We start from the raw sequence: 72,089 nt of genomic DNA on the forward strand, positions 1-72,089 counted from the left end.
AAATCAAAATTTTCAATCCTCTCCGTTTTCTCTCCCTGATAGTGCCAACATCCCCTTAGACTTATTATGACTCCTGTTTGTTCATGAAAAGGGAAGTAGTGTCAAATTTAGGAAAATTCGAAAACCGCCCCTTTTTCGAAAAATGGCAAGGGGTTAGCTCATCATTTTTGCCAAAAAATGAAAATTTTCAATCCTCTCCGTTTTCTCTCCCTGATAGTGCCAACATCCCCTTAGACTTGTTATGACTCTTGTTTGTTCATGAAAAGCTAGGAAGTAGTGTCAAATTTTGGAAAATGCGAAAACCGCCCATTTTTCGAAAAAATGACAAGGGGTTAGCTCATCGTTTTTGCCAAAAAATGTAAATTTTCAATCTTCTCCGTTTTATCTCCATTAGAGTCCCATCATGCCCACAAACTTATTATGACTCCTGTTTGTTCATGAAAAGGGAAGTAGTGTCAAATTTTGGAAAATTCGAAAACCGCCCCTTTTTCGAAAAAATGGCAAGGGGTTAGCTCATCATTTTTGCCAAAAAATGAAAATTTTCAATCCTCTCCGTTTTCTCTCCCTGATAGTGCCAACATCCCCTTAGACTTGTTATGACTCCTGTTTGTCCATAAAAAGGGAAGTAGTGTCAAATCTTGGAAAATGCGAAAACCGGCCCCTTTTTCGAAAAAATGACAAGGGGTTAGCTCATCACTTTTGCCAAAAAAACTTTACTCTCGATTTCAACCGCGACAACGATCACAGAATATTGTATGATCGCATATGCTTCCAATATGTTCATTTGAACCAAATTCATGACCCCATACCAAAATTATTACCTAAGTTATATGTACGATTTCCGTTATGTTTCATCACAAACCTCTTTCCTGTTTTAACATGCACAGCATGTCCATATACCTCTCCACTCTGACATCGGTTCGACTGGATAAAGTGCAGCTTGGAACTGGGTGGTCTTCGGAAGTCACAATGTGCACTAGCTGGTCTAGAAAACACTGCCAAAGCTCATCGATAAATAGGTAAGAGGATGGGCTATTTATGGGGAACGCAAGAATGATTCATGTACTCGCCAGTTATACACACAAAGGTGATGATAATGATGCTGATAATGATGCTGATAATGATTGGTGATAATGATGTTGATAATGATGTTGATAATGATGCTGATAATGAAGATGCTGATAATGATGCTGATAATGATTGGTGATAATGATGCTGATAATGATGCTGATAATGATTGGTGATAATGATGTTGATAATGATGCTGATAATGATGTTGATAATGATGCTGATAATGAAGATGCTGATAATGCTGATAATGATGCTGATAATGAAGATGCTGATAATGATGCTGATAATGATGTTGATAATGATGCTGATAATGATGCTGATAATGATTGGTGATAATGATGCTGATAATGATTGGTGATAATGATGCTGATAATGATTGGTGATAATGATGCTGATAATGATGCTGATAATGAAGATGCTGATAATGATGCTGATAATGAAGATGCTGATAATGATTGGTGATAATGATTGATGATAATGATGTTGATAATGATTGGTGATAATGATGTTGATAATGATTGGTGATAATGATGTTGATAATGATGCTGATAATGATGCTGATAATGATGTTGATAATGATGTTGATAATGATTGGTGATGATGCTGATGATTGGTGATGATGTTGATAATAATGATGGTGATAGTGATGATAATGATGATGTGATGGTGATGATGATAATTAAGATGATGATAATGGTAATAATGATGATGATAATAATATTTGCTCTTTGAATCCTATTACTCTTTCAGGTAGAGAACATATTCTAAATATTTCTTTGCAAGATCAAAACTGCCCCATTATTTCATCACGTGAAATAACGTTTACTGATTGCATCCAAATGCCAACGTCATTTAATTGTTAATACTTGATTGCAATATACGGACCAAGATGATAAATGCATTCCTGAAAATATCACATGCATGTGTTCTCATTTTCAAAACGGCGTTCCGCATTGCAATTTTTTGAATTCATACACTGACATTTCAATGTTGGTTTTGTGATAGCCACTAAAAGGTTGTGTTCATACGCTGATATTTTTTCTAAACAAGCATGCCGGTATGCTCATGGGATAATTTGGGATAAATTTGAAAATCGCCACTTTTTGAAAAAGTTTTTGCCAATAAAATGAAAATTTCAATCCTCTCCGTATTCTTGTCATAATAGTCCCAACATCCTCTTAGAATTATTATGACTCCCGTTTGTTCACAAAAAAAGGGAAGCAAAGACAAATTTGGGATAAATTCGAAAATCGCCCCTTTTTGGAAAAATGGCAAAGGGTTATACATGTAGTTTGTGCAAGACGTGTTTATGTGTCTGTTCTAACGATAATATTTCATGTTTACCCAGTATTAATACTATTCTCCCTCAGGGTCTTGCAATCATATTTTCAAGGGATATTTTTTGCATCTTAGAAGGAAGATCCTGAGATAATGCAGATAAAAATTGTCAATTACCAACCGTCAAATCATATTTGGGCATTGTTATGTAATGAAATTTCTGTTCATATTTGGGCAAGTAAATAATGTCAGGCCCCTATATTAATATCGTCTAGATTTGAACGGTAAGTTGGTTTTAAAATCCCCCTGTGTCACTTCATATGTATTGCTTTTTTTTGCAAACATTTTTAAGCAATCCTGTTGATCCCCCATTTTTTATTAAGAAGGTGAAAACAAAATTAACAAGACAACTTTAAGAAATTTCATTCAGCATTTTTAAAACTTGTGCATTTATTACAAACCACTCATTTACATTGCATAATCTGTACAGAAGGATGAGTTATTCAAAATAAATACATTATGGCAACCTTATCAGTTGTGGCATTAAGAAAGGGCTAAGTATGCCATTATTCGTACAACTAGACGTGTGATTTTAACCAAATGGGGGATTACCGCTGCGAGGTAAGTGCCGGCAGCCAGAAGAAGCACACGTTTGCATGCACATTTGAACCCAAATTACTTTTACTTCAACCAAAAAGTTCAAACAAATGTCCTCCTTTATGCAGAAGTAAAGTAATTCTTGTTCAAATGTGCATGCAAACATGTACTTATTTTAGCCGAAGCCAGCTGTATAATTTCCTCCGTTGTACAAATAGGGGCATGCTTGGCCCGCCTGACCGTAGCCCACGGCATAAATATTCATGATATTATTGCCGGGGGCTCCAAAAAGACGCCCTTAATGGACAACATCGCCTTGTAATAACTGTGTGTAAATTGCTTTTTTCAATATATATTCCTTTTTATATAATTCTACACCATCCACACAAAAATAGACTGCTAGTGTACTTTCATATCCATTTTTTACCTGTAACTACGGCGTGGAGGTATCCTACCAACAATCAACTAAATCTTGTTTTGTGTCCTCTTTTGGAGTATTTTTCCTAAAAACAAAGATGAAGGGGTGAAGGCATGAAATTGTGACTGTTATCTCAGATCTTTATGATCATTATTAACTTCATGCACCCTCACCCCTTCATTGGTAAGTAATTGTGCAGCGGTTTGCCATGAAACATGTGAGAAAGTGTATATTACAATGTCTTTGTTTTTAGGACCACACTGGAGTTACAGGTCAAAAATGGATACGGGAGTATGCTAGCGCCGAAATCCAACACCTGCATATTCACCTGTTCTACACAATTTTACATAATAGCAGCGATTGTCCTCTTTCATATGAAGTGGTGCTTGAGATTATCATGTCCTAATAGAACTTCCATATATATATATATATATATAAGCTATGCTTTTCACACCATATTGCATACAAATTTACTATGGATATTAAAATTTGAAGCCATCTCTCAGACAAATTAAACCTCGGTTAAAATGACTGGATCATGGGCGTCTCTGCTCAGGCTAGTAAAAAGATGCTGCCGTTATCCGAGGCGACCAGAAGAAGCTTATTCAGTGGAAGGACAGAGAGGGCGCCGATTGCTCCTTTAAAGGAGTCTGAACGCAGCTTGGAGCTGGAATAACTAGCCTGCAGAGGACAAAACCAAATTGTTTGAGAGAAATAAATATCCCCCAGGATTTGATGACTTTTTAATCTTTTAATCAATTCTTAAAGCCCCACTGCGCTACTTATAGCTACTTGCGCCCTCTATATAGCAAACAATGCATAATCGCTGATCATTGAAACTCCTCATGATCCCCTTTTTCTTCGCTGTGTTGTGCGCTCACATCATAATTTGCATGGGCGCAATCTTAATTCATTTGGTTTGTTTACTCGTAAATTAGACTGGTGTATTGAGAGCTAATTTGATGGGATAAGCACATGTCAGGGACCATACAGGGAGGTCTAATCCCTCCTGGACAAACTAGGGCAGAAGGGCTTTAAACCTGTAATGGAAAAACAAAATGGCTCCAGCATACCCATATAAGCCAGTTTACGGTTGCAGTCTGAGCATGAGCAGATAAAGGTCATTTGTACCAAAAAGGTAAAATCCACAGAGATGAATACTGGATATGCTCTCATGAAAGTTATGTAACATTATTCATTTATGCACCAACGGTACATTCTAAGATACACAGGTGGAAGTATTCATGAAGCACATCTAGGACTTTGGCAGTGGAACTTCTCCATGTGTAAAGATCTGTGGATATTTGGGGTCATTTGTACCATGTACTATCTGTAAACTCCCTTATTAGCATGGTCTTATGTCTAGTTCCTTTTTCGTCCTAAGTGAATTATTATCCATGACAAGATTGAAACAATATCTTGTAATTAATGCACTGCCCCTAGAATATGTTTATGAGGAAGAGTATACAAATAATACACAGCAGTGAGGGCATTGGTAACAATTACCCACACAAGGTACCTTTGGGAGGCGAGGGTGTTTGGACTGGGTTGAAGGGACTGAATGTGGTCATTATCGAAATACGTGTTAGGCAAAATAAATACCTGGTCACATGTACGCTTTCAACTAATCATTTGATTAGGATCCACGTCATCTTATAATGTGAAATAATACATTATTATTAGGGAGGGAGAGACCTCTATAGCCATGACCCCCCCACCCCCCCCCCCCCATGATGCTGCAAAATAATTAATTGCCTACATGTTTATTTAAAGAATTCCAATGCAGTTATAAATCATTTTTTTCATTGCTTTTGGAGTATTTCCCATTTATGTCAAATGTGTTATTTTAATTCTCTGAACGCTTCTGTCCCTCACATAATCTAAAACCTGGTAGTTTAACTCGGCGAATACATACATGAATACAATATGTAAATAATCTGTGTAAAAATGTTTTACCTGAGAATCGACCGTTGTATGGATCCCAATACGATTGCCACAGGTAGCCGACAGCACCTGGTCATCAGAAATGCACAGGCAATGAACAGGCTCGGTAGCACCTGTAATGCAATTATTAAATTCATAGTCAGACTACACTTCAAATAAATCCCATTTCCCCGCTGCTTAAGTGCAAAAATAAATTGGAAATCGTTGCAACAGGTCAGACCAAACAGTAATATCTGTGTGCCTATTATGTTTGATATACAGAACCAAACCCATAAAAAATCATAAAAGTCTGACCAATATTATTCAGTATATAGACATATAATCTGACCTATAAACTAGTGTCCAATCATACTGAATAAACCCTGCCTGTTCAGCTCGTTTAAAAGACTAGAACATGCATGCAAAAGACATCGAGAGGTGATGACTTGGACTAACTGTCCAAAAATGGATGTGGCAACATTATTGCATACAGCTCTCATAGGAAAGTGAAAAGTATGCCGCAGACCTGCCGCAGACCTGCCGCAGATCTGCGGCAGAGGCAAAGAGTATGCCGAAGTATGCGGCAGAAAGAAATTTTGCTGCAGACTTGCCGCATACCAGTATGCCACAGTACAGTCTGCAGCAGATCTGCGGCAGAATGAAATTTTGCTGCAGACTTGCCGCATACCAGTATGCCACAGGAACAGTCTGCGGCAGGTCTGCCACAGAAAAGTAGGAAATTATACAGTCTGAAGCAAGGCTATAGGCGGCCATTTTGTAGGACATGCAGTACCATATGAGGTTGCAGGCTGAGCCCATGATCTTGTAAATTCCTTTGTTAATTAGCACTGTTAATTGTCTTTTTAGCTTCTGTCAAACCAAACAATTTGCTTCAAGTTCAACTGGTACCATGAGAGGAATTTATTACATAAGAGGAGACTTTTTTGTTGTAACTACCCAAGACGAAAATCCAATAGAAACTAATTGAACACCAATTGAATTTTCAATTGGTTTCAGTTGGTCTCAGTAGGTTTTAACAGGTTTCAATGGAACTTTAATAGGACTTCAGATGGTTTCAATTGGTCCAATTGGGCCCATTGGCCCCATTGGCCCCATGCCCTATTAGACTTTAATGGGACCCCAATAGGCCATTTTCGTAATGTAACCAAATTTAATGCATAAGTCTTTGTGAAGTGCCTCAATACAAATTATTTCATTCACCTGGTAAGAATAATAGTATTTCAATAGACAGAATGCAAACTGCATATATCAAGTGTTGCTAGGTAGGTCAAGCCATAATGTTTGTCCAACCTGGCAACAACTAATGTATGCAGTTTGAATTATGTCTATTGAAATACTATTATTCTTACCAGGTGAATGAAATAATTTGTATTGAGGCACTTCACAAAGACTTATGCATTACATTTGGTTACATTACGAAAATGGCCTATTGGCCTGAAGTTGGACTTCAATTGGTCCAATTGAAATCCCATTAAAGTCTAATAGGGCCAATTGAAACCAATTGAAACCAATCATCTCATGCATATTCATTATTACTTTACACGTGTGAAAAATACATTTATCATGATTTGTTAAGCAAATTAAGACAATGCACATCATTTTTGTGATTTCTATTTTCCTTTTGCCATTATTAACCAATAGATTATTTTGTCTGATCATGTTACAATTACATTCACGTTTTAGCAATAGATTGATAGAATACTCTTGAATACACTTCAAATGATCTATGTGATGGAGTTAATACAATTGAGAATAGAATATACCTAATTGGTAATATTGATATATATTGGTATTACCTAATTGATAATATCGATATTGCCGGTTCTTTTACATGCATACTTTATTGCCACGTACTAGATATGATAGAGTATGCGGCAGGTCTGCAGCAGGTCTATATGAGATATGAATATTCATGATGAAGAGTCTGCGGCAGGTCTGCAGCAAGTCTGCGGCAGACCTGCCGCAGACTCTTCATCATACTGAAAGAGTATGCGGCAAGTCTGCGGCAGACCTGCCGCAGACTCTTCATCATACTGAAAGAGTATGCGGCAGGTCTGCAGCAAGTCTGCGGCAGACCTGCCGCAGACTCTTCATCATACTGAAAGAGTATGCGGCAAGTCTGCGGCAAAACTAATTTGCATGTGAAAAAGATAACTGTCTGCGGCAGGTCTGCTGCAGATCTGCGGCAAGTCTGCCGCAGGAGTATGCGGCAGGCTCATTTTTTTCCTATGGGAGGGCAAGGATGCAGTTTGGGGCAATTGGAAGGTTATTCCTTTGTTGTATTCTGCCGTTTTTCTGCTGGCATGAATAAGCCAGTTCACGGTTGTAGTCCGAGCATGAGCAGATAAAGGTCATTGCAGATCAGGTGGAATTATTCTTTGCAAAGGGGAAACAAAGGCTATTTATGTAGCACCTCTATCGCTGTAGGTGGGACCTCTTCATGTTTTGAAGGGATATTCGGGATGAACTGGTCTATTCCTCTAGTGATATGGCGGCATTTCCGACTCAAAAAGATACATATAACATACTTTGTAACCTAATTGCTAAATTTCGTTTTGACGAGCCTTTTTGATTTAAGCAAGTTTCATTACCCTCGAATTACGTCTGACTTGGCATACGTGTGCAGTCCTGTTCGTTTAACCATACAATGCCAGATAAAGGGTTTTAGGATGGTATTATCCATTCTAGCAGAACACACTTTTTTTGTTGGATAATTATCCGTAGTACATTTTAAACCATTGCCTACAAGAACCAGGTGGCTCATGTACAAGGCCCACGGAAATGAGAAAAATTGGTAGTCTTGCTGTAGTGACCACCTGTCTACAAAGACCACATTTTTTGTTTCCCTTGAAAATGGTTTCCCATTGAAACATGTACTGAAGGAACATGTACATAAAGACCCACCTGCCTATAAAGACCACTTTTCTTGTCTCGGGTGGTCTTTATAGACAGGTTTAACTGTATTAGCTATGAACATACCTCTGAATTGACAAACTTTGGATGAATCCTCCTTCCACAGTGCCATGGAGTGATCCACAGAGGATGTCAGGAATGTATGATTGTTGTAAGCCTTGATCTGGATCAACAACAAAAGTGAAAGAAGCCATTTACATGTACCTTCAACTTTGTTCTTCTTGTGTAAGTTGTGTCTCTTCATCTATGTGTACCACATTGCTTTTTCTCCCACTTTCATTCCATAGCATTCATTCCACATTCATTCTGTTCTTCCCATTTTTAACACCCCTTTTTTTCATTTTTTTAAACGTCCCTGAGTTTAATGCAAAAATCCCTCCACCAGATTTAATCTTCCATTATGTTGCCTAATCTCTTTCGGGCACTTCCACATGGCAGTAATAGAATTAGGGTAGGGTACTGGTAGATTGTCTTTCTCTGAACACCTGGATCCATATCATTTTATAGATTTAACAAACACCCTCGTGAATACAATCAAATCGTGTGTATTCCTCCACGGAGCATGCTTCACTGCTTTTACGACATGATACTTTTGTTTCCTAATTGCTACCTTGCTTCCTACATCTTCTTTTCTCACTGCCTCTTTCCATCTCCATCTTTTCCTTCCTCTCACCTGTAGTATCTCTCCTTCATGAGCTCTCCATCCTCCCATGAGTAAGCCAGTCCTAAGATCTACCATGGAAATAACGCCTGAAGAGAACCCCACACCTATGGTATAGCCATCTTGGCTGACGACCATGCAACGGATCAGACCTGAAATAAAGATATCACAGAAAACATAAATCAAGGTTGATCTGAAATGGAACACTATGGAAAGCACGCCTATAGGCATTGTTTAAATATTAAATTGTGGCGCACTATAATTATTATAATTATTAAATATGTCATTTTTAGAACTAGCAAGGTGATATCTAACAGTTCATTCATGATAAATGGACTACTCACTTCCAAGAACAACTGATCCAGAATAGATTAAAACCACTACACTGAACATATCCCCCATGAAAAATTATTTTGACCACTATAAATGATCTGGTCACGAACAAGACTGGAATGTAGAATCACGATTTCAGGAATAGTCAACCTCCCGTAGGCATAACGTGCAATTAAGAAAATTCTCTCGTTCGAAACGTCACTTCCACTAGAAATCGTTTTATGTTTTCAAACAATTCCTTATGTCAAGAGATGTTATAAGTGCCAAAGATTGGATCACAAAGTAAACGAAGGTGTGTCAGGTGCGGGAGTGAACACATTTGTCCACACAAAGACCAACCAACATGCATAACTGCTGGGGGCAACATTCAGCTGCCTATCAAGGTTGCAAGGAGGCTAACAAAGCCAACAAAATGCAAAGAATAAATATTGTAAATAAATTGACCCATGCACACACAACATAGCAAGATTACCATAGGCTAAAGAAAAACCCAAACCATAGTGCAGACCAAATCCATAGGAATCCTGAACCAATTATTGATCAAGCCAATGTAAGCCAATCAGAGGCGGACGTCGTATCCATTATCAGGTCAGCCACCGACCAATTCAATGCGTCTCGAAACCAAATCCGTGCGAGCTAATCAAACTTGTTGAATGTTGAACTTGAATGCAAAGGGCATGCTTGGGCATGGGGAAGAAAAAAATGGGGATTCTATGTTGTGAAAGACCATGACCAATGAAAACGCATGACATTACCAACCCATTCAGAAGGAAGTTCTAGACTTTTTCTTTCACAATATTGGATGTCTCATTGGACCCGTCCTAAGAGCTTCAACATATCTTTCTTCTTGCTCAGAGCATTACTGATACCCGCCGCATCATCCTCCTCTCTCCTTCTCTTTGGAAAACTGAAAGAACTTGAAGACCACGATCAATTGCAGAAGCTAGCTGGTGAATCCTGAGGAGTTTGAGTGTAGGGAGGTTGAAAAACTGAGGTGAAAGGACAGTAAGGTTCAATGGAATGAAGATTCGAAACGCGACGTCAAGAAGACATGAAGACGTGGGAATCTTAAGTTTGATACATCTTATAAGATCAGTGAAAACTACACTGAAAATGCGGTCTGCTACATCTGGTATTCTTCTTTTTTTCAAAAATGACATTCCAAATAATAAGATGGAGGCTTACCCAGTGGGCCAGAAGCTACCCTGATCTCTTGCTGGATGCCTCCATGTCGGGTATCGATGAATCGGATGCTGGAGTCTCCCGAAGACACCACAAGACAGGGGCTAGGAGCAGGCATCACCTCCATGCAGCTGGGTACGCTGCGGCTCAGATCGTAGCCCCGCACTGCTGCTCCGTTGATGGGGTCCCACACCTGACAACAATGAGGAAAAACTTTAAATTACCGAAAGACGCTCTTCAGTTGTATCAAGAATGATACAAGACTTCTCGGATCCGTATCCTCGGTTAAACACGACCCTGTGTCTAAGAGTACATTTAACAAGGGAAAATTCAGACCAAATTCTTTGTTAAGCTTGATTTAATGGATTTAGGTATAATATGAGCCTCTTTATTTTGCATGTGATATTCACAAAAAAAATTATTTAGATGTGGGGCACCTTAATTTTTAGTCCAAGTATCTTGCTCTATACTAAACGGATTGGGTATCTTTGCCTCAGATTCTAAAAAAATAATAATGGATTTAGCTTATGCTGCAATCATAATTATAAACCTTTAGGTCAGTCACGAACCCCATTACTTTTATAAGACGATCCTCTGTCGGATAATCAAGATATTTATGATTGGAAATCGAAATGTCAAAAGCCGTTTTCCAAACGTTTAAAAAAAAAACACTACATTCTATTGGGGGGAAAGATACATGCATGCCCAAGTCTTGCAAGTATCATTCTTTGAGTATTCAAATAGAGGAGCAGCTGAAAAGTCTTTTACACTATGAACATGACAGACAATGAAAGCGGACAAAATATACAGTTCCTCAGGTAAACAAAGGGACATCCTTTCACTGCTATTATGTAAAAATGTGTAGAACAGGTGTCACATGCATATTCACCTGTTCTACACATTTTTACATAATAGCAGTGAAGGGATGTTCCTTTGTCTACCTGAGGAACTGTATATTTTGTCTGCTTTCATTGTCTGTCATGTTCATAGTGTTACCTACTCACAAGTTGAAAAGCGATTGTTAGAACTTTCACTGATTGTGCATATATTAAGATGCATGGTGGGGAAATCAATTGTTTAGGCAATGGTTATTCATCAGCTCATCATGTTTATGCATAAGTTACAAGAAATGTTGGTGAGGAGGGGATAAGTTGTACTAACTGTCATAAAAACTCTTTATCTGTTGGTAAGGTATATATTGAGGAGACTGCAGCTGTACTGGATGTGACCAGGGCCAGATCATCAGTTGGCCGGCCGGGTGGGTCAAATTGGGTAGGTGGTATTTGGGGGGTTGATTAAAGCTGTATATCTGGCCCTGTTGTCACAGTTCCATGTTAGTAGTTTTCTACTGGCATGGATCTCCCCGAGAGATTCCCCTGGTAATACAACCGCGTCATTTTCGACTCGAAAACAGTTCATTTATTGGTTACATCTTTAACATTTCTGGTGATGTCAAATGACCATTTGATGTTTTGGATTGCATGATATTCTATTTAAATAAAAACCAAGAATGTACATTTTTTTCCCTCAAATAGCACAACCCAAATATTTTAAACTGATAATTCATTTGTAAAATGTCAATTTTAAACATGTATTTTCCATACACTCAAGAAGCAAAAGAAAATATTACAAACTATGTCTAGGCACCAGGTATGTACTCACAAAAATGATTTATTTTGCATGTGATATTCACACAAAAAATATTTAGATGTGGGGTACCTTAAATTTTAGTACTAGTATCTTGCTATATATTAAAGGGATTGGGTATCTTTGCCTCAGATTCTAAAAAGAATAATGGATTTAGCTCATGCTGCCATCATAATTATAAACCTTTACAAGCCGATCCTCTGTCGGATAATCAAGATATTTATGATTGGAAATTGAAATGTCAAAAGCCGTTTTCCAAACGTTTTTTTTTAAACACTACAGTCTATGGGGGGGGGGGGAACAGTGTGGTAAAACCGGTCACTCAACAATCAATTTGAAGCGCAATTCTTTTAGGTCTTCAATATTACACTATATCACAGACACTGATAACACGTAGGGCCATGCACCTCTGATTTGGGGGACATTTGTTGACATGATGTTAAATGTAGTATTTTTTTATGCTATAAACATAATATGCTTCACATTTCTGTATTTTCGAAAACATGAAAAACTTTCATTGAGTACTGGTATGCATAATGCATACCAGTACTCAATGAAAGTTTTTCATGTTTTTTATTTCCCTGTGCATTAGTGAATGGCAAGGAGATAAAAAAAGAAAAGAAAAGAGGAACTGCGTTTATCAAAGGTCCTATATATATATATATATATATCATATATTTATGTTTATCAAAGGTCCTATATATATATATATATATATATATATATATATCATACATGTATATATATATATATATCATATATATATATATATATATATATATATAGGACCTTTGATAAACGCAGCTCCTCTTTTCTTTTCTTTTTTATCTCCTTGCCATTCACTAATACACAGGGAAATAAAAAAGGCTTACTAAAAATCATATGTGAACATGCTTAAAAAAGCTTTAAAGATGATCTTATCTAGAGAAATAAAGCTCACATGAACGTTGCCATCACAGGAAGCGACAAGACGCTGGGACTCCAGAAGCCTCACGTCAAACACGGTCTTCCGGTGGTGAGGGTACGTCAGCTGACAGCTGGACTTGGAAGAGCCGTCGCCAGAGTTGCGCAGGGACCAGATCTTGACCGTCTTGTCCTTGCTGGCGCTCAGGAAGGTGTTCTCGTTGGGCATCATGCACAGGGCTTTCACTCCACTTGTGTGTCCTGCAAGGGAGATAGAATCACAAGATAAGAGGGAAATCCAACCTTGATAGAATATTACTCTAATTAAGAGAGAAGTACGAGTCTGAAGAATATTCTAGCGGCTCGATTCTGGACGGTTTCATGTGATTTTATATTGTTTGCAGATAAAACAATATATCAAAGCTACCAACCATTTCTATTTTCAAGGAATGATTTTTACTCCTTAAAATCTTTCTGAAAAACTGCTGTATAAAAGCAACATTCATTGTATATGCCTTGAGAGATTCCTAATTCTCCCTTTGGTATTTTGGCAGCCAAAGAGCAAGAAATAAATATTCTCTATACTACTTATTCCGCTTCAATTGAAGTTCATGAAGCCATGAACGCAGACTGTATTTGTAAACAGCTTAGAGAAGAATAATGCAGTATTATACAAGTATTGAATGTTTCGGAATTTGATGCAATGACATATTTAAGCCCAAAATATCAATATTTCCAGAGTGATGTTATATTTCATCAATGCCACAGGCTAAAGATTTCGTTGGGCTTTTAAATCCTAATCTCTATTACATTATAACTCTTGATGTCTTAGAATAATTTTGATATACTTGTAATTGCTTCCTACTACATTTGAAAATATAATTCTTACCTGTGAATGTCTGGAGCTTGATTTGACAGAAGTGCATTGAATTGTCATGATCCTCTCTTGCTGTAGGAAAATAAGATATTAAAGCAGATAATCTTATATTTTGTTATCAGTCCCCATATCAGCATACAGTTTCCTTCTCGAACATGTAAAAACATTCTTTTCGGACATGCATTTGTTTGAAATTACAAAAGACATGGCCTCTTGATGTGAACTTCCTGATGATATATAAGACCCTACCCCACCAAAAATACTTGATACTTGAGACTAAAAGATCAGAATCCTGAGAGATGCAATTGATTCAATACAATACAAGAAGGCAACAAACACCATATCACTCCCATGTCAATGATTCAAATACTGTTTCTATTGAATACATTCAACAGTAAGATCTTGTCACTATCCTCATTTCAATAGGAGACAGCTGAATTTTCTGATGACCCAACCCCACAAAATAATTTAAAGACAAATTTCCATCAGATACATTAAAACACAGGACAAAATATCCCGACATGCATCAATCAAGAAATGTTTATTATGTTGGAACTATAAAAAAGGTGCCCTATCGAATACGATCTATATCAATAACTCACCCAAGTACTGATCCCAGTAGCTAAGCCAGGTACCTTTCATTGTTCTTTTGCTTTTATTCATCTCCATCCTGTTAAATTAAAGTGAAAGAAGTAAATCACATTGTATCACTCTATACAGCTGCAATAGCACAATCAAACAAATTATTTCATTTTGGTTTCCATCTTTCTCTCTAAGGGCTTGTTCAAATATGATGGGGCAAAACCAGGGCAATATTTTTATGACGCAAGGTGTAATAAGCTCAACATTTTGGTATCTTATAACACATAGCTTAGTGAGTGAGCAAGTCCTTCGTTGCGCACAGTTGCCTTGTTACAGTATATTATCAGCCATTTGATTAATCTGTAGATGTTTCTTTCATATATGCATGACTAGTATGAGAGGGAGGGACAGTGAGTTGTCCGGACATGTCACAAACATAAAGCTGTCATGTTTGCCATTTAATTGTACAAGAATAATTCATTCAGTAACATCTGTCAACTTTTATCATTAAGAATTTTGTTAAAATTAAATTGAATAAATCAATGAAATCTTGAACGAAAGTGTTTCATGTTCTGTTTGAAAATGGCTCAACAACCTGTCCAGACACACAACAAGCAGGTATACTCGACCTCATCTTTGTTTGAATACATGCAAGACTCTCACCTTGGGCTCGTCTCTGTAGTTTGGGCCATGTCTTTCTCTCCCTGCCGTCCGCTCTTCCCCTCACCACCGTTGTTACTGTTCGTTGCAGGGTTGGGTTCCTCATCTCCGAAGGCCGGCCCTATCCTGTTCCCGATGACCGTCATGTTTCCTCCGAACCCGCTTCTCCCGGTGACAAGGCTACCCGATGTATTATCTAGATCAAAAGATTGGGGGGAAAAGAAGTTTAATTCTAAGTTCTGGCTCTCAGCAGACGAGGTGCTTGGATGGATTAAAGATGGGCCTGCAAGGTGAAAGATGTTTGGTTACCCACCGAAATGTTTTAACTTGGCCTTAGTAGTCTCCGGATATATTTTGAATAAATGAATAAATTAAAATAATTATTTATTTTGGTAAATGACAAGATTAACTGCATCTCCAACGTACCAACAATATCCATACATTTAAATACCATGTGACCTTTGCATTTGGCACCATGGTGAGGATGGCGATATCAAAATATACAAGACTGAATGTCATTTGATATGGTCTGTATGTTACATACCTGATGACATGGAAGATGACCATGATCTGTCCTCACTTAGATAGGATACTGCAAAAAAAAAAATGTAAAGAGAGATATATACAATGTGTGTAGGAGACAACACTAATAAGGCTTTTCCTTTCTAGCTATCTTCGCATTCTCATAAATACTCACTTTTCCCTATATTTTGACCAGATTTCCTTTATGATGTATATTATATTGTATGATTAACTTTGAAATGTATGTTATTTTGTCTTTACATGTATGGGATAATGTATGTTATTTTATCTAAATGTTTTTTTATGATGAATTAATAAAATAGACTATCTATCTATCTACCCTTTGCACAGTCAAGCTTATCATGAATTTTAGATTCGTCAATCATGCAGTAGATGAGTGATCTGGATCATCAAGATGTCATCAAACTGCATTGTCTGAAAATGTAACCTATAGTTGCACATGAGAGACTAGCAGCCTTGCAGAGCCAATGAGAATATGGGAAATTACGGACATACGGCCGAACGCATGTGCGTACGTCGGGTTGCTTTGCATGGTCGCACGTACGTACATGCGTGCAGGTATAACGAGGCTTAAGCCCGCTTGCCCTCGTCAGAACACACAGAACACAGAGTAATAGTCTACATCGGAACATCGCATCACAGCATCGCATCGGATATTGGACTTGGATTTAGAATCTATAGTGCAGCTATCGGTGCCATTATCACAAACGTGTTAAAGTACCCGGGGAGTGCTTGGTTAACTCCAAAATCCAAAGTCATTACAAATGTGAGTGCATTTTTATATGATACGGCGAGTTTGGACAAGTTTGTTAGACCGGAAATGTAAACAGTAGCCGAGGCCAAGGGTTCAGCCAAAAAGTGACGTTGTTGGGGTAATAATGATTATGATAATAGTAGAACCAGGGGACTGTTCGTAGAAACCATAATCGTGGATTCGCCTATGTTACATTTTGTAATAAATGTGTCAGTCTTTTAATGTATGTGTTTTTGATTTTTGAAGGGAGGGGCAGCAGTACCAATTACAGGTGACTGTGTGACACATTTAATATTGATGAATATGTGCTATCAGGAAAATTGTTTATTAAGGTTCAAGTTCTCACACAAAAGTTGAGTTTAATAAATATAGTTAAATTTATAAGTTATATAGTTATTTATAACTCACTTATTTGCATGCTGTTGATAATAACTTGATATTATGGATATCATTGTTTCATGATATAATGCTAATCATAGAAATGTTGTAACTTTGATATTCTACATCCAATTGAAACAAAATTCAATGCTATGCTTGTCAAAATTTGTTGAGTTTAAGTTATATTTTGTGTGGATTTCGATGTACAGCTTAAAGATGAAAGTGTAGAGCTATTCAGTTATAAATGATGTTGTTAGATAATGTGGGTAAAGTATTATTTTCATCATTATTTGTTTTTGTATCATTTATCTTGATATATGTTTAGGTGGGAGGATGCGTATCAACACCTGAATATTCAAGAAGAACCATCCAAACTGAACAGGGAGGAACCTCTATGGAGGTCATCCTTTGGGGTGAGGCAGCAATTAAGGAATGGAGTTTAAGTAAAGGTGCAACCATTACAGCCCTCATCGAGGAGGATCAAAGTCAAATGAAATGTGACATTATAAAAGCAAGGTTAAATTGGACTGTTTTGACATGAACTAGGACCGTTTTTTTTTGTAATACTTTTTGCATTATTGTTTTATAAGCATTGAAGTTCTAACTTGTGTTTTTTTAATGATATTGAGTTGACAAGAAACTGTGTGAAAGTAATTTGGAAGGGATGATACTATAGTTTAAACTTTGACAAAAGAGAAAGTTTATTGATTGGGTTCATAACATGTTAATCAAGCGTAATGCACATATCCTACTTATACAGGGTAAGTGCATACAACCTCGAGAAAGTGTAAGATATCTTGGAGTTATTATAGATCAGCAATTGAAATGAAAAAAAACATTGAACATACATGTGCAAATGCTAGTGAGCTTATTAAATTTTTGGGATGGCTTTGTAATTATTTGAATGAGCCTAGCTTAAAATTGATCTATCAATCCATTATTCTTCCTATGTTTGATTTGTTGATGTAGCGTACAACTCAAGTAATAACAGATAAAGCACTCAATTGCAAAAGTTACAAATTAGAGCAGGTAGAATCAGGCGCGTACACAGGGGGGGTGTTTGGGGGGTTAAACCCCCCCTTTGGTAATTTTTTGTGTGTAAACCCCCCCTAAATTTCTCTAAAACCCCCCCCTTTTGGATTTTTTTTTTTTTTTTTTTTTTATTAAAAAAAAAAAAAAAAAAAAAAAAAATTCCCATGGTTGACCTAAAGCCGACCTTACCCCCCCCCCCCCCAACGGAGCAAAATGTCAAATTTTCAAATTTCGAGACCCCCCCCAAAAAAAAAAAATGTGTCCTCTTACCCCCCCCCCCCCCCCCGCTTATTCAGCGGTCGGCTGAGTCGTTGCGATTTTTTTTGGGACAAAAAAAAAAAAAAAAAAGTGACCTCTTACCCCCCCCCCCCCCCCCCCCCCCCGCTTATTCAGCGGCTGGCTGAGTCGTTGCGAAATTTTCGGCCCGATTTATAAATGTTAAAACCCCCCCCTTGAAAAAATCCTGCGTACGCGCCTGGGTAGAATTATACTTCAGATAAGTCCGTTCAAACACATATTAAATGGGAATAATTGGCCTTTTGCCGTTTAAAACATACAAACTCTATGGTTTTTAGAATCCTTCATGACCTCAGTGCCCCTTACTTAAAGAAGTCCTTTCACTTTGTTTATCAACAATATTCATTACGTTCCATCAGAAATTTATCTTTACCTCAACCCCATACCGAATCATGTCGTACAACCTTTTCATATTATCATCCCCATGCGCTCGGGAAACTGAAGATGATCCTCAACATGAAGAGGATTAACCTCCACATCGCTCCAATGCATTTTCACATGGAGCATTTGTCGACTATCCTCCCTATGATAGGCCGGGAAGATCTGGCAGTCTTGATCTATCTCAGGGAAGCGTATTTTCACATCACCACCCATCCCCGATCAAGGGATCTGCTAGGGTTTGCCTTTCAGGGCCACACCTTCAGGTTAAGGCCGGCGCCTCATGTTTTCACCCGCGTGGTGTCTGCTCTCACTGCCTTTCTTCGGAAACGCGCTCTCTGGCTTTTTGCCTACCTAGACGACTGGTTCCTTTTAGCGAGCTCAGAAGCTCGTCTACTGGTTCACTTACAACTGCTTTTACGGACCACGCAGGGCCTCGGCTTCTGGTAAATTGGGAGAAGTCAGAGCTGTCTCCCTCTCGATGGATGGGGGTCCTGGGTTTTGCTCTTGGGAGGGTGGGGGCATGATACTGTGTAACAATGTCGTTTTTATATCATTTCAATATGTTATGAATTTTAATTTGCGACGTATCATTTTCTCTTGTTTGTTTTGCATTGTTAACTAGACCCCTCGGTAGAACAGCTGTGCTGCACTGGCACAGCTGAGCAGGGTGGTCCATCCAATGTTATTTTCTCATGTATGTTTTTATTTATATGTTTTCATACTTGGTAAATCAAATCAAATCAACAATGCACACGTTTTTAGTGCTTGTCTCGGTGTCTCCTCTTCACTTATTTTCTTAATTCACCAGTGTTATTCTAACTATTAGATCTGTTGCCTCACTCAAAATTTCGGACATGGTTTTATTTTGATGAAATTCATGTATGCATCTAATTGTACATGGTGTCTTTGTTACAATAAAACCATGTTTGAAATGTAGAGTGAGGCAATAGATCAAACAGTTAGAATACCACACGGCAGGTCTGCATTAGCTTATATAAATTTTAAATAGTTCAAGGCAAAAATTGTGACAGAGTGTGACTTACCCGGGCTGCTGATTGTACTGCCGTCGTCTGAGAAAGGGGACTGAATGGTCGGAGAGAGCTGGGTTGACATTGCTCTCTCATGCTTGCTAGACAGGGCCCAAATCTGCTCATGATTATCCAGAATCCTTTCCATGTGAATACTACAAATACAAAAATAATATGTTTCAAATGATGGAAGAGAAATTCAGAATTAATTTTGGATGTATTACCAATATCTGAGAAAGGGTACTAAAATTAGAATTAGGATGAGATTGTTTTCTCATGTTGGCTGGAGAGGGCCAAAATCTGTTAAAGAGAAGGTTCATTGATGTTGAACTTGACATAGTTTACCTTCATCAATATCCCTTGATAATGTCGATATGGACGATATGTAATTATTATCATGATTTTTATGCTCAAATGTAATAGAATTAACATAAAAATCAAACAAACATTTGTAGAATCAATGTATGATCATTCCTAGTTCCAAAAATAAAGGAAATATCACCACTTATCTCCCTCTTCTTTTAACTTCTGTTGTGTGCAGCTTTGTTTTGTCTTGTTTTGTCCTGTCATGTCCTTTTGTGTGTCTTGTCCCATCCTGTCTTGTTTATCTTGTCCTGTCTTGTCTTATCTTTTTATGTAATTTTCCTGTCCTTTGTGTCCCGTTTTGTCATTCTTTTTTTTAATTCTTTTATTTATACTTTAAAATGGTTTACGAAAATATGTTATTATATCATATCTATTTTACTGTGATTATTAAGACACTTTAAAATGATTTATGATAATAATGTTCATATTATATTATAGCTATGCTTTCCAGTAGGTTCCTGTTTCATTTCATTATTTTGAGCTTACTTTGTCAACTATATTCTTTATTGTGCAAACAATTGTCATATGAAATGAATAAATCAATCAATCCAAAAACAAACAAAAAAGAAAAAAAAATATATACAAACAACGTTAAACTCATATCTAAAAATTGCAATGGGCAACTAACATTGTCCCGAATGTGTTCTCTCATAATCTACCGTAGGGCTCATTCAGACATGAAGCAGAAAGCTACCATATTGTACATGTTAATCCAAAGCATTTGTTTTCATGCAAACTTGATTCTGCTAGGGTTTTTTTTTTCAGTGACCATAGAGGCCCTTCTGGGGCACACACTGCAGATGCAGGTGCAGATTCTGCATCTTCTTTTCCCCTTTTTTTTGGGGGGGGGGGAGGGGGGAGGGGAGTAGTTACCTGAGCCATGTCTGAATGGGGCACTAATGGGCAGAATAATTCATGAAACTAATGAAATTGAACGAACCTGCCCGTAAGTCTACAGAGTGGGATGAAAGCAGCATGGGCCAGCTCTGGTGTGAACACTTCCTGCAACACACCTCTCATGTCTTCCAACGAGGCAGACTCCTCACTCTGACCTCCTGGAAGAGTGAAAGAGACAGAGATAGAGAGAGAGACAGAGAGAGACAGAGAGAGATAGAGAGAGGGAGAGAGAGATAGAGAGAGAGAGAGAGGGGGATCAATATTATTTAGGGAGCACCAAGGCATATTGTTTGTTCACTTGATTCTCAATCAAAAGGTTGAGGGTTTGAACTTATTCTGATGCACATGTCAACCAAGGCATGTTACCTACAATTGTTTTTTTAGTCGACTTGTGTTAATAAACAAAATCAAGTGCACTGATATTGGCTGCCTATAAAGCTGAAGCTTTGGTTAATTACATGCTGAATGTGGATAAAGATGCTGTGACAATATCTTTGCATTATACAAAATAATTGTTATCCTTATTATTAGGCTCCCATTGTACATTTTCTTTCAAACCAACTTGTTCTCATTCAGAAAAAGTGACTTACCTAAACTACTAGGTCTTGGTAGAGACCCCGTGCTATGGGGAGTCGTGCTCAAGTCCGAGGCTGATCCTGTTGACTGCAGTCTGGAATGTGGAACCACCGGCGAGCCGTAGACCAGTTGGTTGGTCTCATCGTCCAGTTCGATGTTCAAGTACTTGTCCTCGCTGTCTGTGCTCAGGGCCAGGCTGTTCTGACGACTGAGATCTAAAAATTGATCAGAGTAAAGAATATCATGTAGTGCAAGTCCTAGATATTTTGTCCCATTAGTTACCAACCACATCTGGGCAGTGTTTCACGAAATCATAAGTACGGTACAAGTTCACCGACACCCCAATGACATGTGTGTACTGAAATTAACAAGCATTTTGATGGGATGTAGGTTTCATGAAACGATGCCCTGATATTACGTTGATGGCTGCAATAGAGCTCACAAAATATGAAGTTAAATGAAAGTTTTGATGCTGGGTTACAATTCCATTATAGCTGGTATTAAACACCGGGCACACAACATGCCAGAATACCTTACACTTGCCCCACTTGGTAGTTTAAATTGAAGGAAAAGATAGTAGGAACTTTACAGAAGAGGTACAGGCATGATAAAATTGGTGTGTGACAGTAAAAAGCCCTACCATCAGCTGTACATATGATGCAGTCCCCCCCCCCCCAATCGTAGAGAATGTAACCATTCTGTAGATCATAAACAACTTTGGCTAAACGCAATATATGTTGAAACTATAGCAAATAAAATAATCATATCAACAACACATGGTCAAATGAAATTTGCTTACAAAAGTGACATTTCATTTCAGTTTTTCAGTGAAATACATACTTCATCCAAAGAATATAAAAGTGACCAAACATATCAAGGTTGCCAATCCAATTAGTAAATTTCCTTGATGGGTCAAATTGGAGAATAGAATAGAATTATTACCAAGGCTTCTCATCGTTGAGGCACCCAGCTTGAAGCAGAGGAAGAAACGCTTGAGAACGTCCGTCATGTGATCTCTGGACATCTCGCGTCCAATCCGCAGAGCGATGGTGTTGAGGATGTCGACCAGCTTGAAGCAGATGACTGCCCTCGCTTGACTGCCGCTGGGGAAGCTGATGCTCGTGCAGGACATGATGTCCAGGAGAGGGTGAAGGAACTTCCCAAAGAGATACTGACAGGAGAAGATGGGAATGGAAAGAAGGAAAAAATTCACTTCCTCTCATAAATATGCAACTAATGATTTTAATAAATCACTGAAGAGAAACAATGTACCAATTAAATTTTCCTCTATAACCTTATCAGTTTTTTCAATATCAACCACATATTTTGGTTGAGAAGGCACTTCTCGTCAAACAGAAATCTTTCAACTCCAAAGTAAAAAATAGTGCAAATTTTGTGTTGGACAACACCAGATGACTTAATGAAAAATTGACCCTTTCTGTTCTATACATAACCTTTCCAAGCACAAATTAGCACCTCTCACTATGAATATGACGGACAAAGAAAGCGGACAAAATATACAGTTCCTCAGGTAGACAAAGGAACATCCCTTCACTGCTATTATGTAAAAATGTGTAGAACAGGTGAACATGCATGTGACACCTGTTCTACACATTTGTACATAATAGCAGTGAAGGGATGTTCCTTTGTCTACCTGAGGAACTGTATATTTTGTCGGCTTTCTTTGTCCGTCATATTCATAGTGTCTCAAGCCCATTGAAGGAATACAATGTACTTTGTGTGCTTTTATACAGAAGTTTTCAGAAAAAAAAGATCTAAGGGTTCATCAACAAAAAAAACTACTATAGGAATACCAATTCCCCCAAAATACTCATATTTCAAATTGTAACAAAATATTTTAGAAGCTGTTTGATTTCTTGGTAATCTTATCATCCAGAAAACTTCTAATAGGAAATCAGTCCCCAAAATATTACATAATTCATCACAGACATGTTCCAACATGAGGCAACCATCTCAAAATATTCTTCCACTGCATGACATGCGCTATAATTTCTAAATACATGGCATAATTGCTCCTCTATATTTCACTTTATTGCATGGGTATGTGAGGTAGTTTACATAGAGTGGCACTTAAGCAACAGTAACAGGGACTTTAAGATCTGCTACGTGTCATGTCCTTTAAGGCACTGTGATGTCCTTTTAAGGCACTGCCAGTGCCTTGAAAGGACTCCACTATGTTGACGTGCAAATCTAAAAGTCCCTCAAAGTAGAGGGATCGAGAGTCTGACCTGCAATTTCTGCATGAGACTGGAGTCTGTCAGGTATGGCAAGATGTGTCTGAGGAGGACCACTGAGCTGATGAGACGACCCTCGAGCTTGGCACTTACTTTCCTCTGCACTCTGCGTACCTGTCGCACAAGAAACAAAAGGCTTTGATTTGGAGGGTGATTTTGGTATGGATGTTGGTACTTCGTTGAGAGACATAAGAGCATTGCATGAAATTAGTATGCTCCAAGGCAAAATTTTGGAAAATTTAATACACATGGGACTATGTTGAATATTCACTGCTGCACTAGTGTACAAGAAACATCAAAATCAATGTAAGCAGGATTTAAATTACTCCAGTTTACTAGATTACCTGATTCAGGAACTCTCAATTTATTTTGGGGTTTCCAATTTGAAAATCAAATATTTACATGACGATTTACCCTTCCTGTAAATGGTAGAGAACCTCGCAAGGTATGTCACAGAGTTGCCAATTTGTCTTTGATCAATTGCAACTTCAAACATTCAAAATCATCTAATTTTATATTTATATTTTGTTCAAACTTTCACTGATCTGTTTAAAACAACTTGTTCAAAAACAAACTTAATATCAGGGTGGACTTCTCCTTTAGTGGGTTAAAATGTTATTAAATGGACTTACAGTTTCTTTGATGAAGGGTAGATACTGCTGGAAGATGAACTGGTCTCCATACAGGACTGCAATGTCAGTTAGGCACTTTAGAACAGGTTTGGCATTGATGTCACCCGCGACCGACTTCTTCCCAATACAAACACGAGAGTTATCTGAATCAATGGGAGATAAGAATGCAAGTATATGAGATATAAACAACAACAAAACAGAAAGTTGCACTATTTGTTTATAAATCCATGTATAACCTTTAATAGCCAATCCTATATTTCTAGTCTGTTTTGTCCCATCCAGCAATCAAGATATTCATTACGCTCAAGGTCAGATCCTCTTCTTCTGCAAATCCCCTGCATCAATTTGAAGAAGGGTCAACAAAATATAATTTTTTCTAGTCCCACTATTTGGAATAGTTTCCCATTAAACATTTGTTCCTGCTCCTCAGTCGCATCATTTAAGAGAAATCTTGAGGCTTATTTGTTTTCTTTGTAATTGTTTTTTGACAACTTAGGCGTTGTGTGGAGTTGTGTGGGATGTGAACGAGGTTGTGTACCGTGTTTTGGACCTTAAAGCTGTCATAGAAATCACATGTGATTTTTGCTATCGTTGAATTTACTTCATCTATTAATTGCCTTTTTTAAAATTTTTTAATTTATCAACCATGCCACGGAAACTTAAATCTAAGGGTCGGGATGAAGCAGCAGTGGACGATCCGGTGTCACCATCAGCAACCGAAGCTACCGGGGACCACACCATCACCTGTGAACAACTTGATCCGGCTGCTCGCTCAACCGTGACTCAACCAGATTCCCGCTTGATTGATACCATTCGGAACCAGGTGGATAGCACACTCGAGAGTACCTATACAAAAGACAGACTCGTCCAATTCATTGCTGCTGCCATAAAGGACCAGATAACACAGGATATCTACAATGCCATACGTCTGGATCTTTAAGAGCGTCAAAAGGAGATTACTACACTGAATGATAAGTTCAACATTCTCCAGAAAAAAGTTCTAGATCTACGCCGCATCAATGAAGAAGAGGAACGTAATCAAGGAAGCAACAAATGAAAACACCAATCAGCTAACCATCGCATAACGCCGAGAAACTGTGTATGCACTAGGAGAGCAAAATAAATGTTTTATTTACTAATATAAAGCACTTTGAGCATGTTTATGTAAAGGCGCTACCGGTATATAAATATCAATATATATGTATGTAGTATGTAAAACACACCATTCCAAATCAAAATAAATGATGCTCCAATGTAAGTGTGTGTTTAATTTTTTTTAGTAGAGTTATGCGAACTTTACTTCGTGATCTTGATGGAGTTCATAACTGTGGAAGTTGCTACCAGAGCCTTGATTTTTGTATTCGGCACCAGCAATCTTTTTCCTCAGGCTACACCGGTACGAGAGGTATCCTCCATGTAGCCCAGAACCTTAATTTTCCTGCCATTGGCAAAACCTTGTCAATATAACTCCGTTTAACGAGGGACAAGAAAGTTCTTCATGACAAAACTAGTGGCACGCTGAGCTTCGTCTAATTAGTTTTCAAGATTCATCGAGTCGTTCCATCCAGGATCTTGAAGACAACGTCACATGACCGATTGCCGTAATGAGTGATTACGGGGCATCATCCTTCCGACACAAGTCTCCAAAGATCGATTCATCATAGAAATCATGTCGGTATTTGATCTTCTGATATAGCAACAAATATTGATGTAACAATGTAAGTGTGTGTTTAATTTTTTTTTTGTAGAGTTGTTTATCAATCAGCTATATTTTACTTCTGGGGACCAGAACTTAACACCACTATCTGAAAGACTCAACTTAGTTTTTACCCATGGATCGTAAGAGGCAGTTTGTAAGTAAAGAAAGATAGTACTGACCACTACGTCAAAAACAATGCTACTGACAAAACAATTTTCTTGTGTACATGTCATTAGCATCAGTGGACTAGGATTTCAGTATCGCTCAAAAGATAGAATCAGATGAACTAAGAATTTTTGGAGCTTGATTTTATTCAATAAAACTCTTACGTCCAATACAGAAGATAATTCACCCTTGATTTTTTGAAGCCCCCATTACAAAGTACGATCTCTAAGGGCGTTGTGAATTGCCGAGAAGCCTGCCTGAAAGTAGTGCAGAATTTGATAAAACAAAATGTGAAATAAACAACTTAATATAACATCTCCCATTACTCTTAAAACACCATCCTTGCTATAGGAAACAGAAACTGTTAGGTTCTCACCTATCTCACTTGAATCTACATCTTCATGCATGTAACAGTAGACAAGTTGATCTGGCATCATGTAGCATCCTGAGAGAGCTTCTAGAAGCTTTGGAGTGATGAAACGAACTGTCAGCGTTGGCCCGATCCGATGTGCCAACCACATAATGCTCTCACTTGCAACATCGCTCAGGCTCTTGCCGATGAGTGTGTTGACTTGGTAGAGTTTAGAGGACAACTGCTTCTTGTAGGTTCTCCTGTACTGGTCAATGGGTTTGGTCTGGCTTGTAAAGAGAAGGTCCTGTTCTTTGGTTTGAGAATGGGTACTGGGAGATGGGGACGAGGTAGATTGGCGTGGTGAAGACACATCCTTTGAAGGAATTTTGTCAGAGGTGGGGGAGCCTTCATCAGGCTCTTCTGATAGAGAGGGTAGATTCCCTGAGCTGATGGATGCTGTGTCTGGCTCTTTGCCCATTGCGATGGTTTCACTGCCCTCGCTGTCCAAAGGTGATGCCTGCCCACTGTTAGAGCTTCCATCATCTCCATCATTCTGAGACACGAGGACATCTTCATCATCTTCTGTCCTCTCCTTATCCTGGTCAGTATTCTCCAAATCACTGATTCCTTGTTCAATTGTCCTCTCTTCACCAGCATCATCTCTAACTTCATCACCATCCTCACTTCCAAACAGTTCCTCATCAACAGAGATGCCTTCTGTTTCAGCCAGGAATGTCTCAGCCTCTACTGTGCTGTTGCTCCCCCCTGAGGCCATTGTGGCGATACAGCTGGTCTGCTCGCTAGCACCGTGCACAAACATGGGGCACTGCTTCAGCCCGTTTGTTGCTTCTGTGACGTAACTCACTAAGGTGTTCAAGAATGGCTTGAGACCCAAGGACATGATGACCTGAGAGAGAAAAGAATGCTGAAACAGCAGGAGGTAGTCTGGCGAGGTGAAGTCGGAATCGAAGAGACGACCCAACGGAGCAAGCAGTTCCTCCGTTGCCAACTTGGGACCAAGGTGAGCTGTGTACTTGCTGAACAAGGACAGCGCTGCATACACAGCGGTACTGCCCTCCTCGAAGAGACTCCTGATGTAAGGAAGCAGGATATCCCTTCCTTCTTTGGTGATGTCTTTGGTGCACCTAGGCAGCCACTGCCTGGCCAGATGGACCATACTCATAGCCTGATGGTCAGTGAGGTCTGTGGGATGTAGCTCCTGGTCATCCACCTGGAACCTCTGCAGGTGAAGCTCAGCCAGGAACTGATGCAAGGACTGAAAGTACTCAGGAAATGGAACGAGACCAGAGTGAGGTTGAAGGAGAAGGCCAGGGCACATCGGTGGATGGCCATTTTGACCACTCTGAAAGTATGCAGAGAACTCCCAAGGCAGGCCTTCACCTGAAGTCTTGTCCATCTTCAGCAGGGTATGCATGATCTCTCTGACTGGCCTGAAAAGAAAAAAAATTACCCAAGAAAATAATAATGATATACATGGAAACTGTCAAACATTCTCTTTTCCATTTCTATAATTATTGACACACTACGTATGGATGTAGAATTACACTGTAGACCAAGATATTATAATACAGTGTCAAGTTAATGATTATTCCTATGGATGTTTAATGAAACATATCTTGAAATCGTTGAAATATTTATAAACAAGGGAAACGCTCTCGGCGGTCTCGCCTGCATTACGCAATTCGATATGATGAAAAATTGAGGTTGGGACATTATGTATAGGCAGGGTGGCCCATTAGCAGGCCTCCCCCCCCCCCCCCAAAAAAAATGCTAATGCTACAACATAGTCTAAGTTTGTTGACCTGAAATGACCTTTGACCTTAACTTAGTGACCTGAAATTCTACTCACATGATTGGGGGTACTTGATAACCCTTTAGTCTAAGTTTCATTGAATAAGAACTTATACTTTTAAAATTATATTAACAATTCAAAAACTTAACCTGAGGTTAAGTTTTCGATGATGATGCCACAACATAGTCCAAGTCTGTTGACCTGAAATGACCTTTGACCTTGTGACCTGAAATTCTACTCACATGATTGGGGATACTTGATAACCATTTGGTCTAAGTTTCATTGAATAAGAACTTATACTTTCAAAATTTTACTAAAATTTCAAAATGTTGACGCCATCGCCGCCGTCACCGGAAAAGCGGAACCTACATGTATGTCTCGCATTTTGCTACGCAGGCGAGACAAAAATTGATACCTTTCGTTATGAAACCAATTTTTAGAGCCAAAGATACGATTGAACTGGGCAATTGTCAATTTTTATTGCAACATTGTACAAAGTTTATAAACAAGAACATTTTTTCTTAAATAGGATATTGGAGTGACTTTCACAATTTTGTTGTTTGCAAAGATAGGATAATCCTTTCCAAATTCAAGATTCATTCATGTACTAGATACAAGTATGAACAAATTAAGTTTTGTTTACCCAGGATAGCCTCATCAGTATTAATACTGTTCTCCCTGAGGGCCCTGCAAATATATCATATCATTAACCCGACATCAGGCGAGCTACCATGATAAGGTGCTCAAGCATTCACAGAATATCTTCCTACCAGCCCATCTACTTCACCGGGGTGGAAAGTGGCAAATGTATCGATAATATCTTGCTAAAGGACATTAGTGCCAAGGCAGGACTCAAACCGTGAACCATGTGATTCATAGTCCAGGGAGGACTCCTCCAGACCACGACACATGATAGATTGATATTATCCAGAGTACACAATCTATCTATAATAATAATACGCTAAGTCTCCGCGGGGGGCGCGACGTCTCCGCGAGCCTTTGTATTCTGTTGTTTTTTAATGAGATCGCCGACCCAAGTTGGTGCGGCTATCTCCTCCTGAACCCTCCCCTCGGGGTACCCGTGCCCGGTGCCATCGTCCGCGGGAGAGTCTACTCTGTGGAATTGGCTATACTCCGCCCGAGCTCCTCCTCCGTGTCGACGTCCAGGGCGAAAACAGACGCGACATGCATAATGCAGGATATGCGTGACGACAGAGATACCTCATGGATATTCAACATTGACACACGACCGATGACTATCCGTATAAAATTGTATACACAAAAATCGGTCGTAAAAAAACTCGAACCATATGCCATACCTTACCTGGCTTACCATGCCGCACGCAAGTACGCCAAAACACGTACATTTTTGCAGTTGCGAGATCGAGACGGAGCGTAGGGCTCGAGTTTTTGGCGGTCGATTTTGTTTTGGTAGAAGCTGAATCTAGACCATGAACCACTAAACGTCGCGAAACTGCAATCAATTTCCATCACGAATTCACGATTGCTGCAATATTATAAAGTTTCCATAAATAGAGGTATGAAATTAAAGCCTATTTTGTGATGTTCTCGCCATGTTTACGTAATTTTGATAATCATTTCTTCAAAGTAAAGAAAATCAGACAAAATCACCGTAACTTACAGTGCATTGCCACTGTGTAGTGTGTGTGAGATGAGCTGAGTTGCAGTTGGAGTTACGCTGCAGTTATGCAGCAGTGTGTGAGTTGAATTCGAGTCGAAGAGATTTGACACTTTGAAATTGTTATCTGTTGGTTTGCATCATTATTGCCGCGATTTCAATATAGTTTCGTGAATAGATTTACGAAACCTGAGCTTAGAATTAGTAAGTATTACTAGACTCTAATGTCTAGAGGTCTACGTTTTTAAAAGACTGTTTGATTTTCTTGTGAAAATTTTACTTTGAAAAATGATTATCGAAATTCATGGTAAAAAATAATCACAATCTATGGTCTATTATGTTACAGTTCTTGCATCAAATCAATGCATGAAAACTTAGTTATTGAACTAGAAAAATGTTTTTTTTTAAATAGGCAATTATGAAGTAGAAAGCCTGAAACGTTAGCCTACTAAACAAATCTCAACAAAGTGTAGGCCTATCCTTTTATGAATTAATTTTTTGTCTGCGCACCCCCTCTAGAATCCCGCGGATTTCCGCGGGTCCTGAGTTGAGTGTATATATAATATAGGCGTGGGGTCCACGGGTTTCAAGGGGCCATAAACCCCCAAAAGCTTGGGGGTTACGTTCTTCAAAGTTGGGGGGGGGGGGGAGAGATCAGATCGCAGCGAGTTGAGTGTATATATAATAAAGGCGTGGGGTCCACAGGTTTCAAGGGGCCATAAACCCCCGAAAGCTCGGGGGTTTTAGGCGTATAGGGTCAGATGAGCATATTTTTAATACTTTATTTGTGACACTTGCGGGTCACTAATTGGCGTGGGGTCAATACGTAGAGTTGCGTAGTGTTGCGTAACAACTACGCTGGCCTACGTTACTATATGCTGAGGGACGGAAAGGGGTACGCAAGATGAACGAAAACAATTCAACCTGACATTCGGGCTATTTTTCAAGATGGCGGCCGACAATTTTTTTTTTTTTCTTTTTTAGCAGTGCTTTTCATGTTTTTTTTCTTTCAAAAAAAAAAAAAAAAAAAAAAAAAAAAAAATAGGAGGCCGCCCCCAAAAAGGAAGCAGGCGGGGACGCTTAACATGTATATTTCTTAATGGCCTGAATGCCAAATAAAGTTCTTGGTGGCTTTAATTTAGACAGTCTCTATATATCTATTTACACCCCCCGCCCCCCTCTAGGATCCCGCGGATTTCCGCGGGTCCTGCTAGTACATTTAATAATAATATAATAATAGTGGGTTCTTGTATAGCGCTCATGTCTGTCAGACTTGACACTCCTGGCGTGCCCAATTATTACCCTGGCTTTAGCACGGCTGCCATTAGGGCGCTCTAGCATTTCAAGGAATTAATTCCTGCCAGGTACCCATTTACATTTACCTTGGTAATTCCTGATATTCAGCTCCTACGACCCTCTGAAGATGTTTCCATCTAGATTCCAAGTCCGACCCAATTTGGCGGAACCTCAGCTTTGGGGCAAGGCATAACTCAGCAACAGCACAGCCTAATGCTACAGCATCCCTTGCAACAAGCTGCTGCCACTGGACCTGTGTTTCCTCCTGATTGGAGAGAAAACAAAAAAGAATGGTGGAACAACTGGTATTATGAAGACAGGCTCAAGAATCTTCTGAAATCCCTTTTTTTTCTTCTAGAGAAAAATGAATTGTATTGGCTCTAGTCAGTACAGTGTTTCACAAAACCATCATAGATCAAAATTTGCCAGCATCCAATTGAAACGTGTGTATTGAAATTAATATGCGATTCAAAGGGATGTTGACGAACTGGTACTTATGACTGAAATAATTCCCTGGTCTTTTTATTTCTAATTAGCCAAAACATGTGGACTAATGTCTACAGTGCTCTATTGAGTTCTGCAAGATAAAAACATTGTATCAAATATGATTTGGATTGCAATAGATTGGTTACTAAAACCACCCGAAGGCCACAGACAAAAAGAGTTAAATAAATATGTGAAATATATTTCAAATATATGACATTCCAGCCCTGCTTTTTAATGAAACCGAAGATAACTAATTTTGTATCCAAGCCAACAAAAACTGAGTAAAATACTTCATACTTCCGACATATAAAGCATGGTGACAGAATACTAGTTCTGGGGGGTGTTTCACAAAGATTTGTAGCCAAACTTAACTCTAAGTTGGACTTAAATATTATGGAGAGCCATTTTTAGCCTTACAATGAAATATATTCAAAAGCCAAGTATTTTAGACTTTTCATAAATTCCACATCAAGAACATGAAATCCCCCATTATAATAGAAAATATGAATGACATTAATCAACATTTTATGCCTTTTGAAATAACTTTTACAAAATATTTTCAAGGATGCTAATGGCTTTCCATAACTTTTAAGTCCAACTTAGGATCTTTGTGAAACACCCCCCCCCCAGGTCTTACCACTTGGTGCCTTGTAGGTAGATCATAGCTTGACTTGGAAGTGAAGGAGTAGAGAGACTCCAGCTGATTAAGTGCAGAGAGTGGATCATACTCCTCAGGTAGCATAATGGTGGCTAGCTCTGGTCTGATCAGCCTCGAGTCAAGGGGCATGTCGGACTTGGGTCTGGAAGGCAGAATATAACATTCATTTTATATCAACTGTATCAAATGGTGCAATACTCTAGACCCTGTATGAAACAAACTTTCATCCTCTCAAAATTCAAAGTTCTCTGTAGAAAGTACTTTTTTAAAGCATATGCTATTGTCAATGCACAAAACTTTCCTTATCTCCTGCTCTTCTTCTCTTTCTATTTCTCTCTTCGTACTCTCTCTCTAATATCCTTTTTTGCTTTATCATCTTCTTGTCTATTTCTTATTCTCTATTTTTGTCTGTATGTGTGTGTGTGTGTGTGGGTGTGTGTGAATGAGTGTCTAGTATGCCTTTGTTGTTCAAATACCTTATGTGCGAATGCTGTATGTTTTGATTATATGTCCTATGTCTCAACTGAAACTTATTGTAATTTATTATAATTCTCTTTGAGAAAAAAAAATGTTTGTATCTGGTTTTGCAGTAGACAGTTGCTATGGTGATTTTTTTACCTGAAAAAGGGCAGCTTCCTCATGGGATTTTTGCTGAGTTGCGAATCTTCTACTGCCGAGTAAGAACCGACCACACTCTGTGCCTCTGTGTTGAAAGACTGGGTTCTCATGCGTATTGAGCTGGCATCAGAGTCCTGGGGATCACTGCTCCTTTCGCCATCAGCAGAGATCTAGAAAATATAGAAGTAACGATTTATCGCTATTCAAATGCTCGCAAAATACAGCAAATACCTCTAGATCAAAAGCCTGAAATGTCTCTAAGGATACAGTTCTTCTTGAAAGATCTTTCTTCTGAAATGTTAACCAAACTCCTAAGTTTTTGTTTGTCAGTGTATAGGGTTTTGTTAATGTTGTTCTAATGGAGATGAACACTAAATCTGTAAAAGTAAAGGCCCTGGGCCCTGTTTCATTAAACTTCTTGAATCTTATCAATAACATGACACAATACTTGTTATAAGCGACTGAAATCCTTCAATTTGATTGGCTATGAGCAGATTTGTCATAGATCTGTGGCAGATGTTATTGATAACAAGTTTTATTAAACAGGCCCCTGGTGTCAAATCTCACACTAGGATCCACAATTGTAAATATTTATAAAAACCTTCCTAAAAACCTTGTTCAAGCACACGTGATGAAAGTAACCCAGCACAAAAACGACAGTGGCAACAAGGAAAACCAATTTGATATATAAATGAATAACAAGTGGGGGTGAAAAAAAGATAGATGCATTAACTAAATGACCTGTATCTGAAATGAATACTGAAATGAGAAGCGAACTGAGCTTATGTAATTTCAATTTGCTGGATGATTTTGTCTTTTTAGATGGTAAACTGCATCTTGTGTTAACAAGGCTTAATCAGGGCTCAATACTAAACACGCCCCTGGGATACGTGGTACCCAAAATCTAGGTCTGGAACACAAAATTTCAAAATGCCAAAATCTCTACATAGGGTCCAATGCATATAGACCCAAACATTTTGGTCAAGAGTCCTGGCTTAATAACTACAAAACCTCCTTACTGTAAGGCTATCTTTGTTGCGAGGAGAGACACTTTCCATCATTTCTGTGTCCGAAACCACCTTGCTGCTATCGCTTCCTTCAACTCCTACAGCCATGTCCTGCTCTGATCTAGGAGCACTCTCCTCTTGAGTTGTGATGGTAACGGATGACCCCACATCGATCTGCGACCTCTCAATGTCTGGTGCCTCCAGCGACATGTAGGGGGATGGAGAGAAGCGTTTGGGGTGAGGCACGTTGAAGAGCTGCACGACACCGTTGTTTGCTGGCAGAGTGTGCTGGTCGACCACGCACAGCACCACGTTCTTGGCTTTGACTGCCGCTGAACCAGAGAGCTGGACAGTTTGGAGGAAAGAACATATTAAAATTTATGGCCCAAATTCACAAAGGAGGTTTAGATTTAAACCGTGGGTTGAATCTAAACCTCCTTTGTGAATTCGGGCCAATAGGTTCCATGGGAGTGAAATATGGCTTAAGTCAACAATGTCATTATTTTTCAAAGCACCATTGCAGCAATATCCTGTCCATTACCATAACCAAAGGGAGATTATTTATCCATGCATTGCATTGATTTCATTTTAACATACCCGTACAACATGTTAGCTGATAGCAATCAAGTGTGAAACCACATTGTTCAACCTAGTACTAGAAAACCAATGTTATATAAACAGTGTTTAAGATACCATATGTATAATACATGTATCAATGAAACATTTTTTTTCTTTCTATAATGAATTTGGATGCTTGTTGCACAATTAGAGGAATAAATGCTTTCCAAAAAGATATTTTTCTGCAACTTACACTTTCCTTTGATGCGATTGATCTGTTGAATAACAGCTGTTTACAAAAATTAGCCTACTACACTGATATCTTACCTTGCAGCCAAAGGTAAGATCAATCCAGCGATGCAGCCTCTCTGAGACGTAAGGACTTTCCAAAACAGCTCTGTGTCTCTGGACAAAGTCCTCTGGTCCTTTGCACCAGGAGGGCACCTCCAGATCAGGCAGATCATCATGAGTGGACTTGAAGATGGAGGCATCGGAGAAGAACTCTGGGATGCATTCATCAGGTGTCCAGCCCTGCAGCCTCTGCATGCTAGCTGGGTACTCGTTGGGCACCCACACCGATCTGACGTGGGTCTGGAGCAGAGACTTTGGCGTGCAACGTGCCTTGTAAATGTAGTAGGTGATTTCAGAGAGGACATCAGAAATGTGGTGGGGTACTTGACCGGCAAGGTTGCTTCCATCCTCCTCGTTCATGGCCTGCATTTGTAGCGCCGACTCATAGGTGAAGTCTAGCTGATTGTCTCCTTTGTTGAGCCTGTACTTGGATTTGGAGAAGTCCCGATAGTTGCCATCGGGTTGAGTGAAATCCATGACCCACGGCATGATGGGATGGTGGTTCGGGTTGCCCATTTGACGATTGGCAAGACGATTCAGGATCATGAGATAATCAAAATTTGTAAGCTGGCCCATGGCCCATTTCTGCATAATTTCTGGTAGCACGTCCATCTTTGCACCACTCCCGTTACCACCACCTATTGCACAAGGCTGATCTATAATAACATTGTCCAATCTGTTATTTTGCACTTCACTTTCATCCGCTATTGCACCTCTTTGAGTTTCAGGCAAACTCCTTTGAGTTCTTTGGTCATGCATCGCGAAGCTCAAGACATCGTTCCACTTTGGCCCACAGAATTGCACCCAGAGTTTTTCATCGATGGTAAAATCCGACAGTGATAAGTTCCCGCATGATACACCTCTTCGGTGGCAATGGCTCACTGCATGGAACATTTGAAAGATGACGAAGAGGACCTTTCCATAAGAACCAGAAAGGGAGGCAGGACTGAACATGGTCGCGTCCTGGACTGTGTGTTCATGGTGAGGCTGAAGCAAGTACATGCAGTCTTTGGTGACAATGCCGCAGAACAAAGACACAATGTTGGAATGTTCTACACCTTGAGATTGTGCCGTATTAGAAGATTTCCCAGAAGTCTTTGAAGATGAGTCCGACACTCCTTCTCCATTGATGTAGATGATTGGACACCCATACAACTGCCGTATCAGATCAATTACAGTTGTGGAGTCAACCTATAAATGTAAAGCATGAATGTGTGTATGAAGCTTTAATCTATATAAACATTGTATTTCCGGCATGAATATATTTTTGATGCAAGCCAGCCTCTCTCTGGATAAGACCACCAACATAAGGGTTGAAGAGAACACATACAAAAACTGTCAGACCCCCCCCCCCCTCCCTCCCTCCTTATCAAATTGGTGAAAGAAACCTAAAAATATTTGTTAACTCTATTTTTCTTCCTTGTCATCAACTAAAAAATGTAATAAATTATGCATTGCATTGTGCCCCCCCCCCTCTTTTGTTAAAAACCCTAACCTCAACTTCATAGAGTTATTTGGCCACTGAACCCATGATCTCCATGAAGCTACTATGGGCTGACACCCCCCCCCCCCTTCATTTTATAAAAAAATGCTGGATCCATCCCCTGATTACCTGAGATGATAAAGAATGATGATATCTGTTGAGTGTGGAAGAGGTCTTTTGATAAGCTTCGTCCCACTCAGCTTTGTAGATTTGTTTAGCCACTGTACCCATGAACTCCATGAAGCTACTTTCAGCGGACATTGCTCGATCTTTCTTGATCGGTGGTAGACTAGGAGGAATAAAAAAGAACAACGTTGCAACAAAACTTTTAAAACAATGTAGCCAAGTTTGTCTAGGGGGTCTGCTACTAACAACTAACAAGGTGATCAATCTAACATATCATAAACATAAATATGTAACATACAAATGAAGGTCACGGAAAGCAAACATTTTCTCAAGGTCAAATCATGGCTTTGTTAGCATTGATATTTAAAAAATACAAAATCTCTTTATAACTGGAGACCGATATCAATTTTAACAGTTCATGATATGCTCTGTCCAAACATTTATAAAATGTAATAATTGTATTTTCTATGCGATACATTGTAAAGCTAGAAAATATTGTTTGTTCGGTTCACAATATTGTAAACATAACAGGACATGCCAAGCACGATAGAGCGTATTGTGCGGAGAAGCAGTTTATGGGTGTGGCAGAGAATTCATTTCAACCACGTTCAGCACACATAAAGTTACCCGTTTTCTTAAAATTAAAATAATTTGATTGCAGAGTACACGCAATTTCAAATGTTTCAAAATTGGTGAAGCCATATACCTTCATATTTATTATCATGTATATTTTGAATAATTTTATCTTCAGTGACATGTGTTTTGATGCAAGTTGTGTATAATGGTGTACAGAGAAAATGAGTTTTAATAGAGAGGTTCTTCAATGTTCATGTCGTTCTAAAATTCCTGGATGTAAGTGTGGATTGATTAAATATTTTAATGTAAATGACATAAATAGGCGGATCCACGTAAAAAGTTATAAATATGTGTGTTAAATGTCGATTTTATTCATCTCTTCACCATGAAGAGCAAATTGGCATCGGGATCTAAACGGAAGTCAAAACTTCACCACAAACGAAATTCAAGTCTTGGTGGACGAAGTGGAGGCAAATAAAAATGTACTTTTTTCAAGCTTCAAAGACGTCAGCTCTTATCAACTAAAAAGGACTAAATGGGAAGAAATTGCCCTCAAAGTCCACACGGTGAGTTCTCTTGGACACAAACGAAGTGGGGAAGAAGTAAGGACGAAATGGTCAAAGTACCAGTCGTCAGTCAAAATGAAGGCAAGCAAAATGAAGCGCTATGCTATGAAGACGGGAGGAGATGGACCTCCTAAGGACGAAGACGTATTAGATGAAATAGACAAGAAGGTCCTTGCTGTACATGGGACCAGCACTTACATGATTAGCCTATATCAAGTACAAAACCTGCTAGTAGTACATGTAAATAGGAGTAGAACCAAATCTTTCGGTGACAGGTCGTTTGAATGTGCTGCACCAACCCTTTGAACCTCTCTTCCTGGAACTCTCCATGCTCAGTCAAACTTAGATGTCTTCCAGAAAGAACTGAAGACATTTCATTTCGATGGTTGGTAACATCTTTGCGTTGTGACTGACTGTGTAACATAATGTCAGGAAAAGTTTTCCAAAAGTCTCCCAACAAGCGGGATGTTTATTTATCTATTTATTTAAATTATATTGTTGTATCGGGCCTTTCTCACCATTATAATAACTGTCAAATATTATACCACATGTATCATCTTTAATAGAAGCTACTATCGATTTTACTAATGTATACTGTATGCCTACTTATGGTACTTGTAATGGATAGATTTATATATATATATGTAATTATCTCTATATATGTCTTTATTTCTATTGTCTTCTGCATTCATATCTTGGTTTTGAAATGTTTGTAAAGCGCATTGGTATTACCTTCAGTAATTCAATTTAAGGCAATAAACCTTCCATCAGGGTCATTATTTTATATTCATTATATCATAACAGAAAATGCTCCCTTCCAAAAAAATTCTAACATGGACTATTTTAACGTGAAAAAGGTTGAACTACTTTATATACACTTTACCTTTTAGAATTGTATTACGTCATTTAGAGTATAGTGATTTTCGTAATTTATTAATTAAAGGTATTGATGGTGGCATTGATTTAATATCAGCGGCATCATCGGCGATACCGGTTCCTGCCGCGGCCATCCCCGAGGAGTCAATCGCATCAAAGTCGGCTCTAGCACTGCACACCACCACCCAACATCAGCCACATTGACTCAGACGCACACAAAACCGAAAGATGAGTTTCTCCTAACAACTCTTGAACGTAGAAAAACAAAAACTGGAGGTGCTACGCTAGCTACCAAAAGTCAATAAAGAAAAGTTGCAGGTAAAGTGATTTTTTAAATTTTTATTATTGTAAATAGAAATTAAGCTTAGTACAAGAAATTTAATAACACCATTTTTCAACAGGGTTTAGAGAGACAGTGTAAATATCTTCTTTACCTTGTGTTACCTCTTATGATGTCTTTTTAACCTTATAAAGTCGACCAGAAGCGATTTTGAGACTTTCTTCTCCGTGCAAAGTGTGATTTTTATCATCTCAACTTTGGCAGTTTCATTTCACCATTCGCAATGCAGGGTCCCACCAGGTGAGTTATATGTCTGTTTTTACTTTTTGAATCTAAACTGAACCAGTGCTTGCGCTTTATGTACGTTACAGACTACGGTTGGCATCAATTGTTATAGCTAGAACCTATCCTTTTCTTCTCTACTGAAGCGGTCAACTAGCTCTACAAGTTTCTGTGCGCAACTATTTTTCTTTAATGTGAATAGCACGTTCATGTCACCTGACAGTTTAGTACCGTCTTTTCTTAAATAGTAATTTTCAATACACCATGGCGAACAAATGCGACGGGACCCCTAGAGGCGTGAAATCATCGCCAATCGTCCGAAGTTCGTAGGAAAATGCATGTCGATCCTTGAAGACCTAACAGCAAGGAACGCAATACTTCTCAATCAGGCTCGTCTTGATGAGAAGGTGAAATCAGGGTAGTCCATTGATGGAAGGATTTTTGCAATTTCTAAACGATCTGACAGTGTGAAGAAACTAGTAACCTGCAAGAGGGACTCATGTACATGTCCATGCCGTTTAGTGGACTTCTGGTTGACACATTATTGCCTGAATTGTTGACGTGTTTTTTTTTTGCCTCTTATAGGTTATGAACGTTTCCCCTTTTGGAGGGGTATTTTTCATTTTGATCATTTTGATGTTTATTCGGCTTAACTGCAGAATACCCTGCACATTTGAGCTGAGCATGCACACATGAAATCCGGTAGGGTTAGTGATAGGGTATAAATAATGCGCAGGGTATTTTGCAGTTGTTCCATTTTTCCTCACAATTGTGGGTTTTGGTTTTTGTTATTGATACTTTTTTTTCATCATGTACAGTGGCCAAATATATACAATTTCAACTTTTCCCTTCTTCCTTCCAACTTCTTAATTTCTCTCTCTCCCTTCCCTTTCTTCAGTATTTTCTCTAACTTTGTTTCTACTGATATTGTACTTCGATGTCATGTGTAGACTGTAACTGTAATTGTCCAACACTAATCTCTTACTAACCTGAAGGTCCCATTGGAAGGCTTCGCAATCTTGGAAACGGATATCTTCTGCCATGGTCTCACAGCTTTGGCAAAGATTGCGCTCCGGCTGCTGGAGGTCCACCTTGGGATGCCAACGTCTGAGGACAACGGAAGGCTTCCAGTCTTCTGAATGTGCCACACCCATTTTTCATGTACCTGCATAAACAAGAGAGGCACCAACATATTTTAATCTTCAAAAAATTTATTTAGATGAAAGTGGAAATAATGTTTTTCAATGAAAAAGACACATAAATGATGAGAAAAATTACCAATTTTTTAATAGGAAACTACTCGTGTCAGTGTGATAACACTTGCATACAAGTGTTCTGTACCTCCTTACAATGGGAATGTCCTCTGTAGGCATAATAACAATGTTGCACACAAGTGAATTGAAATTTGCAAATTCTAATCTGCTTACCCATCTCCATCTCTAAACAAATGCTACCCATTATTCCACAAGCCTTTTATCCATGCAGAACTATTTTTTTAAGAAGTTCTTTCAAAATGCCAAGATTTTTTTGAAAGCCATTTTCCATGCTTACATGTAAGTCGTCCCTGCATAGAACTGGTATCAAACAGCATCAGTTCTGTGTAGCATACAGCCTTCCATCATGATTTATAGTAGCATGATCACTACAAAATTCATGCACAAACATTCCACACACATTCCATGTTCAACTAGGTTTTGTGCACATCTCTGTCTGCAACCTCATTTGCATACCATCTGCACTTATGCAGACTCATTTGCATACACAGGCAGAAAAATCTCATTTGCACTTAAAGGCACACATTTGCATACACCTGCAAAACACATATTTGTCTGCCAATACAAGAATGGCAAGAATGGCCAGTACGGTACAAGAATGTATGTAGCCCCTTTATGGCTGCTTTGGGGCTACAAAATGCAAATTTCCTTTCGATTTGATAGTATGCGTAAAATTTGAATTACTGAATTAACTGATCTATAATTATATTCATCTGGTTGGTAAATAGCAACCATGTTCACAAGTCATGATGTGTTGAATGAATACTGCAAACTACAATAATTTATCAGTTTCTGCCAAGTATTGATCAAGAAAACTCTTACTCTCCTGACACAAATAAATGAGTAAATAAATTTAAAGGATAAGAACATCAATGAGATCACAAAGTAATAATTATTAAGAAAATGAAAATGTTAGAGTCAAGTATAATGAAAGAATCCAAGAAGTGGAGAGGACCAATAGAGAGCATGGAAGGGTGATCAGACCTGAACAACAGAACCATGTGAAGGGGTAATGGAATGAAAGAAACTAGGTGTGGAAATGGCAGTGAGAGTTGTACATGATGTCCCCGACAGAGAGAGAGAGAGAGCAAGACAAAATAGCCCATTTCGTAAGGTAACCAAATTTATGCATATAGTACTGTAGGCCTATGCCATTGTAAAGCGCCTCAATACAAATTATTTAATTCACCTGTTACGAATAAATGTATCTCAGGAGTCAGAATTGAAATTGCATATATGCTGTATTGTAGGTAGGACAAGCCATAACATTTGTCCTACCTAGCAACAACTAATGTATGCAATTCACATTCCGACTATTGAAATGCAATCATTTGTAACAGGTGAATTAAATCATAATAATTTGTAACATGGCACTTACAGAGATTTGTGCATTAAATTTGATTACATTAAAAAAATGGCCCATTAAAGAAGGGCGATGATGATGTGTTCTGTATATAAATGAAACCTAAACAATAAAACCATGTGAAGTGGAAATGAATAGAAATAAATATGCGTGTTAATCAGGGACAATGAGAGCTGTATGAAGATGCTAGGAGCAGTATACACTATGAACATGACGGACAATGAAAGCGGACAAAATATACAGTTCCTCATGTAGACAAAGGAACATCCCATCACTGCCTTTATGTAAAAATGTGTGGAACAGGTGTCACATGCATATCCACCTGTTCTACACATTTTTACATAATAGCAGTGAAGGGATGTTTCTTTGTCTACCTGAGGAACTGTATATTTTGTCCGCTTTCTTTGTCCGCCATGTTCATAGTGATAGTGAAATGCATGAAGCTGAGATGTAAATGAGATGCAAAAGAGATGTAAATTACAGAGTATGTAAAGCGCATTGTGCAATATATATCAATGAAGACAACAGTAAATATGATAAAATATAGATCTTGCAGTATATCCCAGAATGGAAAGTGAACTCACCACAACTGTGAAGGTATCTGGATCCAGATTCCGCTGGATCTGGAATGGATCCAGGCCCAAGTCCTGAGACACTCTCTTGACAGCCTCCTCTTCCTCCATGCTTAAGTACAATCTTAAGAAGAAAAAAATGGAACAAAGAAAGAGGAAAAGTGGTTAGGATGGGTGGGGTAAAAACAAAAGCAAATGAGTGGGGTAGAATGGCTTGAATATGCTATTTCTTTACTTCCCCCTAAAGATATTTAAAGAGATAGTTGAGTTCTGTTTTCAGACCACAAATGCCTTCAAAGTGCAAGGTTATTGCTCTTATTCTTATCTATATATGATATTTCTAGTACCCATTTCATGTTTTAGAACCTAAAATTGCTATGAAGGTAATTTTAGACCCCAAAATGTGTGAAATTTGGCTATACGATCGTACCAATTCAGCTCCACTTTCAAAAAAATATGGTGACCGTTAATTAATTATTTAATTAAAAATAACAATACATGGGCCGGCTGGTTGTGCATAAAATTAACAAACATGAAAATGCCAAAATCGGCATTGGCTGACATACAACGTAAAAGGCGCTATTTCGTTTTTTTTCAACGACTTTTTCAAATTATCTAATATTTGTGGTGGTACACAAGTATTAGAAATTGTTATGTTTATGGATATTTCAGCCGTCTCTGAACCGATTTTTGATCAAACAAAGATGATTTTGTCATTTAAATTGTACCGAAAATCTCCGTGTATAAGGCGCACTTTTTTTCCGTCGGGAAAAATCCAAAGTTGGGGGTGCACCTAATACACAGGTACAGGATATTTTGAGTTATCAAAATGCTACTTTTTAGTGGTTTCTGAAAATCTCTGTGTCTCAACATGAATTACATAATGCAAATAAAGAATAGGATCTACTGTTTGTAGTTAGACTACGTTCCTAATTTGAAGGGAAGAGAGTTTTTTTTTTTTCAATCTCGATAAATTATGCCACTTCACAAAGCACTTTGCTGGCCGAAGCTCTCCCTTGTCTCCAGCTCACTCACCTGTATCATGCAGCTCACTCACACGGGGGATATCAAATCACCACTCAAAAACTAGCCTGTCTAAATTTCGGTTTAGACTCGGGAGGAGAAACTTTCTGTCATCTTTAGTTTTAAAAACAACATTGTTACTATTCTTTTTTACTTTGACCTTAAATAAAAAGTCCTTCCCAATTCCCTGCATCATGGCTGAAATAAGAGCCGATAGGTTAAATAGGGAAAAATAGGGGTGCGCCTTATACACAGGTGCGCCTTATACCCAGAGATTTATGGTATGTTCTTTCAAATTTGACACTCAGTTTTTTATTATCTCACAAAAAAATATTTTGTGTAGCGCCCTCTGCAACAGAACTCAACTATCTCTTTAAACTGAATGGTATTGGCTACTGGAAAGAAGAAAAATATTTAGGGTCTATAATCTATATTTGTTGATGATAAAACATGTCATTAAACAGCAAAGTTTTAAAAACAGTAACAATGACATTTGTTCTACTAGATCTAGTACAATATAACTTCGACATGGCTAAAACAAAAACTATAGAGGTCTAGTGAGCATGAACATCAATCACTTAAAAATTCAATCAAATTAAGCCCTCCATTGATATCTCCATTTACTTTTTTAGTTAATAATAATATATTATAATAACTTTCATATCTCATTAATTATCTGTGAAAACTGTAATAAAACATTTACAGGATCATTACATGCACGTGCATTAATTCTCCATTAATTATCAGTGAACATTTCAATAAAATGTTTACAACATCATTCTCATCACGTGCACACATGCATTCATCCAAACTCCCCTTGGCTAGCCAATTTTCAAAAGTACCACCAATCAAATTGAACATGTCGGACTGAACTGAAAATGAAGCCTCGAAAAACAAAGATTTTGCTTCAGACTCCAAGCTAAATTTACACGAATTTGAGAATTACAGATACAAAACAAGAACAGAATTTCACCTAACAAATAAAAAGAGCAAAATGACATAGTAAAAACTTGTCTATACGAACCTTTTTTACCTCGGTTTCACTTTCAGTCTCGAGACAAAAGTGGGCCGTGTTGATGTTTTGCATGCGAAATCGTATATATTTGCATTAAGTAATTTATGCTGAATAAATTATCAAAGAGAGAGGAATCAGTCCAATCTCGTTCTTTGTTTTTACTGATTACATAACACCTAAATGGGGTTAATGCTTATCAATTTTACACTTTATTTATTGAAATAGTAAAAATGTAATTTTTATATTGGTTATTAAATCTGCAGACGTATTACATAGATTTCCACGACAAATATCTCACTAACTGCAACAAATTGTTCATTCCGATTATGTCGTTATATAGGCGCGTACCATCGCCGTGACTATCGGTCGCGCGGGGTGTCTCAGTCGCCACTTGTCCCTGTGATTGACCGCTAGAGTGTAGGCAATTAAAGATGCTCCTCGTGGTCTCGGTCCTGTGGCCCTTACTGTAGGTGTAACCAAACCTGTCGCTACCCACTTCTCTCCTGCCAGAGGTTCTCCCGATGCTCAGCGCTCGGTTGCAGAGCCTTGTCCCCCTGCTCTCCTAGAGGGTTCCAAATCGGGTGTATCTTCGTGGATAGGTGCCTCATCCTTGTTGTCTAGTACTTCTGGGGGGAGGTCTGTCTTTCGTGAAGCCAACGGTTATGGCGCGACCATTAACAGAGCACCACATGTGGTGGAGCTCATTTTTTGACATTTTTTTTCTTCAAAAATAAACAAAATATGTATATCTAAAACTAGATTAAGATTGCTTTTTTTCCTAAATTCTAGATGAAGGTGAAAATAATCTATAAATCTAGACGAAAATTGAACGTTAATATATTAGTAAAGTGCTTAGAGACATTTGTTAAGCGCTGTACAAAAAAATAAATATTATTATTATTATTATTATTATCAAACATCCGTAGATGTAAGTCATAGCATTTTAACAAGCCAATTAATACAGAAGATTTCATTCAGTGTTTGATATTTATCTCGATACATTTGGCTCGTGATTCTGTTCATTTTTCATATGTACTTAGATACAAATATTTGTGATTCTATAATTTCTTGAATTATTTCTTAATTAGAATCAAATATGATTTTCCTCCCCTTTTTGATATACGGTACCCGGTAATCCTTATTTCTGAATTTCTAGAATTTGTATTGAATCATAAAAAAGAACTTTGGTTCATAGTTAACAATTAATGCCTATCAAGTGAGCTTATAATTCGTCTGTAGCTGAAACTATCTAAACAACTTTTTCTCATATATATATGCTATATATATACCCCACTTAAAAACAAGTGTTCCTACACTAAAACTAGTAATTACTGTGTAATCTGAAAACAAGTCACTTAAATGTTCTTCCTAAAATCTCATACACCATCTTCTTACCATAATGACACAAATAACTGAACACAAGTGCACAGAAACATATATTTTCAATTTATTTGGAAAATATTATCCTGAATAAAATTCACATTTCATTAGAATTCACTAAAGAGTATTCTAAATCCCTTTTCAAATCCTGTCAATGTTTTAAATAAATGGGGGTAGTGGTTTCATTGATATCTGCAAACAAAATAAATGCAACTCAATGGTATAGCTTATTATTTAAATGGCAATGGCCTAACACTAATCCTAGGCTGATGTGCTTGTCAAAATCATGACCCTGCACTCTGGGCAACCACATTTTTGGATTTAACCGTTTCTGTTTCTGGAAGAGAAAAAAAAGGAGGCATATTCAACAAAACAGATTGCTTAAAACGCAAATAACTACTTAGTGTATGGAAGGGATTAAGGTTTCATTCAATAACTGACACATTGACAAATAATTTTATGTTGAAAAAACCCAATAGGATTTGAGTGTGCTGGAAAAATATTAATCATCATTCATATATTCATATTTTGAATATCACAGATCCCCCTTCTCAATTTAATAAAAATCAGTCAGAAGACTACCAATCAATATTACCTAGCCATATTGTCAAGAACATAGGGTTATCACCATCGATATTGTACATTTACCAGATCAGTTGCCAGTGAACAATTTTCCTTGGTGCATTGATAAGGTCAATAAAAACTAAGATTCCGAAAGAGTTGTTTGCAAAATGCAGCTGACAATGTAAGTGAAAAAACTAGCCATATACTTGATGTATTATTCTTCATTAAATGGTAATTTATCTTCAAAGCTTAAGCTCCTAAGGATGGAATGAAGTTCACACTTTTGCATTTCTTTTGCAGCAAAAGAACCAGCATGCTCGGTTTGGTACGATACTACTCAACTTGGTATTTCATCGTCTTACTCTACATAAGCACTCATGTGAATACATTCCATTTCAATATAGCTCCCAATATGTTTTCCTTCAACTTCACAAGTTAATACTTTTTTAATTCCCAAAGTACATCAGGTTAGATGTATTGTAAAGTGGCATTCAGTTAAAAGTTCTACAAAATGGCTAGCTAAATTTTCATTTTCAGTACATATCTCTGAAGTACAAATTTAAAAAAATTAATAATACAATCATTACCATGATAGTTTCACTAAAAAGTGAAGAGAACAGGATAAGGTTTTTTAGTTCAGGGCCCGTCATATAAACAGTTGCGATTAATTGCAACTTATTTGCGATCGACATCAATCGCAACTATGTACATAAGAGACTGGGGACTGCAAACTTGCGATTGATCGGAGGACTTGGGATTGACTCAGATCAATCGCAATCCTTTGTAAGACAGGCCAAGATCTATATACTTAAATATGTACACACAAAGCTATTATATTTACAGCAGGGTAATTCAGCATTAGAATTGAAGGGACATGTTTTGCATCGCCTGGCCTACAGACTACGCAATGAACAGAAAGAATTGTTTTACAGCAACTATTTTGCAAAAGAAACCTCAGAGTTTGGTCATTCCGAGTGATTTTTCATGTTCAGCGGAATTGAAGGGAAAATAGACATACAGGAAGCAGAGATGTCCAAAACATATCGTTCAATGTTTACAAAAAATAAATAATGAATCACAAATCACTTCCACTGATCATTGATTGATGATTACCCCAAAACAAATTTAGATCAATAGTTTGTATGATTAGTAGGCTTAAAACTGTTGTCAACATGTCCCTTGTTCTAAAAGCTGAGTTGCCCAGTAACTTTCAAGAAGCAATGGAAGAACAACTGTTCCGCCATTCCTTAATTCCACTAGTTGTATCAACACTTTTAAAACAGGGTGTATCAGACATTCTTAGGTCAAAGGTCATATGTAACGTATTAAAGGGCTGGATGTATTTTTCAGAGGTATATCCTTACATTTTGTGTGCTAATATAAAAAATGTAAATTCGCATCTTAAGTGTAAAGTATGCGATGTGTCATTGTTTACTTGGAACAAAGAATGTGAATCATACTTCTTTCTCCGTCTTTCTTTTTTGTTTATACTTGGTCCCTTATAACACCCCAATGTTAAACAAAACCAGACACAATACATACTGAACCCTCTAGAGCAGTTCTAAAAAATCTTGGGATAAATCCCTCGGTGAAAAAAGTGGACACTTTAAAAGTGAATTTGCAAGTACAAATACATGTGTACTATTACTAAAAATGGGCCTGGTTTTGAATAGTCTACTTTTCTTTTGAACGAGATGATACCTTTTCTTTTTACATACTTTGATATGGCCAAGAAAATGATACACCCTGCTTTCTTTGTTGGGCATATAAATACATGATATACTATACATCTTTACAAATATTTTACACAGCATAGACTATACAATGTACATGTACCTGTTTGAAAAAAAGAATGATATTGCTATAATGGTATCAGTCTTACATAAACAGTAAGAAAACAAAATTATAAAAATCATTCAAACATCAGCAAAAAGTGGCATCATGTAAAATGCCAACTGTCATTTAAAAAAATCTCCTTTGATCTTGAAGGCAAGTTTAAATTTTCGCTGTCTTCTGATTCAGAAATACATTTGTTGTATGAAATTATTAATACACTGTACTTGTGATGATATAAAAAGAGTAGCGCTCATTGATGCACTTAAATGTTCAAGTCCAAGTCAGAACTTCAAAAACCAAAAGTAATAATTGATATTACTTTCCAGGAATATTACAGCTGAACGCCTTTATCTCAAGAAGATACCGGTAGTAAAACATGTAGCTTACAAGGACCAAAGTATGTTTGGCTGACAGCAACAAGCTGCCTATGGCAAGACACATTTTTGCCATGCAACATCTAGGAAGTGTCCTTTGTTTCATACTTTACCAATCATAATTTTTGTTTTGTTAGTGAACCTGAAATTTTTAGAAAGTTCATAACCCTACTCGTGAATGAACTTGCCAAATATCAAATGAATGAAACTTTTACTGTCAATTCATGCTCAATATTCTGTCATACTTGGTAATGCATTGGGCACAAAATGAAATATCTTGAGAAATGGCTATTAATGAAAATATTTCTATCACAAATGTTTAGAGCCAGCATTCTATATTCTACTTTCCCTCTGCTTATTTAGTATTTATTGGTCAAAACACAAACTAGTGTCAGTTTCATTTACATAAACCACTGTTTGCCTTGAATGAAGGCGAAAATCGATGTGTAGACGATGGATGTTCACTTCAAGAAAAAACAAACATTCTAAAGTTTTGATCATCCTTTGACTACATCAAAACAAAATATTTCAGTCTTTACATCATCCAGTGTCAAAGTAAATGTTTTGAAATTTAACAAAATGTTGTGTTTGAACCCTTCTACCAGGCAAGTAATGATAACAACAAAAAAAGACTTTGACAGTTATGTAAAATGGTAATCATGCAAATGAGTTATGTTTAGGATGAATACCACCATTATATGTTGAGGTTCATGGGTGAACGTGTATTACTATGATCAGATACAAGACTGTTTTGAGTGTTTGGAGATATATTGGGCATCAAAGGTGATCTAATTCCCAGTATATAAAAAAAAAAAGAGTATAAAAAAAGGAGTATGTAATGATATCAATATTTGGATATGACATCAACGTCATGTCACACTTTATATATAATATCTCTTCATCACATTCTCATAATTTTGTTTGGTTAGAGCTAGACTAAATGCCCTTCTGGATCTCAACAGACGATTTCTTCTATTTGTTCCACGAAGCATCCCTGACGAATGCTCAGGAACACCGTTCCACGTTCAGCAAGTATTGTAGATGAGGTAAATAACGATGACCCCTTTCAGGTGCTGGGTCCTTCTCCAAGGTCACTACCACAAACAAATAATCAGCTAAGAGCAGCAAGGACATGGACTCACATACTTTCACATAGAGTTAATGCCTTTCTGACTCTCATGAGAGGATATGTGACTCTCAAATAGTTCATAGACAAGGCCACTGGAGTGGCTATGTGTCGACTACCGCACGTGCTGAATGGTGTACTTTCCCTTCTCCAGGTTGTGAAGGAGAAGCTTGGATTTGGTTCCGTCATGTCTCCGTACCCACACCTCCCGAGCGTCGATGGCAGTTATTCTGGCCCTGCATGGTGATATGAAAATACAGAGAAATAGGGTATAACATATTATGTTGTTATACTACATTTTATTCCCCATGTTGTTTAGGTTTTCTTTTCTTCATAGATATATTGATTTTTTTTTTAAATAAAGAACATACTAATGAATCATCTTTACTTTGTTCATGCATCCAAAAGTGACCTGCCCATTCGCTAAAGACTAACAAAAAACTGTAACCTTAAAAAATACAGTGAGATATTAATCACACTAATCTTGGATTAAAGACCAAAATGATAAAAAATGTAGCTCTCATCTAAATAGTCGTCCTGAGCAATAATACAACATCTCTTCTATTATGTGCCTTCATCATGACTTACTAATGGCAGAGAGTGTTTATTTCAATCACACTTCTTTATCTCAAATTATTTTCGTTTATTAAGGGTTATCTTGAGTTTAAGTTGTGGGGAAATTAAAATACCAATATTTAACATTATAACACAATGCCATTAGTTACACAAACTTGACAGTGATGTATAACAGCTTAGCAGAAGAGAAAGAGAGATAGATAGGTAAAGAGAGGAGGAACTCATATTATCAAGATTGTGATCCCTTAGCTCTGTCATTATGTTCATGTTTTGTCTGCCTACTTAGTTGTCAGCACTTTTTCTAACCTATTCTCTCACTATGCTGATACACACAATATTACATTATGTTTGGGATTACATGGTAGCCTATTCAAAATGACAAGACAAGACAATTTCTCTTTGAATAATGCTTCATTACCAAACAAAAACTCCCATGACACTGTAAACCGCTCTCTATCCAAACTACTGCGGCATAATAAAATAACACGAGCACCGCGCACTTAACATTTTCGTATCATAATAATGAGCATGCTTTGCGGCCTTTGGTGCACACAGCTTTTATATTTCATTACCCCACTTACCATTCTTTTACATAGAATATGTTTATAAAATAGTTTTTATTTTGTTACAGCAGGCTTTAGTTTAGGTAATTTATTGCATCATGGTATGAACTAGGCTTCAGCGATTAGTCATAAATCAATGTACTCACGATACTGGAGAGTCCTCCCTATTCTCAATGAGGATCTGGTCCTTTTTGTGAAACGTTCTGCCGTCATAGCGCAGCTTTCCTTCTTCATATTTGGCACTGTGTGATGTACGCCCTGGGGAGAGGTAACATATGAAGTAGAAAAAAGACAGTAAGGCTATGTACAACAAGAACAAGCTCCTCCAAACAAGGTACAGTCCAGAGGAAAGACGGTAGACAGGCGGCCTTTCTAGACAGGTTCTACAACACACATTTTTTTTTTCAAGGGAGACAAGATACTTGGACACTAAAGACAGGTGGCCTTCATAGAGAGAGGTGGCCAGTAAGACAGAATTGACTGTATAATGAGAGTGCAGAGAAGAGCGAAAATAGGATAAGAGCCCATCTCAAAGGAGTTAAGTTTATGTATAGGAAATCAGCTATATCATCTGTAATACTGGAGGCATTGGACTTAAACAATACCAAGAAACGTGAGGGTAAAAAAAGAGGAGGGGGGGGGACCAATTGAGTAATTTAATGTATAATTAAATTAAATACATATTGAAACAATTTATAATATCAATGGGAATGGAGTTCCTAAAGTAACAATCTGTCTCAAACAGTGTAAATACAAAAAAAATTAACTCACCATCTGATTTCCTTCTCGCACTTGCACCTCTTGCCTGTAAATAAAAAAGAAAACATAAATAAATACTTCATATATTGATCCACATGTACACATGCATATATTGCTTCAAAGCAATGCAGATATACAAAATTACAAAGAGAAACACTATGCAATATCATATAATTTTCAACTTGCAAGCTCTAAGTAAAGTCAATTTTTAAAGATTTTAACTTGGAAAATTGAAGGCATCCACATTCATAGAATAGAGGCTCGTTTGTATAACAAGCCTCTAGGATTAGCCTTTGTACGGCTGGTTCACTTTTTTTTTCCAAATTATATTTTCAGTACATCTTTACGCACAAATTAATCTGTCTCTAGGTGGTTAAAATTATTTAACCATCACACACGCAAAGCATAATATAATTGTCAAGTCATATGCCCCGCAGAAGAGTTGTAACACAAATTTTGGTCAAATTTTTAACTTTTAGAGTTTGTGATAAAACTGTTTGTTTTAAATAGCAAATGTACATAATGAATGGACCGAATGTGTTGTGAAGAAGTAGTCAAAGAAATTAAAAAACTTTTAGATGTGTATTTTAGGAAATGCACATTTGATAGCTGTGCATATGTCCAGGCATTTCCACTGGGCATATGACAATATCATCAAGACAAATAAACTAATGCCTCAGTCACACCTTTGCGTATTTGGCTTGCGTATAGCTGCGTATTTATGGCAAGTATTTCTTGATATCGAGAATTACCATTGCTTTAAAACAGAACAAGGGAAACCCTCTCGGCGGTCTCGCCTGCATAACGCAATTCAATATGATAAACCAGAACGTCTATGACGTAGCGCTCATCCGCATCTCGCAACAACAAATATCGTAAATTTTATGTGGTACACTTTTGAACTGGTCAAAAAATAAAAATTTGATGGCCTGAAAGGAACATAATTTCATTTCATTTGCATAAAGTACCATAAATAATCAATGGAGCAAAAGATAAGGCAAACCAAATCAAAATCGGTCAAGAAATGAGGGAAAAGAAGCAATTTTTGTTATTTTTGGAATAAATTTGCATAAATTACCATAATTAATTAATGGAGAACAATTTCAAAATTCTGTGTAGAAGTTTAGTGTACCAAATTTAGCTTTACGATATAAAGCAAACCAAATCAAAATCGGTCGAGAAATGAAGGAGAAGAAGCCTTTTTTGTGATTTTGAATAAATTTGCATAAATTAGCATTGATAATGAATTTCACGATTCTTTGTAGAAATTTTAAATCCCCCTCCTAGCCCTATCATATGAAACAATCAGAATCAAAATCGGTTGAAAAATAACGAAGAAGAAGCATTTTGAAAATCTTGATGTTGATGCCACAACAAAGTCTAAGTTTGTTGACCTTAAATGACCTTTGACCTTAACTTAGTGACCTGAAATTCTACTCACATGATTGGGGAGACTTGATAACCCTATAGTCCAAGTTTCATTGACTAACAACTTATACTTTCAAAATTATATCAAAAATTCAAAAACTTAACCTTAGGTTAATTTTTCGATGATGATGCTACAACATAGTCCAAGTCTGTTGACCTGAAATGATCTTTGACCTCGACTTTGTGATCTGAAATTCTACTCACATGATTGGGAATACTTGATTACCCTATAGTCAAAGTTTCATTGACTAAGAACTTATACTTTAAAAATAATATCAAAAATTCGAAAAACTTAACCTTAGGTTAAGTTTTTGATGTTGACGCCGCCGTCGCCGTCACCGGAAAAGCGGCGCCTATGTCTCGCTTTTTGCTACGTAGGCGAGACAACGAGACAAAAATCATTTCTTTTCTTGATATCAAGAATTCATTTCTTAATATCAAGAAATAGGAATAAATGTTACACGAGCCAAATACGTAAAGGTGTGACTGAGGCATAACACATGCATCATACATCATAGCTTAATAGAAAAAAGAGAAAACAACACCAGATTGTCAGTTCAACAACCTCATGTCTATACCTTCATTATTGCTGTCCAATCATCAAGGATGTCATCCTCTCGCAGCATATATATAATATAGGGACGTACATGGGAAGTCAAGGACAAAAATGACATGATGGCAAAATATATCCCCACATTATGCAAACTTTCTTCTGTCTGTTAGTGTGAAATTGACCCTTCATTAAAAGGTGGATTGGATGGATGCACAAAAAGAAAAATAAGAGAAGGGGATTAAAGAATAGTTTAGAATAAATATGATAAGAGTAAGGGTTACATATTTTTTTTTAAATTGAGAATCACTAATGACATAGGTAATTGTTGGAAATATATTCATGTGTATGAAATATCATATGGGAATATTGTATTAAAAGTATTCAATGTATCACTTTCTAGATTTTTATGAAGGAACATACAGTTTTTTCATGGGATAAAATCATCTATAACAGTCACCTATTTTAGATTAAGTCTGTTCTACCATTAAAATGGAAAAGGAATTATTGCAAAAAACATTGATGCAAGCACTGGAAGAGCTCTCCAACTTACTACTGTCAAACCTGCTTTAGTGACCACCTGTCTACAACAAGCACATTTTTTGTCTCCCTTGAAAATGGTTTCTCATTGAAACATGTACTAAAGGAACCTGTCTTCAAAGACCACTTTTTGTGATTCCCTTGGGCGGTCGCTGAAGACAGGTTTGACTGTATTCTCCTTTTTATCTTTTGCCCTACGTGACTTAGGCATGTTTCAAGGACAGAACATTTTACACATAGGAAATTTGAGAAAACATTTGTAGTGATTGAAAAGGATATCTGATACAGCTACAGGTTTCTTCTTTCGGTCAGAATGTGTTGAATCAGGTTTCTTCCCTTTCTGCTTCAAGATTCGAGACTCATTCCATAATTCTGGAAAGCAAGGGGATAAAAATATAATTCAAGAATATATATATATATATATATATATATATATATATATAAATTACAAGAATGCAATAACAACAAGAAAATGATACAATAACATAATGGCTTAAAATTTTCTTTTTAAAACATCAGTGACACTGCATTAAAATGAGTTGAAATCTATCAGTCTCTTTAATATCTTTAAACCCTTCTATTTATTTTAGAAATATTTATCCTTTCAATTAGACTTTCAACTCTAACAAAGATAATTTGCATGTTATTGGAAAGCGCATCAGGTGTGAACTAAAAGTTAATCTAAAAAGACTGTCCTCATTATCCATCTAAAAAAAATTTTAGCAAACAACAACAAAAACTTGTTGGGGGAGAGCTAAACATCAATATACTGCCACTAGTTGTGCAGCTAAACAGAAGCAATTAATTAGTTTCACTGAATAAAATGTCAAGATGTTTACCTGTTGTAAGATCAATGTTATGTCTGTCTTCCTCTAGTCTTCTGATCTTCTCGTCGAGATCAGCTTTCATGAGATCCCGGAGTAAACTTTTCTCACTCTGTGAATGAAAATACAGAAATATTTGATTCTCACATATAATGTACCAATCACAAACATACTAAATAATTTAATAGAAGAAGTTTGAACAAAACAAAAATTATACAATACATGTATGCAATTTATGTTTTTACATATGTTCTCTATTTTCTTCAATACTAGTGGTCACATTTTTTAGTCCTTTTTTTTACCATAGCTTCTTTTTCTGACTTTTAAGCAGAAAAGATAACTTTTATTTACATAAAGGAATCATTTTTGAAAATTTTCAATGTAAATACAGAACTCATTCATATACATAGTATGTCTAAACAGTCATACCGCAGCCGGTGCGAAAACCCTCTATTTTATTCAGCACGTATGCAAGAATTTACGTGTCTTGCATACGTAATGAGTAGTGCAGACGGTCTTCCCGATCGGCAATTTTTGCCTTTATAATTGTTCATTTCTCATGAAATGGGTCTTATTTTAAAGATAAGAAGTTGCACTCTCTATATACTTATATGACAATCATGTTAGATATATTTTTGAAACAGAAATTTCGCCTTGAAAATGGGGTTTTTCGACGATAAATCTATCTAAAGAGTAGGGCTGATTTTCACATAGAAATCATTCTTGCGTCAAGAAGATGTTATAATCAGTATAAAGCATAAATATTTTTCTTTACAATGATATCAAAATTATTATATTTTACGCTGTCCCAAAGTCAGGAACCAAAAAAGTCACGCTCATGTTCATGAATAATTAAAAAAAAGTAGTAAATTTTGCCGATGTGATAATAGAGAGTTCTGATTGGTCAACTACGTCAACTACGTCACATATGTTTCACTTTGGTTTATTAACATTCTGAATACCAGATTTTGGTAACCATGCATTGTGGCGTGCGCCTGTAATGCACGTGCGCGTAAGCCGTCTTGACAACAATCTAAGGACCCGAGATCAAATACCTCACCTGTCATGTAGGTGACTCTTTTCTGCTATATTTCTTTTTTAATCATTTTTCTAATTTTTTTTCGGCTAGTCGATGGCGCGGCGGAGCTCCCTGGAGTTTAATAATCAGTTATGCATTGCCATTGCTCAGACGACGAGCGTACACGAGTATGAAATCACACAATTTCGCGCTATCATAAAAAGAACAAATTGGTAATTTCCGGGTTTTTAGGGTCTTAATTACTATGATTATAAAAAGAACATGATTTTGCGTCAATTAGGTTTTGACATATTTTTGATCAGTGACTTTTCATCTTTCGAACGAATCTCAAAGTGGACAAATTTATTTTGTCCCAAAGTCAGGAACCAAAAGTGAAATTCCCGGGTCAAAACAGCAGTTGAAATGTTACAAAAATAGCGTCAATAAAAGTTGTGAAAATTATTGTTTACAAATTGCGAAATATGGCAAATTACATATCAAACTGATGCTGAAAATCTTGAGAGTGACTTTCCGTTGCATGCTGCCATGTTGAATGAAGTTAACGACCAAAAACGCAGCTACATGTACACCCCTACAAATCTCACTGAAAAGCGCATGGAAATTCAGCAGACGTAAATGTTATGTGATCGCCAGATATCGCTGAATAAAAATCAGCTTTCAGCCTCATTAACGCGCGCGCTGCGGTCTGACTGTAAAGCTGCTGTGTATCATAACTGCCGAACTTCCACAGCAAAAATTACTAATTTCCTAAGGCTAAGTTAGGAATACAATGTATGCTGTATTTTGTATGTTTTTGCATTACAGCTTTCTCCGAGAGAAAGAGGCATGTATCATACTTTTGAATTGATTTGCTTTGATTTTATTTCTGCATTTTTTCCAAATAAAATATAACTGAATAACAAAGAACATATAAATGTAAAGTATAATACAACATAAACAATTATTTCTTCATGTCAACATTTTTTTTAAACATAATATATGTACATATAATAACAAAACTTATTATTTCCATAACATATTATCATAAATTTAAAGTATTATCCGAACTATTCTGTTAGAAAAGTGCAGGAGACCGCAATAATAAGCAAAGCTTGATAAGGATGGCGGCCTTATCATTAGTTTTAAGCTCAAAATGTATGAATTTTCCTGCAAAAGATTTCTTTTTTGCAGCTACATGCACATGTGTATTTTTATTTTTTCTCAGTTGGAGGGAAGAGGGGGCATTTATTTTCATATTTAGTACATTAACTGGAAGATGATTTCATACTCCTCAAAAGCTAAATTAATTCTCACTCTTATGTTGGACTTATTTCCCTTCTCATCATATTTTTATATTGTTTACAGATCCTTTTTCTTTCTTCTTCTAGTTCTTCATCTTCTTAGTTTTACTTTCTTTCTTCCTTTCTTTCTTTCTTTCTTTCTTCTTCCTTCCTTCCTTCCTTCCTTCCTTCCTTCCTTCCTTCCTTCCTTCCTTCCTTCCTTCCTTCCTTCCTTCCTTCCTTCCTTCTTCTTTCTTTCTTTCTTTCTTTCTTTCTTTCTTTCTTTCTTTCATTCATTCTTTCTTGTTATTATTCTTTTAATTCTGTCCTTTTTATGTTTTGGGGGGAGGGGTACAAGGAGGAAGTAATATGAATAAAAAATTACCTCATGGTTTTCCCTCGAGGCCTTCTCCTCGCTCTGTAGTTTATTCCTGATGTTTTCCATGCGTAGCTCCCTCAGGACACTGGCGATACGGAGCTTTCTACCCTTCATCTGGTCCAGATCATGCAGGGGGTTCAGATACTCATTAGCAGCTTCCAGCTTGACCTCGGTCAGCTTGTACTCGACCTGTTCAACTCGTTCCGAGTACAGCCTACATTCATCAAGGAACAAGACATGTCAAAATTAGTGTGTATGTATTCTTTGGGGTAGATTTTCTATCATGTTTCCTTTTCAGAGCACTTTCTAAAATAAAAAGCTACCGTATTTAAAAACTGTCTAAAGCTTAATTCCAGCTTACTGTACAACATATTTCTAAAATACCATCCATGCATGTACATCGACATACTCTGTCAAAATACATTTTTTTTATTTTTCTTATTTTCTGATTCAGCAAAGGATCGATCAGAAAAGGTGAACAAACAAATGCACTAAATATATTTTACTTAAATAACAAATATAGGCAGGGATTCAAGCTATATTATTTATCAACTTGTAATACTTACTGATCTCTGAGGTTTGTGAACTGACTCTCTAAATCATCCATGTCCTCCATACATACAGTTCGTCTTCTGTCACAGTCAAGTTCATCAAACTCTGTTCCATTACATAGAGAAAGGAAAACAAACAAACAACCATTGAGTCTGGGGGAGCTTCATGTATGTTTGATTTTCATTTGTTTTGTTTTTTACAATACACTTGGAAAATATCTTTTGCACATTCAAACCCGATAAGATGGTTTTGGCAGTGAAATAATATAAAGCACATCTATATTTTCAAAAAGTTAGATTATAAGCACATAGACATACAAAATTACATGTACATGTACACATCAATACCATTTTTCAGTATTTGAGAGCTGTCAATAATTCAAGATGTCCACAGATTTATTTACAAGTATAACTTAGTTCCCCTATATGTTTTGCCAAATCGCCAATATAATGCTACGTCTAGTCTGATATTGCAACTACATGTATTTTAATATAAGACAATCAGAACTCTGAATGCATCTTAAAGCTATTAAAACTACAACCCAGAGAAAATACTACCAGAAGAAGATGAAAAGAAAAACAGAAACTATGGAGGTTTATTGCCTGGCCTTTACTTGAGATTTGGAAAGTATCAATTAAAATCATACACTGTGCCAAGTGAAATTAATCTTTTGATTTCTCATCCTTGTTTCCCAAAAATGGTAAGGAGCAGGGGGTATATATTAATATTTCATATTTTATTTTCATTAATCAAAGATGGATGCTGCACTTACAAAAGCCCATTCAAAAGACAGTCACACTCTCTTGAAACAAATTGAATTGTTCATGCAGTGTATGCACAAAATAAGCTAAGTAATTGCACTAAATTTATTACCTTTTTATTTGTGTGTGGCTTTTTATTGGTTGTTTTTTAAATAAAGTTCTCCATTCACATAAAATCAACAAAAAAAACAAAAATGGTAGATTTGAGGAGAAAAAGAAAGTAGGCATAGATGAGAGTTTATGAGACATTAATACAGAAATTTGATTACATGGCTTTATTTCGGAGTCATATTGGCTCTTTTACTTCAATTCGTTAGCTAATAATCGTTATTCAAGTTCTAGAAGTTCTAGTATGTAGAATGTGAGGCAAGAACTCCGGACAGTAGATGCGCACGGCCAATATGGGAGACTATTTCAGAGACCCATAATACCAATTTCCTTCATTTACATTTGCTGCAAGGGATTACCTCGGCTCAAAATACAAAATATGATGAGCAGATTCCTCATGAAAAATTATCCTGTTTGAGTTTGACTGTTTGTTTTCATAGAGTCTCCCAAATCAGTTGTGTGTCTCTACTGTCAGGTAATATTTGTGCACTAGCAGTAGGGGCGCTGGTCCGAGATTAAGGATCGTCTTCATAAACGAGGATCATCTTCGTAAACACGGACTGATGCGTCCTCAAAAATAAGGACCGTCTGCATTTTTGCAGACGTTTCATATTTTTGATCGGCACATTGGCGATGCAAAAAACGGATTCTGCAATGATTTTATTGATGAATTTTACATTGACATTGTACAGAGACCTTCACATTATAAGCAATAAATCCTTGGGAAGACGGACAACCCATAAAAGTAGACGGTGAACTAGGGTTATTTTTCCCCGGGAAATCCATTTTTGGCACCGCCAGCGGGCGGTTCTGTACCATGAAACCCCCAGAGTGCCGATGAAAAAAAAACATCCTCGAAAATGCAGACAACCCTTATTTTTGAGGACGCATTTTTTGTCCTTGTTTATGAGGATATCCTTGTTTAAGAGGACGATCCTCATTCTCGGACCAGCGCCCCTACTGATTAGATTAATAATTTGCTTGTTTATTTCCTACAAGTACAAAGTGGGATTTTTAAAAATAATTATTCTTCACATCATTCCCCCCTCCCCCCCCCCCCCCCCCCCAGACAAATTGACAAGAGAGAAGATCTAGAGTAGATCTATGTCAGAGTGATTTGGAAAACAAAACAAGTAAACTTGTATAAATAGTGGTGTGAAGATAGCACGAACGTGTTCGCTCCGCCAGCGGCCGCATCGCCTCCCGTCAATACGCAGTACCCTACCCAGTCTCTCAAGATGGGTCTAAATGACAGCTGCTGACAGATTGAAAATTCGCACGACGGGAGAAATTCAGCGCAAAATAAATCACACAGAATAACAAGTCTCCAGACACCAGGTATTCAACAAAAAAGCTACCAAGTTAAGAAAGTATCGATTTATACAAAATATAATTTGAAAGAGTACACAAACTCTTCTTTCCGCCACAAATTTCAGTCACAAAAATACAAAAGTCAACCGAAAAACCACTTCACAGACGAACATCACACAAAAATCTCAATTAGCGGGACCGAAGCGAAGGGATTCTTACCTGAGGAGTCGTCATCACTCCCTGAAGATCCACTTTCAGACTCCTCTTCTTCACTTTTATCCGAGTAAGTTATGCTCATCTCTTCCTCCATGTCTTCAGGTTCACTGTCACAACCCATCTCATTTATTGAAGGCATCCTGGGGGCTCTAAGGGACAAAATATCGTGAGAAATGGACCCTCACGCGGAGACGATCGGCGGTAGCGAGCGGCGGTAGCGAAATTGTCTATTATTCTTTTCAAAGATTTGTTTACCGCCCATGAATGCATGTAGAGGGCGTAGATGGACCGCTACTTGCCAGCATTCGAAATGAGAGTACACTGTACAGTCAGGGAGATGGAAGATATATCCCATTTATACAACACTTTTTGGTATTTTTCATTAGTTTATTTTCGGAATACTTTAAAAAAACCAACTTTTCAATTTGTTTCCTCGCTCTATACTTCCTACCATATAAATAATGGGGGCTATCAAATATGTAAAATATTATAGAATAATGAAACGGTATATGTGAAAGATTCTTGTATGCTTTCCCCCCCCCCCCCCCAATCTCCCCTCTCTCTCTCTCTCTCTCTCTCTCTCTCCCTCTCTCTGTTAATCCGTCTCCTTTTCTAGCCCCCCCCCCCCCCGATTTGCCTTTTTTACTCTACCCTGTCCCCAGCTGTATTCTGATGATCCTCTATTCTGTTTTAGTTAGTTAAAGATGATTGTAGCCTGTCCCTCCCTCTACTTTTCCCTTGTCTTTCGCCATCCTATAACTCTCTCTCTCCCTCTCCCCGTCCTTTCTCTCTCCTCAGTCTCTCTCTCTCTCTCTCCCTTCCCCTTTTCTAGCCCCCCCCCCCCCGATCTGTCTGTTTCACTCTATCCTGTCCCCGGCTGTATTCTGATGATCCTCTATTCTCTTTTTAGTTAGTTAAAGATGATTATAGCTTGTCCCCTCCCCATACATTTCCCTTGTCTTTCTCCATCCTATATCTCTTTTTCTCCCACATTCACTCCAACTCTTTTGTCCTCTATACACTCTTTCTTTTCTTTCGTTATCTATAAAATGTTATGAGGATTTCTTTTCATTCTGTAAATGTCCTGATGCTTTTTTGTGCTCTTTTTTTGCTCAGCTGAAAGCTATACTATATACATCTACTATTTTCAAAATTCTATATGTAGACCACCTAATCTCAGAACCTTTGACAATTCTTTAGCTATTCGCGTGGTTCGTATACCATAAATCTTTTCTTGTGTTTGAATACCATCATCTGATCTATCTTCATTAGTGTAAGCAGCTCAAAACATTGTTTGCATCTTCCAACTCTTACTTCCCATATTATTATCTGCTCTTAACCCCCTTCCTGTCTATCTTTGGACCTTTTTCACTCTCTCGTGCTGTCTGCATTCTCGTCGTATACAATCGATTATCATATTACCTTATAATCAGGCGCGGATCCAGGATTTCTTAGGGGTGGGGGCCCAAATTTGAAATTTAGTGTGCTGAAATATGAAAATCGTGCCGGCCAATATTTCGTTCAGTGGGGGGGGGGGGGGTGGTGGTAGTGAGCACTAATTTTTTTTTTGGCCCTCGAAAATTTGAAAAATTGCACCCCCCCCCCCCCTTGAGCGCCAGGAGGGGGGGGGCATCCAAAAAAAAGGTAAAATTAACGTTACAAAATGTAAAATTACACATTTTTTCCCAGGGGGGCAGGCCCCCCGCCCCCTGGATACGGCACTGCTTATTATTCTATTTTGTATTGTAGCTTTCAAAAATAACTGTAACCGTTTATATCTATGATTATTCCCCATTTGTAGATCAATTGTAAATCTTTACAAGTGAAATACATATTTCCGAATGGACAATTAATTCTTAATTTCGATTTTAGTTTCAGTTAAAAGTTCCAAAAAAAAAATCTGAACTGAATCTTCAGCCATTTGTAATGGTATTCGTGCATATATACGAATGGTCGTTCCATGTTTCTGATGGACAGTGCAATCGATTGGAATCCGAGAGATTAGAAAAGGCAAAAATAGGAGAAGAGGAAGAAGAGGGAGGAGAAGAGGAAGAAGAGAAAGAAGAGAAAGAAGATGAAGAAGAGAAAGAAGGGGAAGAAGAAGAAGAAAAGAAGGAGAAGGAGATGAGGAAGGAGGAGGAGATAAAGAAGAAGAAGGAGGAGAAGGAAGAGGAGAAGAAGAATTGGTAGTGGTGGAAATGATGGTAGAGGAGGAGGAGGAGTCTTGCTTACAGATTTTTATTTTAGCTTACAAAATTATTTTTAAGAAAGGGAAAATGTACAAAAAATATATTTCATAAGCTTTCATTAACTGGTTTCATTTGCTTTTCAAGTCCATTCTCCATTAAACTGCAAGTTGAGTGATTGATAATTCAGTTTATTCGACTGCTGAGAAAGCAATTAAGTGCTGTTAAGTAAATAACCAGAAGGACATACGGCTTTAAATCGTGTCTGATGGACTTGGTATTGAAGACTATAATGCCTTATATCCATTCATATTCATATTTATTTCATTTCCAACAGAAAGGTAAACAAAGATATTACATTTTTTTTCTTCATACATAATTCATTTTTTCAAGAAACTCACAAATAAACTTTGCACATATACAAATTATACAAGAAATTATTAATTTCTGAGGAAATGGGGGGGGGGGGGATCTACTAAAAAGCAGTGTTTGTAGTTTGTGGATCCCCCAGAAAAAAATATATAATTGTTTCAAATTTTGCCTACGAAGACTTAGAAAACACAAGACAATATTACAAAACAACAAACAACCACGAAACGAACAAGGAGAAGTAAAACAGATAAGAAGGAAAAGGGAAAAGGGGGAAGAAGGAAGAAGCAGGGCAAATCATGACCCAAAAAGCAGATGATGACGACCTAAATGAAAAATTAAGATGATTACCAACTGTTATCAGATTATTCTTGTATATTACTAGAAGATTTGAGCAAAAAATGTTTTTAGATTTTTCTTGAAAGAATTTAGGGATGGACTATTTTTAAAACCTTCACATAGAGAATTCCAAAATCTAGGACCATCATACATAAAAGACTTCTTAAAAGAGTGGTAGGTGAAACTCGTTTGATCGTCTAGTTGGGTAATCATGAAATATCGAAGTGAAACACACGGCATCGACTTGGTTTCGAATCCGTGACCTGGGAAGACCATTGCTCTACCACTGAACTACAATGAACATCTAGTATAAATTCTGAGGAGGCATACGCAAATGAGTATTATAATCTCTCCACCGTAATTTGGTGTACTTTATTATACAATCAATAATAACTTGGCTATTTATAGACAATCCATCTCCTGATAAAGATAATAATACACACATTGCATGGAATATATCAACATACACCGTTTGACAGAAATAGTACTTGTTCATGTGAATAAACATCAATATATGCACAACTAAAATTTGGTACATTTAATTTATTACTGTTTACCGCTGAACAAAAAGGGCGACCATAACCATGAACATAAATTAAAATCCGTATACACATACAAGCTTTAATTAAACTTAGAGAAAAGAGTGCTTTGCTGTCAAAAGTTTATCCATTAAAATATGTACTAGCCATTTTAAAATGAAGTTCCAAAGAGTCATTGACTGAATATAATTTGCTTATATTTATATGATAAATCACCTCCTATACAAATATAAATAATAAGGAAACAAAACAAGAACGAGGGAAAGTTTCATTACATCAACATTTGCAATTGTTCGTGTATAGTATTAGTGACAAATTACAGAAAATGGTAAACGACCATTTCAATACTATATGGGTTTTCATTTCGGTAACTGTATACCATTATGCAATTAGCAAGGAAAAGAAAGCCAAATATTAGTCTAGATTAACATTTGTCCCAATTCACATTGCAATGTGTATGTGAACAATAGTCGAATTCACCAACACCATATTGCAAAAACTATATAAGGCCTCACTAAAAATTCACAATTATTTTTTAATAAGATTTACCAATTAAACAAAACAAAACAAAACAAAACAAGTCAAGTTGTCATAGTTAGGAAGCACCTTTCCTGTTCACGATACGGCTACGCAATAGAAAGACTCATTTGAGCAGCTGATGATACCTAAATTGAAACTTGTCATGATGGTGTAAAATGGTTTTATCTAATGGGGTATATATTTTTTGTATTTTGTTTAGATTACAAAGAGCAACTCCTAAACTTTAAGGTAACTCCGTTGCGATTACAAATTACAAATGTGATAGGCCTACATGGATTTATTTTCTTCAGATACAGTCATGCAGTAGAGTAACTTAATTTCACTTCCCAATATTTTACATAGCTTTATTCGTTTCTGAATACATTATACATTGTATGTGAAACACCACTCCCAGCAGTATGGCGAATGTTGAAATGACTAACCGGAATCAAGGGGGGCATGCAGCTACCATGTATTAACTAATTTCATGTTTTTGCAAAATGTATTAATTTTTACAAAATAGGGAAAAGAAATTAGCATGGAATATAAACAATATTTTCTCAAAATCTTGGTTGTGATTTGTTTGATCATATTTAAAGCACCTTCACTATATCATATAATATCATACCAAGGTATTCATTATAGGCCTATAGTGCTTCTTTCTGAAGAAAACTTTTCACAAAACATGAACGATCGGTGGTAATGTTCTAAGTTAGATAAATATATATTTTGTTCAAATTTAACTCCAAATTGATCTGAATATAATATTTTATTTATAAAGATAACTCTGCATTGAATGCAAATGAATTCGCATTAGCATGACCATCTCTCTATTGGTTTGCAAATCAGTTTAACAAACTTTCATATAATGTTTATTATCTATAAAAATTATGAATCACATCTATACATCATGAATCACACACAGACGTAACATCTTATAGCATATCCAGATATCGACAAAAAGGGGGTGGATCCTTTTTCGGATTTTGGGTGGATTAACCAAAACCACTCCGCACACAAACTGCGGATTGACCTTTCTACGCCTTCAAACAAAGGGCGGGGAAAGGGGGGGGGGGGGGGCGGGGTCTTCCTCCAGAGCCATCCTATGCTGGTTACGCCATTGCGTCACTTCAAACTGCATGAAATATCGATCAGTTTGAAGATGAAACCTTTTCCTTCAATGGAATCGACCATCTCGTAGAATAAGTTATTGTTCGGGCACAAAGTTTAACGTCAGCCTAATTAGGGAGATGTTATTCCTGATTGGAACTGGCGTTTCTGCCAAAGAAGTCTATTACCCGTGCCCCAACCGCTGCCATCGTTCGGTTTCTCATCAGATTCTATCTGATAGTCCAATTTCGACATCGGTAGCGAGGCGGCTGACCGCGCACCGATCGAATTCGAGTACCCGCTCTCGTAAAAATCTACGATTGCCTGATTCCGCGATCGGAACGACCGTCGTAAAGTATTCTCCTGACTCTGCAGAGCAGACCCGCGTCCGCCTCCAGCGAACACCGAGAAGTCGATCTCCAGGTCGTTGTGGGCACCCGACACCGTGCTCAAGCGGCTGGTCCTCCTCGAGCGGTTAAACTCCTGGTGGCCGAAGTCCTCCTCGATGTCCGCTGTCAGGTCTGGTCCACCCCACGTGCGTTGCATGTCAAGGATCGAGATCTGGGTTGATTCCGTGGGGGAAGATGGGGGTAGAGATGGACGCTTTGACGAGGCGATTGATTTGGTCGATTGGCGGCGTTCAGGGGGAAGCATCTCTAGATTGGGTGGCCGCGAAGGAACACCGTTACCCATTCTATAAGGGTATCCATTATTCTCCATTTGCTGAAATATATTTTAAAAGAACAACACATCATTAAAAAAAGGAAACTGAAATAGTAAAATTATACGTTACCGAGCTTTGTGGAGTTGACATCGAAATGTGTCATTTCACTTCATGATTATTTTGGTCTCTTCTAAGCTCCAGTAAAATGCTTTTAATTCAATACAATGTTCAGCTATTCTTAAGTCTTTTGATGTGGTCGGTTACATGGGCTTCGTCCTGCCCCACGTAGGAGGAATTAGGTTTCGGAAGATTACAAATTGAACATCTTCCTTACATCAGGGCGTATCCATGTCCGCCTTCTCATCCACAATTCTCTGACCGAAAGGGGGGGGGGGTAAAGGGTGTCAAGTTAGCCCCAAGACCCCTTCTTGATCTGCCTCTGATTTAGTCAATATATTAATTTTGGCAGATTGTAAACAAAAATCTTCTATCTGGTCCATATTATGGTCTTATTTTTTTTTAAAGAAAGAAAAAAGAATGAATGTTGTACAAAGAACTGACTAAGTCGTAAACGATCTTGCTACGACAAAATTTAGCAGAGAAAAGGAAGGTGGGTGAGGGGCCGATGGTGCCTTTCAGTTTGCTATATACTTTTATGTCGATATCATACTTAAAATTATTTTCGGCACAGATACAGGTACAAAATGCAGCTCTCGAGAGCTTTCACTGAGAGCAGTGACTATTTTTTTCACATGAGAAATATATTAGGTTACCACTTTAGAGCTCGTGAATGGTGTGGATGTAGCTAGACGAAAACGTTATAAGTCGTTTCAACAGAGTAGCTAGGATTTTTGTTAAGTTCGGGGAGGGGCACTAGGAGATCAAAATCATCGCTTTCTGCGGGGGAGGGGTCGGGGCAAAGAAAAAAAAAATCGCATTCTGACAATAATTCATTGCTCTATTATTGCTTTACGTACATGCCATTAGTTCTTATAGAGTATTTTGACACTTTTCTCAATTCTGTTATGTGGAACTATATAAGAGGAAACAAATATCTGTGGGGGCATAAGCCTCTCCCAGCGTCACCTCCTTGTGGCTACGGAATACTTGTAGAGTTTTACGGAATACTTGTAGAGTTTTACGGAACTACTTGTAGAGTTTTACGGAATACTTACAATTTCGTCATCATCTTTGTAAGCTGGATTCCTTACGGCGACAGATCCTCTTCGACTTCGGCTCTCATCAAAGAGTATCTGATCAATGTCAGAAATGTCATGTTTTCCTTCGGGTCCTTCCGGGTCATTCCTACGATTAGAAATGGAAGGGAAGGATCAAGACAGAGAAACAGAGAGGGTGTGGAGAAAGGGAGAGAGAGAGAAAAGAGGGAGACCAACAACGAGATAGAGAGAGAAGGAGAGAGATGGGATGAATATTATTATATATAATATAATTATAATTATATACAGTTAACAAATAAATCATTCATACCCTTAGCAAGTTTTGTGTAATTTTTAAATGAGAACAAATTATTTGTCCCGATTTACATTTCGTGAGAATGTGACATATTAAAGCTTACATCCAAAGGCATTCAACAAAAACGTAATTTGACCAATCCATCTTTCATTCTTGAGCTCAAAAAACATCAAATTTACAAGGAGTAAGGATAACTAATTTGTTCAATGCGTGTGTGATATATAAAATGCGAAGGGAAATACTGTTTTTTTAAACAAAACTACCTTTTTTTAGCTATCTAATTTATTGTACAGCTTCGGGTTACTGTGAATTCAGAACTAAAAAAACAGCAAACATCAGAACTGAAATCAACTATTTGTACAGGTCAAGGATACTAAATGCTATAGCCTTTATAACAATGAGGCAGCAATAGTGTGGCTTGCAAAATACATGTATCTAGCTGCGAGGGCATAACTTACCAGTCCACCGGCCTGAATATTCTGTCGCGACCTGCTAATGACTGCTGTAATTGCTTCGACTTTTTCGACTTTTTCGACAACTTTTTCACATTGCCCGCATTCTCATCGTCGTCATTTCTCCTAAGAAACAAATCAAAAGATGCACAAATGTAAATAGACATCGAAAAATTATATTTCATTCATGATAGAGAGAAATAGTGACAGACATTGTTAACAAGGTGAGGAGACGTAGCAGACAAATAAAACAAGAGAAAACTAGAACAAAATATGATAGATGTGTTTTTAGAGACAGAGGGGGGGGGGGGGGTCAGATAGGGGAAAGAAAGAGAGAGAGGGGGGGGGGCAGCTTTCTTATGACAAAAAAAGGGTAAAGAAGAGGTGTTGCGCGAAGCCCAGCTACTGGCGGGGAAGGGGAGGTCACTAATGGGGGCGCACCGGTCGTAGGTTGATGAAAGTCCATGGAGTAAATTATTGTGAGGTCACATTGCCTCCCTTCCCCCTCTTCCCTCCTCTCTTTCTCTCTAAACTCCCTCCCTCTCTCTTTCTTCACATCTCTCTCCCCTCCCTCTAACTTATCTCTACCCCTTTCTCTATTTCTCTCTCTCGCTCTCTCTCCCTGTCTCTCCTCTCTCTCTCTCTCTCTCTCTCTCTCTCTCTTCGGATCCTTCTTCATATTCGTTTGTTTGCTTGCTTGTTCTTCATTTTGATGAAGAAGGTATAAAGCCAGCAATCCGGCAATAATGAATAATCAAAACTTACTTTGACTTTCGATGATACATGCAACCGACGATGCACAACATGATGATGACGAAAAGAAAGAGCGTTCCAGCAACGGCTCCCACGATGATGATGATGGTATCTGTGCTGAGTCCACCGCTTGCGGGTGCAACCGTTGAAGGCTGATTATTATCTGCATAATGTAATCCAAATCAATAAGGGTCACATATGGAATATTTTATCAGGTACTGCATGTGTAATCTTATACAACATCAATGTTTGACAATGCAGCAATTTACATCAGTATATAGACATTAAGATAGTTTACATGTTATACGAGTACAATCGTATATGAAGAGATGATGAACGTTATGGTTATGGATATACAGCTATAAGCATAGCTTGGTATGATTGTAGTCCAGATACACTTAATTCATACTAACGTTTCCTCCTTATCAATTTCGTCGACTATCGTCATTCCTCAAAATTATCCTCATTATTAACTATGTAATCATTAGCAATAATAAGTATTGTCAACTCACCAGGTGCTTGTGTGTCCATTTGTAAAAGTGACCTGTCAACGAAACAAACATACATTTAATTTAGTTAAATGTTTACAAGTGAATCTAGGGCTTTTGAAATAAAAAACAAAACATTTCTAGTAAAGCTATTTTTTAAAACAAATTCTCCCCGAACAGAAGATGGGAGGGGTGGAATGTACCTTGACTGCTCACATCTGAGTTTGTTTTTTCCCCAGGGGGTGGGGGGGGGCACACTCGTGGGCTTCATCTTAGTGCTTGGTAAATCACTCAATCTAGCAGAACACTTTACGTCATCTTTCTTGTTTTTTGTCGGACTTATTTCCCCCACTCCATGGACACGAAATATTTGCTTTTGAAAATTATGAAAGGGTTATTTCGGGATATATAACGATCATCAGCTGAATAACACTACCACTATTCTTTTGATAAATTATTTGTCTAGTACAAGCATGTATGCTTTCTTAGCAGCCAGGTAAAATAACCACCACCATTCATTCAAATACAATTTTGTTCACATATTGCGGTGTAAATCTAAACCCGGAAACGATCAGGTCATTATTTTGAATATCTCGATCATACCGCTGCATACAGCTAAATGCAATCCGCATTTAGATTCACAAATGGCATTTCAAAATCATTCAATTGATGACGTCTTAACCCCCTTATAATGGTAGAAATGTTAGCGTTCCAGAAGACTGAATGTCACGCAGTAATCTACCGCGTTATCATATTCTATGGAGCCAAATGTTTAGGAAATACTCGTTCTACAAAACAACCAAATTACATTTCCAAAGGGCCCCTCCGGTATGGGCAGGAACCAGCGCATGTCCAATTTTGCAAGGCCCAGAAAATTGTATTTTAACGACACAATAGTGCTGCCAAGGTGCATTGATGGTATTTGCTTGTTTGTTTTTTTAAAAGCCAATGCTTAATTAGTGTATGACCAACTTTTAGTCGATCATTATATTATGTCTAACTTGGAGGTGATTTTTGCTAAGTTTGTAGGAAAATGTGATCGTGATTATACCAAGGTTTGGCAAATCATGACCCAAGTTATGGGCAAAAATGCTGATTACGATATTTCCCACACAGATTGAATAAAACATCATAGTTTTCTTCAAAATTTTATTCTGGTTTAATAGATGGTGTAAAAAGATCTTGGAGTGCGCGCCGACCCATGGATATTTTTTTTTATATAAACCACGACTAGACAATTCTTTTTGTCAGATTTTTTTCTTCTTCATAACGGTGACATGAGAAAGCATGAAATACCATTGCGATTCAGAATGGAACGCCCTGTATTCAATAAGCGCATAATCCGAATATTTCACGCCGAAATAGGCATTCCACGGCATTCTATTGTCGGCTCTCGAACTCCTTGTTATAAGTTCACAAACCATCCCATCGATATAATTCTTTGAAAAATGATGTCAAATTCCACACAAAATTGTCGAGATATTGCATTCATTTTACCATGTTATTATGACAAACCAATAATATAGAAGTTGCCATGTTTATGGACATGTCACAAAAGATATCATTCTTATTTCAGTTTTACACTGCGACCATTAGAGATAAAATTATTGTGAGAGGAATAAAAAGGTAAAGAATAAGGCTGGTGAGAATTCGAAACCAAGTTTGAGATTTCTGAGACCACTGATCTATATGTATATAGTAAATCTATTTTGGCCATTTGGTGAATACATTTTCTCGAACGGCATAACTTATCCCCCCATCCCTGTAAACACATTTTGAGTTAAGTTGAATAACACTTCAACATCAGACTCTGAATGGGATACACGTCCATCCCTACTCTTAAATCTTTGTCGTTATGTGTGCTTTACAGATCACAAAAACAGCATCTTTGAATGAAAGGCAAATAGAGAGAGAGAGAGAGAGAGAGAGAGGAGAGAAAGAGAGTTAAAAGTGTTGACGTCACATTAACCTATCGCCAGGTTGCCTCGATCCAAATCGGCGATCCGATATGATTTTGCTCTGGGATCGAGCTGTTTCGTAAAATTGATCATGAGCAACGGTTGGGATTTCGACTAGAAGTTAGTTTACGGTTATAAAATTATTGGTTTAGATATAGGCCTCGTCTTTGGCTAAGAGTTTAGCTTAAGAAATTGACCGAAATGTCACCGGAACATATGTCATAAAGAAGGATCATTGAATCAAATTAAAGCCTTGAATTGGTAACTTTAAGGTAATGGTCAGATTTCTTTGACATTTATTCCTGAATAGAAAGACACAGGCAGTATTCTTTTTCTCGTAATAACTTATAATCATCCATCTCTAAGGCTGACGTACACTAAGTCTTGAAGTGCCAAATCAATATATCCAAATTTTAATTTCCGCATTTCAGGCATATCACCGACAGCTCCAAATGCAATGCTCATACAAGATTTGGTCACCAAAATCCTATTAAACGTTTAAAAATATTTGGCAAAACACTTTTTTATTTTCACGTGTATGTGTTTACTTTGTTCATTATCTGTGCAATCTGCAAACAGTACAAGGGCGTGTACAAACCATCTGCATGTTTTTGTCAAAGTCCCCCCAAACGCAAACATTATCACAATAGAGAAATGAAACCAAACTTGTCGGCTTGTCGCCATGGTAAACGGAACGACGCGGTAGAATTGTCACGATTTTCTTGAAGATTTGACAAATACGACAGATAAACACATGAAATTGCAGGCTATTAGATCATCCTGATCTAACATGAAACTGCACATTCATCGT

The 72,089-nt window shown here is 37.5% G+C and overlaps 3 protein-coding genes across 3 annotated transcripts in view; all 3 read right to left on the minus strand.

Moving 5' to 3' along the window:
- Positions 1-2,769: 2,769 nt before the first annotated feature.
- LOC574673 (WD repeat-containing protein 81) lies at positions 2,770-45,004 on the minus strand. The gene is made up of 26 exons (XM_030998885.1): positions 44,297-45,004; positions 42,258-42,372; positions 40,026-40,201; positions 36,460-36,619; positions 34,824-36,038; positions 33,951-34,283; positions 32,932-33,101; positions 32,293-32,455; positions 31,256-31,434; positions 26,446-27,872; positions 24,206-24,348; positions 23,568-23,687; positions 22,261-22,489; positions 21,333-21,533; positions 20,786-20,900; positions 19,495-19,634; positions 15,611-15,658; positions 15,070-15,262; positions 14,427-14,494; positions 13,837-13,896; positions 12,985-13,208; positions 10,401-10,590; positions 8,895-9,034; positions 8,288-8,384; positions 5,321-5,421; positions 2,770-4,045 (listed from the first exon to the last, which is right to left on the minus strand). Exons 1-26 carry the CDS (start codon positions 44,353-44,355, stop codon positions 3,917-3,919), a joined length of 6,195 nt encoding a protein of 2,064 aa, XP_030854745.1. The 5' UTR covers positions 44,356-45,004; the 3' UTR covers positions 2,770-3,916.
- Positions 45,005-45,718: 714 nt separating this feature from the next.
- LOC574738 (breast cancer metastasis-suppressor 1-like protein) lies at positions 45,719-60,660 on the minus strand. Its single transcript, XM_030998916.1, has 9 exons — positions 60,432-60,660; positions 58,047-58,137; positions 57,487-57,694; positions 54,819-54,915; positions 54,259-54,351; positions 53,468-53,532; positions 51,474-51,507; positions 50,849-50,960; positions 45,719-49,799 (listed from the first exon to the last, which is right to left on the minus strand). Exons 1-9 carry the CDS (start codon positions 60,565-60,567, stop codon positions 49,679-49,681), a joined length of 957 nt encoding a protein of 318 aa, XP_030854776.1. The 5' UTR covers positions 60,568-60,660; the 3' UTR covers positions 45,719-49,678.
- Positions 60,661-63,661: 3,001 nt separating this feature from the next.
- The window catches only part of LOC584497, an 11,300-nt gene continuing 2,872 nt past the window's right edge, over positions 63,662-72,089 (minus strand). The window contains exons 2-6 of the mRNA XM_795197.5: positions 69,345-69,376; positions 68,845-68,995; positions 68,086-68,205; positions 67,330-67,459; positions 63,662-66,213 (exon numbers count right to left, since the gene is read on the minus strand). Of these exons, the coding sequence (XP_800290.2) occupies positions 65,623-66,213; positions 67,330-67,459; positions 68,086-68,205; positions 68,845-68,995; positions 69,345-69,363 (1,011 nt within the window). The 5' untranslated portion in view covers positions 69,364-69,376 and the 3' untranslated portion in view covers positions 63,662-65,622. The remainder of the gene's footprint in view (positions 66,214-67,329; positions 67,460-68,085; positions 68,206-68,844; positions 68,996-69,344; positions 69,377-72,089) is intronic.

This window comes from Strongylocentrotus purpuratus, unplaced genomic scaffold (genome assembly GCF_000002235.5).
Source record: "Strongylocentrotus purpuratus isolate Spur 01 unplaced genomic scaffold, Spur_5.0 spur5_scaffold_5, whole genome shotgun sequence".
NCBI lineage: Eukaryota > Metazoa > Echinodermata > Echinoidea > Camarodonta > Strongylocentrotidae > Strongylocentrotus > Strongylocentrotus purpuratus.

What these genes read in the sequence shown, in the direction of transcription:
- LOC574673 (XM_030998885.1), bottom strand. Translation starts at nt 44,355, where the DNA reads ATGCAAAACATCAACACGGCCCACTTTTGTCTCGAGACTGAAAGTGAA. An exon ending in ATCATTCTTTATCATCTCAG is followed by an intron (nt 36,039 to 36,459) that starts GTAATCAGGGGA and finishes TTACATTTATAG; the next exon opens with GTTGACTCCACAACTGTAAT. An exon ending in TACCTACAAGGCACCAAGTG is followed by an intron (nt 31,435 to 32,292) that starts GTAAGACCTGGG and finishes CTCTCCAATCAG; the next exon opens with GAGGAAACACAGGTCCAGTG.
- LOC574738 (XM_030998916.1), bottom strand. Translation starts at nt 60,567, where the DNA reads ATGCCTTCAATAAATGAGATGGGTTGTGACAGTGAACCTGAAGACATG. An exon ending in GAGTGATGACGACTCCTCAG is followed by an intron (nt 58,138 to 60,431) that starts GTAAGAATCCCT and finishes GTAATGGAACAG; the next exon opens with AGTTTGATGAACTTGACTGT. An exon ending in TAACATTGATCTTACAACAG is followed by an intron (nt 54,352 to 54,818) that starts GTAAACATCTTG and finishes CTTGCTTTCCAG; the next exon opens with AATTATGGAATGAGTCTCGA.